This window comes from Dermacentor variabilis, chromosome 7 (assembly GCF_050947875.1).
Source record: "Dermacentor variabilis isolate Ectoservices chromosome 7, ASM5094787v1, whole genome shotgun sequence".
Lineage (NCBI taxonomy): Eukaryota > Metazoa > Arthropoda > Arachnida > Ixodida > Ixodidae > Dermacentor > Dermacentor variabilis.
Window position 1 is genome coordinate 96,947,563 of NC_134574.1, and position 61,906 is coordinate 97,009,468.

At 44.9% G+C, this 61,906-nt stretch overlaps 3 protein-coding genes across 3 annotated transcripts in view; all 3 read right to left on the reverse strand.

Annotated features, from left to right (window-relative positions):
* Window positions 1-2,595: 2,595 nt before the first annotated feature.
* On the reverse strand, window positions 2,596-10,511 carry LOC142586973 (uncharacterized). Its single transcript, XM_075697844.1, has 3 exons — window positions 10,395-10,511; window positions 9,540-9,626; window positions 2,596-3,276 (listed from the first exon to the last, which is right to left on the reverse strand). Exons 2-3 carry the CDS (start codon window positions 9,610-9,612, stop codon window positions 2,729-2,731), a joined length of 621 nt encoding a protein of 206 aa, XP_075553959.1. The 5' UTR covers window positions 9,613-9,626; window positions 10,395-10,511; the 3' UTR covers window positions 2,596-2,728.
* Window positions 10,512-24,742: 14,231 nt separating this feature from the next.
* On the reverse strand, window positions 24,743-33,134 carry LOC142587653 (uncharacterized). The gene is made up of 3 exons (XM_075698815.1): window positions 33,018-33,134; window positions 32,173-32,259; window positions 24,743-25,419 (listed from the first exon to the last, which is right to left on the reverse strand). Exons 2-3 carry the CDS (start codon window positions 32,243-32,245, stop codon window positions 24,875-24,877), a joined length of 618 nt encoding a protein of 205 aa, XP_075554930.1. The 5' UTR covers window positions 32,246-32,259; window positions 33,018-33,134; the 3' UTR covers window positions 24,743-24,874.
* Window positions 33,135-50,798: 17,664 nt separating this feature from the next.
* LOC142586974 (uncharacterized) overlaps window positions 50,799-61,906 on the reverse strand; it is a 16,043-nt gene continuing 4,935 nt past the window's right edge. The window contains exon 3 of the mRNA XM_075697845.1: window positions 50,799-51,472. Within this exon, the coding sequence (XP_075553960.1) occupies window positions 50,925-51,472 (548 nt within the window). The 3' untranslated portion in view covers window positions 50,799-50,924. The remainder of the gene's footprint in view (window positions 51,473-61,906) is intronic.

Sequence of the window (61,906 nt, forward strand, 5' to 3'; positions counted from 1 at the left end):
ATATTGCACCAGGAGGATTTTTTTTATTATTGAAAAATCGATAATTACCTTACAATATTTACTCAACTATTTCATTACTGATATGAGGGTGCGTATTTTGATAGGAAAATAATATATACGTTTTAAAATGCATTGTTCCATTAGTTTCCGTGTGCTATTCTTGGCATTATTAGTTTTTCACGCCTTCTAAAGAAAAACGCACGAAATACACAGAAATATCCTTATGATTACGCGACCGCGGGCCTCCAAACTAGCGGTCCTCTGCGTTACTCGGTCGTGTTAACTCTCCTTAGGAGTCAGGAGTGCCCACAGTTCAATGTAACCTAAGAGTACAGTTCTTTCTACATTCCTGATTTCTTCTAGTTGTGCTCAACGGCTCCGTCATACTAACTCTGAAGCATTATCCAATAATTTACAACAACGCCTTATGCAATCCAGTATTTGTAGTGTCTCCTAATCTTCATCCACGTGCCTTCAAATGGGGAAGGTAGCGTTGACGACAACCACAACAAGATGTATCTCTGGAACGAGCAAAACCTTACTGCGCATTTGTTCCCCAATTTATTTTACAGGTACCTTTTGTTGCTGTAATCAAGCCGCCTGGTTTTACGATTTCTATTTCTGATAATCGAAATAGAAATAGAAAGCAGAAGCATCTACTTCCGTAAACTCTTCGCATTCAAGTAGACAGCTAACTATGTCGGACACCAAAAGCATCTGATGTGTTCGGTTCTTTCACCATTTCCTGTACCTTACTTCAAAGCCACAAGGTTGTTTTCTGATTCAATTTTCTTTCTTAGGGCTGTGTGAAATTGTTCCACACTTTTCCGTAGTTTCCTTGCCATGCGAGAAGGTCTGCATTTCCTGCTGACTCCGCTGTAGCTGTAGATGCTTCACTCCAGCCTCAATTTATTCAAAAGCACGGTTTCCTGATTTTTGACGCCATATTATGGTTTCACTAACTATTTCAGCAATACAGGGATAGTAAGGAAGTACATTTATTTGGTGGAAGCAGAAAATATTTTATTCACCCTAGTAAACAATTAAATTTAACATTCTTCCGACTGCTCAAGCAGTCGCAGCTTTGACACATCTCTTCCTCTCTATTGCCTGTAAGCATATTAAAGGATCAATACCTGGCCTTGTCGAATTATACACGAGTGCAGAGAAACGAGTGCAGACGCATATATTTCTGGTGGGCAACCGCCATGTTCACCTTCCTAGTATTGCTAAATTCAAAGCGCGAACTACTGGGATACAAACTGAGGTACAAGAAAAAACAGGGCAAGGTGCCGAATATTGCTGGGACCAAAGTTGGGTAGTTCTGTCTGACCTCTACGCGTTGATCTCGGCCAAAACGCAAGCGAAGCGTTCCACTTTCAAAGGCATACATTCAGAAAGTAAAACCTCGTGCAGTGGACCATTAGCCGCACAAATGGCGTCACTATGACCGAGCTTCGCTTAGCAATCCCTGCCTCCTTCGACGCACTAAGCGGGCTGTGAAAATGTACTTTATCAACACCGAGAAGTTTCCTTGCCCAATCCCGCAACTTTTTTTATACAATGGTAGGCGTTTAATTTAGACTAGCCTATAAGCTTCTTTAATAAATAGGCACTATGACTGCTTTTTCAACGCGCATTCAGTGACCTTCTCTAGTTATTGATGTTCTATAGAGGCACCTGGCTTCCATTCAGTGACCTTCTCTTGTTATTGATTTTCTGTAGAGGGAACTGGCTGCGGTTCGAATGAAGCAGGCGTACGGTGGGGAAAATGGCCAGCGTGACACAGAAGTCCGGCATTTCAAGTCCTAAAATAAGTTTACAATCAAAAGAAAATCACTTGCTTATCGTCTCCCGCCTAGTAACTGGAAAAACTACCAGGCAAGCTGCAACACAAATTACATTTTATTCATGGTAAACCTCCTAGCGTTATGGTTTTCTCAGTTTTGTTAGCGAGACTCACCGTCATTGGGCACAACGAGGTATTTGCCGTCATGCTTTGTGTTTGAAGTTGACCCGTCAGCGTACAATATTTGCCAGCTTAGAAGATCTTGCAATATTTCCTTCCACATGTTCCATTCTTCTTTTCCGATGTCCTACTCCCATCAAGGGAAGCAGGAAATGGGAGAAATTTTATTTCACTTCGCATAGTCCTCTTGGTGTATTCTACGAGACGTTGAGCTGAGCGTAGTATACTACCTGTGGACGACATCACGACGAAAGCTCACGACTTTCTCATTTGTCAATCCCTCTGCAACTTTTCTACTGAAATTCTTCCCCGAATCCTGTCCAATCCTGCCCACTGACCAAAAATAAAAGTACTTATAATGTTCCAATTTATCTTGTAGCAAATTTTCGTGAAAGAGACTATCGGCTCTCTCATGTCAATTTTCTTCCCTAAACGTTGTTGCGGAAGACTTAGTACTAGAAATAAAGATGTCTACACCTACCCTCCTCCAGAATAAATGAAAGGGCTGCAGCTAACATCCCTGAATGTTTTTTTTAGAATTTTACCTGAAGACTACCATACTTCTCCGCTCTCCTATAAACGAAGAACGACGTTACGAAGTGCCGATAAAAAATATAAAACCGAAGCACTCCAGAAAAAGTAAGCGACTTTATTAAGTTTCTTGAAATAAGAAAAAAGCGACACAATTGCAAACGGTGTTTTTGGGTTTTGAGGTTGAGTTTGGGTGTGGCGACACCAATATTTTTTATTGTGCATATTTCACTCACGGGCCATACGGAAAGCCCTGGCAAGATTATACGAAAATTGCCTGTTCCAAGCTTCTTCAAGAACACTTGGTAGGAGTGCGCTCAGTGCTTCAAGAGTATCGAGCACAATATCCCCAACACCTCTGACAACAACGCGGACATTCCCCGTTGTAACAGGAAGTGCACGCTCGAATTCCAGCTTCAATCCTCTGCCAGAGGACTCAACAATGGTAAATTGTGCTGTGAACCGCAAGAACATGGAGCGAAGAGCTAACTCTCCTTGTTGGCCAGAGCATGTCTTCCATGGCGAGGCGAATTCTATAGGTTCACCATTGTAGAAGTCCACTTGCACCATGCGCTTTCCTTTGGCGCAGTAAGGAATTGGGGGCCCGAACTGGCGGAGTTTGCTCAGGCCATGCAGAGTGATTCCACCAACCTCAATTCCTGGGAGGAGAGAGTGGAATCTCTGTGGGCCGTACTCAAGACCTTCTGGAAGCTTGGCCAGCAGCTTGGAAAACATTTCGTCGTCTAGTTGGATGTCTTTGAAGTCGCATGGATCATCTGAAAATGGAAACGTAGCAGGACACGCTTAGTTCAATTCAACGAAACAGTTTCTTGCAAGGCCAATTTTCGAGCTATTATGGGCCTCACGAAAGCACAAGTACAGCTCTGGTCCAATCAGAAAGGTGGCATTCTGAAGATTGTGAAACCATATCATTATTTTGCTAAATCTTTCGAAAATGGTTGTAGCTGTACGTAGATGTCTGTTAAACATTACACGAAGACAACGACGTTTACCAGCACGTAGGCGCAAGCGGCACGCCCACGTCTCAAGAATAGGTGACTGGTTCTATCGGAGAATATATGGATGCTTTTCGACTGTCATCTTGGCAAGAAACTCATGTGACCACTTAATACTTCTTTTTTCCCGTATATACACATTCTTAGCTAGTTTCGTGGTTTTCCTCAAGGGTGGTTGTGGAGGCTGTCATCTTTATGCCGGCTGCTCCTTGTACGCATGTATGTATGTATGTATGTATGTATGTATGTATGTATGTATGTATGTATGGATGTATGTATGTATTATGTATGTATGTATGTATGTATGTATGTATGTATGTATGTATGTATGTATGTATGTATGTATGTATGTATGTATGTATGTATGTATGTATGTATGTATGTGTGCATGTATGTGTGTGTTTGTATGTGTGTGTTTGTACGTATGCGTGTGTTTGTATGTATGTAGAACCTTATGCCCCCACGCTCATTCGTTCTCCAACTTTGTTAATATGCAGTGTTATCATTCATAGGTTCTAAGGAATCTATATACGTTACCTGTGGCTGAAAGAATATTTGTAATCTTTGAGGTGCATTCGTCGAAGCAGCGGTCATACTTACATGAGAAATGGAAAAAAAATAATTGACTAATAGCAAAATCTAATGCTCACTTTTTCATTCATTGCTTCACGGCACATACTGCAGTTTGCAATTTATCACTGGTGATAGTGCAGGGCATATTCACTTGGAAAAAATTTTGAGAATGGCATGAGTATTGAGATAGGCACCTTCAATTGAGTGGTAAAAATGCACTGTGGTTCCACGTACTATTTTATTCAACACATTCTTTTGTGCAATGAAGCACAAAAGTAAATGGAACGCCCATGTATTGCACTCTTTGCAAAAGAATATTTTGGAAATTGGTGCTATCCTGGAATGTCATTTTGAGTTAATAGTCCTTTTGAACTCACCGATCACAATTCGCAAAATGCAATATGCCCCGTAATGTATTAATAAAGAAGTCAGATGGTTATTTGAATAAATAAATAATTGTGCATTTTTACTTCCCGTCCAATAAAAATCCACCGCTACAAACAACCCACCTCAAGGACTACAATTAGGCTACATGTCATAAATATTGTCAGTATGCAACGATGGAGGATGAGGGCACTGATGGCGGCCTTGGAGATGACGAAGAATATTGGTTGTTCGCTGCTCTACAGTTCTTCGCTCCACCATTAGAAGCCATCTGTGAATACACATACGCTTCTTCCTTCCAGCAACATTATTGGTGGAGGTGCGGAGTAATCACTAGAGCAACATGGAGCTCCGCAGCGGACGTAACCTAGCCGCCATGTCATCCGAAGGAAATTCTTCAACCACGGACCCGTCGTCACCACTGACGGTCATCCTTGGCCAGCTTCGCGACCCTGGCATGTTTTCCGTATTGAAAACGTTGACGTCGATGACTGGCTGCCGAAGAGCACACAACAGGTATTATAACACGCCTATGATTGGTAATATAATATTCTACCTAAAGGAAACAGCACATGTATCCTTCCAGACAAACGAAGAAGAGATTACAAGTTGAGACCAGGTGAAAAGGGAAGCTTAGAGATTTGTACGGCGAGCGCATCGGTCTCCAACGTGCTGCTAAGAAGGACACGTGTACAGAAGTCCAGTGAAACTACTTGGCGTACATCCACGACGTCCTCACTCTTTGCAGCAAGGTGGATAATAATATCGCAGAGGCAGCCAAGGTCAGCCACGTTTAAAAAGTCAACGGGGACTACGCGTTTAACCTTCTTGTTTGCAAGAATATCACAACCGTGAATGAGATCGATAACGAATGTGGCCGTTTTGAAGACGCGAAGAGCCGCTACTTAGTGCAACAGTGTACGCGTCTACCTGATAACCCTCAGACTAGCCGCTTGCCATCACCACATAGTCGCCGCTGTGACTAGAGGTAAGCTCCTTTCTTCCCGTGACAATATGTTTTAAAAAATTTGTAAAAGGTAGAAATGATTGCCAAGCGTGTGCCTCTACTCTGTAGAGATCGCAATATACACGGTTACTTTTTTCTGTGGATTATGAAATGGCTCGCCAAGTGGCCATACCGTAATTTTATTACTGCATTTAGTGCTTCTGCACAACCAGTGCTGAAAATTGTAAAAGTATACGGCCTTCTTCCAGCGCCCACATAAAAAACAGATGCTCATGAAACATGTAATGCTTTATTGAAGGGATGTTAATATGCAGGTTTGCCTCACTCTTCGGGCAAATGAATCGCAATTGTCGCCGCTTATTTCGATTCGGACGCAATTTTTTGTTAAGTAAACAAAAATGCGTTCGGACGCATTTTTGTTTACTATCAAACGTTCGAAAACGAATTCATTGACGCGACGAAATTTTAAAAGGTCACCGTGCGAACATACAGAACACTACGGTGATTGTGGTACAGGGGGAGCAATAGACTGTTTTCTCGATTAAAAAGATATATTCTCACTGCTGCATTATTCCTCTATGCAGTCTCCGATTGCAATCGCGAATTCTATCGTGGCCTAATAAGGGCTTTGTACGGCGTCTGTTCAAAATTAGGAAGACTACTGTTCAAATCCATTTGAATTTATCGCGTAGACTCATTCGACTAAAGTTTTTATTCATTTTTTATTATTTCTACCGCTGACTGCTTTATGCCTGCCTTCATCCGAAACCTTAACGACAAGTTACGTTGAATTGCGTCAGCTCCCGGTCAGGAGGACGGAAAGCTGCACGTATTGCTCTGATTATGCAATTATGTGAATAATGAACCCTTGTTAATTGCCGCGACCTGATTGTAGTTTTGCATAAGCTCGTAGGAAACTACTCTTAGTACTGTGTCTTTACATGTAGTTGTAACTTCTGCAATGGATTCGTTATCTTTAGCTTATGCGACAATAGTATCTTCCCTAAGGATGCAACAGACATGGAAAAATATTGTTTGAAGTTTTCTGCAAGCGCCGCTCGCATCAAGTGATCTTTAAGGCTTTATCTGTTTTTCGACATAAATTTCAGCCTCGTTGATTAGAGGGGACAAATAAGAGCTACAATTCGCACCATACATTCAAGCTCCTTATTTAGTATCTAAGAAAAACCTCCTTCAGGAATTTAGTTTATTAGCAGTGAAACCTGCAATTTGTAGTCTACTTTCCTAAATAACAATTATTTGCGTAATTTCCTGGGACTCGTCTAATATGGAACTAACACTTTGTGAATGCATTATCACATGTGACTGTAACCGAGAAACACAGAACTATAAACAACTTGCACCTCATAATGTCTTTAGAGAATTGTTATGCACACTGACGCAGCTATTCTGAAGAACCAAGGACTGTTTACCTCCATGAGTCCCGTGGAATCCGGATCCTCGTCACCTACGTGGTGGTTAATGAGTTACATGTCACAGATGATGCCATTATCGCTGCTTATACTTTGTCTATATAGCGATCGTTCCAACTTCTACCTATTCATTATATGCTGTAAAGCGGCAGAAGCAAGTTGTGGAAAACGGTGTATATAAGGAAGGAATCCACATTCTTCAGATTTCATCTAATTTTGCAGTGAAGGTCCAGTGGGGACAGAGAGGGGGCTCCGACCACTAAGAATACTGTAATGCAGCCAACTATATTCGCTCACTGTGTTTCTTCACCACACTGCCGCCAAATGGCATTTGATTCGACACGGTGTTCCAGCCCTAACCCTAATATCTCTTCTTCGACGGGATTCACGTGCTCCACACTATTCCCTTGTCTATGAAAGCACTCCGGCTGAGAATATTTCTTTCCGGAGACATGGGTAGGGGGTCGGGGGGGGAGTGGGGTAGGGGAGTTGGCTTGCTCCTTCCGAAATTTCGGCCTGAACAGCTGACATCCATGCAAAGCTCGCAAAGTGCTTTGTACGCATGTCAGCAGCGGATGCAAGTGATATGCTTTGGTGGTCCAGGGTGCAAATTTCCTCATAAGAAAACTTAGAACTATAACTGGCCCTACGATGCCCTTTTGTGCATGAGACTTTACGTTTGTGAGGTCTTCAGATCGGGGCACTCTCGGAGAATAAGGAAACCGATACGGCCCCCGCCTGTTCTGTGTAGCACTGGTTGATTATTAACCTAACTAGCGCACAGGCAACTGTTCTTTCTCATATTACACACAAGCGTTTTTATTATAAAAGGTTTCGCTCAGATGCAGAAATATATGAAACTTGAAATGTTGGAAACAGAGGACGCTTCCTGTGCAACTAGGTTACGTGTTAACTGCAGGTGAACAACACTTTTTAAATATGGAGTATCGGTGAATGAAAATTTTGATATCCTTCATATTTTACGACAGCTAAATCTGTGGAGAAATGACCACATTTATCTAACCATGCTTACCTGCTCATTCTTTAAATGAACCCCCATCTAAATTTCTTTCGCATTCATTTTAACTGATATTTCAACAAGCAATGACAGTTTGACAGTGGCCTTTTCTGTCGCTACCTCTTGTGTGAGCAAAACTGATCCATCTTCACGCCCGACGTTGTTCACGAAGAAAGAACTGTTCAGTTTAATTGAAGTCACAAAATATATATCCGAAAGTGTTTGCATAGTAGATGGGCTATCTACTCTGACTCGGAGACGGATCTAGAAATACTAACTAGATCGCAGTTATGTGATACTAGTTGTTTATTAACCTACTAAATTGCAAATGGGCTGCACCTTGCATCTCTGGCTGGTCATCAAGTTTGTTTTAAATGCATCCCGAGCCAGTGATATTGAAGGCTTATATTGAACCGCATACCTTGGCCGAAAATTTCATTCGCAATTTAAATCCGCAGGCTTTCTTATTTAGATTGCAAGGACAACTTAGTGAAGCCACTTGGTTTGACAACTAGGCTAGATTACCTCGCTTAATAAGAAATGGCACGTTTCTGCGCTTCCCTATCTATGAAGCATTAGAACGCACCTTTCTTAAGCTTGCACATTAAATACGTCTCGAAGAGTTTTACCGGTACTTCTTTCACTGAATGAAGAAGAGGCTGTTGCCTGCTGGTACATAGAGTCACAAAGAGGATGCGTACGCTGAGCACCTGCTCATCCAGCGTCCACCATCCGAGCGCCAGCCTAATGCCAACATAGACACCAACCAACACAGCAGACACCAACCCAAAATGGCCATCTTATTTGACGAGGTAAGCGTCTTGTATCTCTTGAGAAGGTATTTAGTCCCTGGAAGGTATATTTACCCTGGTATGATGCGCACACAGGTATTCTACAATTCGAGACACTTTTCGCTACGTTATAAACTGCGAATGGACGCTTAATTGTCGCCCATACAGTGCGTTCTAGACTGTATGTATGGCAGAATAAAGGGAACGTTATTCTGGCGCTATTTTCTTTTGATGTTTTCGTCCTTTTTTTCTTTTTCCGGTTTTTATTACATATTTTGCTAATTCTCTAGAGTTTGCTTTGGATAAATGTGAATGCCGGTCCTTCAGTTATCTATTTTCCGAATTCGCAACAACCACACAGACCAAGCTGTATCAAAGGCAAACCTTCCCATACCCACATGGCAGCAATCTCTAAAACAGCACAGGGCCCGGCAGAAAACTCGCACTCATGGTCCCTTCTTGTTTCGGTCTCGGTAATACTGTAAGGAACTCTACAGACCACTCTAAAGTCGCGCTAGAGAAAGTGCTGATAGGTTCGGTTATACAGACCGACCAGACAACCAACTACAAATTGTCAATAATGGACGATGGCTTTAACAGGCCACGTATGCAGCTTCTTTACAAAGGCCTGCGCGCATTCATTTTCAATGTTATGCCGACTGGAAGACTTCGTATTTTTATATGCATATTGAAGCACCGTAATAGAGAATACTTGCCATTGAAATATATGCCATTGAAGCATATATTTCGGTTGGATGATAATACTACCAATAAAGCTACAGTGTCGGACGATATAGCGTTCACAATTACAGAAATAAGCGTGTTTGTTAATCCGAGAAATAAAGCTGGCAACTTACCAGTCCTGTACACCATCGCAGCACATGATGAATAGAAGAAAGCGATTACGACAAGGAGTGTCGCAAGGGCCATCTTTACTAATATATCTGCAAAGATATCCGGACGTTATGTAATATCCGATTGCTAGAAATAACCATGTTAATGGTAGATCACTATTGCAATCGAGAGCCTCAGATGAACTTTGTGCAAGGTCTCGTATTTTTTTCCAATTGAGTGCACTCCCTACAAATATTATTCACAGAGTAACTATACAGATCACAGAAAGTATAACCACCATAAGCACTGGCTCCTGTTGTATGTTCAGAATTTCACACTGTTTTAGAGCTCATAATCTAATGCATCTCAATCAAATTGTGAAATGTTTCACGTAGAAATTATAAATCACGAGCTCACTGAGTCCGAGCCCTTACACCGTCTAAAAAATTATCTTGGCGGCATAATGAATTAGGACGACATTCTTTTTTTTTTGCTTTCGTTAGCCTCAGATTACTTTAACAAGGCCACCCTTGCAATTGCATTCTTACGTGCAGCATAAAACATTTCGTGCAGTTTTTGTTCGAGAAACCTGTAAAACAATGCATTGCAAAGCAGGCCGTGAACGTTTGTCCAGAAGTTCGGCTGGAATCTTGCACAAGAGTTACCAATGACTGAACTGATATTTTACATAGCTCCAAAACTGTGTTACATGTTTCTCTTGCTTTTTTTATTGAGTATTTTATCTCATCATCATAATGCAAAACAAAGGCTACTAGTTCTCATGGATATACATTTCGGAAGAACGCGTATCTGCTCTAATTGAAGAACATTGAATTGCAGTTAAGTCTACATCGTGCCGCGAGGACAAAGTGGCTTACTTTCGGGTCGCTTGGTTGTTTCTGGAGTGCCGTTGCAGAGAGCACGAGTCACGTAATTTGACTGCAGTCAGTAAACGCGAGCTTGCCCTTGCACTCAGTCTGCACAAGAAGTTGTGAACGACGCCTCTTTCGAGATGCTTTATAAACCGCAACTTCCGGGGCGTCTGCGGGCCCGTGATAAGTTCATATCGTGTTGAATGTGCAACAGAAGCCACTTTGAGCGTCACGCCGCTTCTAATCTTAACGGTACATTCCGTGATGCCTGCCGCTTCCGCTACACCCTCATTGACTCTAACAAGGGCTTATTCACCGCAGCATTGAGACGGCTACGACGCACGCTGATTGAAGCTTAAAATAACAATCGTAGACACGCATTTGGCTCTCTCAACGCTATCTGTTCCAAATAACAATGTTCATTCGACCTTTCGCTTGGGCAACTTATGTGTCGAGTAATTGGACAGATCCGGGGCTTCATATATGGCACGAGTACATGTACTGCTAAAAGTGCTAGTCCATGTTGTATAAAGCAGTTGAAGCAATGCATGTAAAGAGCCCATTGTTTCTTGCAACATGTTTGTACAATAGGCAGTGTAGTCCTCCCTTCTGCTTGTACGCTTTACTGGCACAAAACCTGGCTGGGCTAAGTGAGAACAGCTCCAGGCACAAGAAGAAATGTAGTTTTTTTTTTCAAGGTATCGTATGCATGAGAGACTTGACGTGCTAATCGCCGAGGACCCGGCCGTTCTTCATAGATCTTCCTGTTGCAAGAAAGTGAGGCAACGAATGGCCCAGAGAGAGAGAGAGAGAGAGAGAGAGAGAGAGAGAGAGAAGGGAACACGGAAAGGCAGGGAGGTTAACCAGACTGAGTCTAGTTTGCTACCCCACACGTGGAGAGGGGAATGGGGAGTGAAAGAGAGAGAGAGAACTTAGGTGTAGGATGTCTATACGCCTCGTGCACCGCCTATAGAGGCGCCAGTCAAAGCCACCTAGCGGACGCTTCCAACAGTACACGCGGGAGCAGTAGCAGACGACAATCCTTTGCAAGAAGGATGGCTGAAGTTCGCGGCTGCGATTTCTCCTTTTTTCGGGTGCCACGCTGCTGTTTCTGCCGTGACAGCTGTAGGAAAGATGCTGACCTCTAATGCGAGCAGGTATGAACACGATGTTAACGGTGTTTGGGACAACATGGCCCACATACGTGCAAGGTGCGTCCCGCAGACAAACGCCATGAACCCCATTTACATGACGGGGAGCTCATGTTCACTAGCCGATAAATTTTGTTGAGTGATGCGGTCTCTCGATGGTTTTTTTATTCTACCCTTGCCGCAATGCTGCTTCTGTACCTGAATAATAAGCACCCGTCGTTAGTGCAGACTTATATCAAACAAATCCGCACGGTACAATCTCTGCATATGCCGTTCTGATTTTTCTGCCGAAGAATACATGTGACATCGCCGAATAAGTGCATTCGACGTCGCCTCAAGAAGAGTAATTGCCAATTTATTGATGGAAACGCGTACACTAGCAAACGAAGTCACCAAACACACGGGTTAATAAAAGCGCGTGTTAGTGCTGTACCGCCGATACAATTCTGCTGCATACGCCGATGAACTACCGTTCCCGCTGCAGTTTGTGCAATATTAAATTCCCCAATGGAGCTGCTTGGAAACGTACAAAGCTAAAGACTGACTAACTTTTCAGTACTTCTTTATATTATTAGAGAGAGGCGGCCACATGATATATTTAAAGGCAGAGAAACGCCAGTCAAAGTAGATGAGCGCTAGCGGCAAGGCCCGGTTTAGTCGTCTACAGCGTAAGTATAAGAAAGAATTCAGTTGAGTACAAAACTCACATGCAAGAAGGGACTACGTTGTGAAACAAACAAATCACTCAGCGTGTTAAGTTTGCTCAGGCAGCATCGAGGTGTGATGACTTCCCAAACGGGACGCGAACTTTGCAGCGAGAAATGGAACAATAATACCATATGCAGCAGCTATTAGCAATTCTCGCCCTGAACTACCTATTTTCTAAACACATTTCCAAAAACGCAAACAATATCTAAGATGCCCTCGGGCGAAAAAAATAAATCTGTTAAAGAAGCACTTTCTTGGTATCATTCCGGTAAGACACACCGTGATTTATACCCTTTACAAACAAGGCAGGGTGAAAAATTCGCAGCTCAAAAGAATCGACAAGAGTTATGCATGGAGCAACTAGCAACTGTTAAACATTTGCAATGCCACGCATAAAATAGATGTAAAAACATGAAGTGCGCGACAGCTGGTGCGAGGATTTACCGCGCCACATGAAACCAACCATTTCAGTTCTTGCAAACTTCAGTAGCTTTAACATACAACGCAATGCGCTCGTGCAGTGGTGCTGCCTAGCTAGCGCAACGCGGTAAAGAAGCGGAAAACAATATAAGCGGCAAACAGCATTCCGAACTTTAGCGAAATGCCTTTAAACCTCATGCTGCACTGCAGACAAACTTCGTTGCTCACGCGTCTAACTATGATCGAGGGGGAAAAAACACCGACGAGACAAAGGAAAGGATGAGAACAAGAAATTTTCCTTCGAATCGACGATCCATTTTTGCTACCATTGCTCCCGCTGATGAGGCTTTGCCGGGAATCATTAAAACCGTATCCCCGGCCCGTTTTCACTGGTATTTGAGCCCGCCACCCTGCAACAATTCTTCTTCGACATTCCCTCAAGCTTTGGCCACCCCACACGTGCGAATGGTGTTGCCTTTCTTGCTCTGAAAGCGTGACTAAAACAGAGAAGCACGATCAACAACACAACAAACTACGGCGCGCGCCAGGCTCATCTCCCGTGTGTTCTGCGCAAGGCCGCCACCAGTGGCGCTTCCGTCGGCGTGCACGGCGCCTATAGTCGGGCAGTCAAGTCTGTTGCCCTCAGATAGCGAATAAGCGCTCGAACTGCTTTCTGGGCTTTTGAACTGTGAGGCCAGGCTCCCAAGATCTTCGCTTCCGTAAATGGCCTGTCACCCATTCTATTTAAGGCACACTGGAGAGTCTCACGTTGATTATCGAAGCGAGAACAGTGGTACAGAAGGTTACTGATGGTTTTTTCACACTTACACTTAGCGCACATTGTTGAATCCGCCATTCAAATACGATAGCTGTAGGAGTTGGTGAATGCTACTCCTACTCACAGCTGACACAGCAGTGTTGCGTCACGTCGTGGAAGGCTCGCTAGTAATTTAAGTTTCAGTGATGGGTCGAGGCTGTATAAACGACAGTTAGAGTTCTGTGGTGTATGCCAGCAACCTAACGTGATGGTACGAGCGAGAGTGCGAAGCTCTCTTGCAGCGTGGACTCTGGCTAAAGTTATAAGGAGCGTCGGTGAGCCAGACTGGGCACGTCGGGCAGCGTCATCGGCGAGGTGATTACCAACGATGCCACAATGTACCGGCAGCCACTGAAATATGATATCATGTCCTCGTGCAGAAGCGCAATGACAGGTTTCGTTGATTTGTGACACCAGCTGTTCATAATTGCCACGTCGTAAACTTGGCAAGCTCTGGAGGGCTGCTTTCGAGTCACAAAATATTGCCCATTTGTTGGGCGGTTCTCTTTCAATGTATTCGACAGCAGCGCGAAGAGCGGCCAGTTCGGAACCTGCAGATGTCGTTAGGTGTGAAGTCTTAAACTTGATGACGACCGATTGAGATAGTAGAACAACGGCGCCCGGAGAATTTTCCGAGACGGAACCATCCGTGTAAACATGAATTCGGTTAGCGTATGAACAATGCAGAAGTTCAAATGTGATCTGCTTGAGAGTCGTGGTGGTCAGGCTAGCTTTCTTCACTATTCCTGGAACAGTAAGGTACACAGGAGGCTTCTTCAAGCACCACATAGGGGATGACGTTCTTGTTGCGGGTGAGTGCCTCAAAGACAAAGAGTGCCGGTTAGCCGCAGTTGATCTGGAGAACGCTGCCTTGGGTCTTTTCTCAGGCAAGCGAGCGAGATGGTGGTCAGGGACTCTGGATATATGGCGAACATGCACCCGGAGTGCGTCGATATCTATATAGGTCCTTATTGGGTGGTCTCTCGCGGTGGCAATAGTTGCCACGGTTGAAGCATTTCGAGGTAGCCCCAGACATGTTCGAAGAGCTTGGCCTTGAATGCTCCTTAGGATATGGATGATAGTTTTGTTAGCATTGGACAGCACTGGTGTGCTGTATCGCAAGTATCCTAGAAAGAGCGTCCTGTATAGTTGAAGCATAGATGCCACGGATGTGCCCCACGTTTTACCGACAAGAAACCTTAGTATATGGGAGATAGAAGTAAGCCTCTTCTTCAAGTATGAGATGTGGGGCCTCCATGAAAGGTCTCTGTCTATAATAATGCCTAGGAATCGGTGAGTTTTTGCGTAGCAAATTGGTTGGTGGTCAATAGAAATTGGGTACAGGCCATGGGCTTGTGGGTAAAAGCGACTAAGGCGCACTTCTCGGTCGAAATGCTGAGGCCTTGCGCACGCAGGTACAATGATGTTAGGGTTACTGCTTTTTGGAGCCATGCACGCACCTGGAGACGTGTAACTGCCGAGCCCCATGTGCATATGTCGTCAGCATATATGGAAAGGTTTACTGTATGTGGTAGAACGTCGGCAAGTCCATGGATCGCAAGGTTGAACAAAGTGGGGCTACGAACCCCACCCTGAGGGACGCCACGGCAACTGTAATCGTCCTCAGTTCGGCCATCTGCACTGTGCAAAAAGAAGGATCTTTTGAATAGATAGCTCCGAATCCACCGAAACATGCGTCCACCAATTCCGTTATTTTCCAGGGAATCAAGGTTGGCTTCATGCGTTACATTATCATAGGTGCTTTTCAAGTCGAGGAATAGTGCAACCGATATACGCTTGTGGTGTTTTTCTTGCTGTAGAGACGTGACTAGGTCGATGACGTTGTCAATAGAGGAACGGCCTCTTCTGAAACCAGCCATGGCCTCGGGGTATGCGTTGTGGCGCTCAAGATACCATTCTAGGCGGGTGAGAATCCTTCTTTCCATGACCTACCCAACACAGGTGGACAGCGCAATGGGTTGGCAGGACGCTAGGTCAAGTGGCGACTTTCCAGGCTTCAGGAGTGGTATCAAGCGGCTGGACTTCCACCGCTCAGGAACGACGCCATCACTCCATGACTGGTTATAACGATCCAGAAGTCTGCTTGGGCCATCTTCACCTAGGTGGCATAAAGCGGCGTAGGTGATGCCATCTGGCCCTGGCGACGATGAGCGCCTGCATGTGGCCAGAGCAGCGTCCAATTCCTCAAGTGAGAAGGACACATTCAATTCTGGGAAGCGTGTCGCAGGAACCTCACCCAGAATTTCGCTATTGATGGCGACCACACTGCCCGCAATCTTCACACAGAAATCTTCGGCTATATCGACCTGTGAGCGGCCTTGATGGAGGGCTAGGGCAGAGAATGGGTGTCGTTGCTGTGGAGACGAGACAAGGCCGCGCACCGTCCTCCACATGATAGACAGTGGCTTGCGGGGGGCAAGTGATTCGCAGAACGTCTTCCACCGTTGTTCCTCCAGCCTGTCCATACGACGTTGGATTTTATTCTGTATACGTCGAGCGACTCTAAGGTCATGAATTGACTTCGTGCGCCTGTATCGCCTCTCGGCTCTTCTACGAATCGTTCGAAGTCGCTCAAGTTCCATGTCAAAATCCGTACGTTTTTCAGCGTATGTAAATGTGTACTTAGACGATTCCAGTACACTTGTAATAACGTTCTCAATGGTGCCGGTAAATCCTTATTTACATGCCTCTTCCACCTTTGTCTTATAAGTTGACCACCTTAAGTATACTTGTCGGGAAGTGCAAAAGGAGAAGCTTCCAAATCCAGTGATACTTAAGTAGGTGGGAATATGGTCACTGCCATGAGTCTCGATGTTTGACCAAGTTGCCGTGACCAAGATCATTTTGACCAAGTTGCCGTGACAACAAGGTCAAGTCTAAGCAACTGCTATAGCTCGAACCACGCAAGTAGGTCGGACTGCCATCGTTGATAATGCTAAGTTCGTGGTCGGAAGCAAATTCCACAAGTTTCCGGCCCCTTAAATCTATTCTGGAGCTTCCCCAAGCCAAGTGATGAGCATTAAAGTATCCCGTGATAATCTAGGGTCCAGTAGTTGCCGTTACGATGTCTCGCAATCGGTCGCCATCGAACCGACTATATGGGGATATGTAGGCGCCGATAAGGGTGAAGGCTACTTTATTCTTTGCAATGCGGAGACACACGTATTGGTTTCCATTATGAGGCTTCACCGAGTGGGGAATTTAAGTCAGTTCTGTACGGATGTAAACAATTACTTTGCTGGATTGCCCGCACGTCGACGCCATAAGGGCTTCGTATCCAGAGAGTCTTAGCGCTTTTGACACGTTCGATTCACATATTACCACTATAGGAAATCGGTTCGTGAAAACGTATTGGCGGAAACATGAAATTCGTGATTTAAGTCCTCTGGCATTCCACTGGATAATCGTCGCGCTACGCACTTCATCACGGAGTGAAGGCAGTGGAAGAGCCATTGTGCTTATGCAAGATTTGCAAGCACTGGGCTCAGGGCATCCAACACTTGCACTGCGATTCGAGCTGTTGACGCATTCGAGTTGCCCACAAGCGTGCGAATCGCATTGATCAAAGACTTGAGCATTGCTACAATTCGGCGGTCATGCTCTGTCAGCTCATCTGGGTGAGGGCTGGAGCATTGTAGTGCCTCTCCTTGTTGGGGCTTTTCCACAGGGCTTATCCTTGGCAGTGGTGGCCATTCCTCATCCACGGCAATCTTTTCAGATGCTCCGTTATCTATACGCACTTTGGACACATTCTGCACTGGGGTTGGAGCACATTTAACAGCAAGAGGCTGTGCGGTACGCGTATTCTTTGTGCGGAGAGCAGAATTCCGTGATGAGCGTCTGCGACGAGAACGGTGTCACCTGACGTCAGCAGCTGCTTCACGATGTGTCGACCGGTCCCTCACCATTTTCTTCAATATGGAGAGTTCTCGCTTAACTCTACTACATTCCTTTGATGAGGCATCGTGGGGCCTTTGACAGTTCGGACACTTATAAGCTTTTGCCTGGCAGTTGCCTGCAGAGTGTTGTGCTGCACAGCGGGATCATATAGCAGACTTACCACAGATGGCGCTCACGTGGCTGAATTTCTGGCAGTTTCTGCAGTGCTGCGGCTTCGGAACAAAGGGTCGGACAGCATGTCGGAAATGACCCACCTTCACATGCGATGGAAGGCAGTTCACGACAGAAGCGTTTAACTCTAGGCGGTTGCCTTGGAATTGCGCCTCTGCATCCACAAAGGGATAAGTTCGGACCAGGATGAAGTCATGGCAGAACCTCCGGAAATTGCGCACATTTTTAAGTGCTTCCAAAAAAACATTGCCGACACTTCAAATTCTAATAAACGTATACACACCGCTGAGTGCATGGCTGGGGTAGTGATCATTATTTCGTCGTAGGCATGCGTTGAACTGAGAAACATGTTTCAGTGCAAGTAGAAGAACGCCGCGGTAAATCACGTGTACGTAGTTTTAATGACTTAGAATTCTTATCATATTTCATGTAATTTAATGGGGCTGTCTATGTGGTTTTTATGTGTGTATCTATGTGCGTTTCATAAGCTATTTTCCCACCTGCCCAGGTCATTTGGTATTGCGTGGTCGAATGTTTAGCGCAGTGCGTTCCCGTGCTGAGGTAACCGGGTTTGTTTCACTAAAGTGGGGTCACTGAGTATGTACTGCATACGTGCCGCTCTTCAACGAACCTATTTCACGTGACATGGATCACTGTTTATGCGGGACTAGGTCGGCACCACTGGTCGAAGAAACACTTTGGCGGTAAATTGCATCACTGTGTTTGTGCCACTTCCTCTGTGCTGTTCTTAAATGAAAGCCTTGATGCCGATTCCTTGTTAAGTATTTCAGCTGAATAAGTAGATTTCTGCTAAATGTCACGGGTGGTTGACAAAAATATTGGTAACGCTTAAATGAAGCACCCTGCGCCTGCAGTCGTTCAGATTGTATCATGAACTTTTTTTAAAACAGATCATGTGTATTCTCTAACAAATCCTTCTCATGATAAACCGTTTCTAAAAGTATGTTGATTAGGATCACAGAAATTGTTCTTTTATAAATGCTGCGTTATGTTAGCTGCAAATTACATCTTCAAGTATTTTTCAGTGAATGCTTCACAGAGATGTAATGTCGTAGGTCTAGTTGTTAACATTACTTTTATTTCCGTATTAAAAGATAAGAATGACATCGGCAATTTTTTACATTCTGCTATAGTGTCCTTTAAAAAAAGATTGCTAGATGATATGGTAGAGGATTAAACTGCTAAGAATTACTGTTAGCTGGAGGATTTTTGCATTTACACCATACATACCGAACCTTGTTGACACATTAAGACTCTTTATTACAAGTACGATACTTCCATAGTTATTTAGAACAGGCTCATCAATTTTTATTTTTCGCGAATGACACCAGGAATAATTTGTGGTCTTTTTCGTAAATAGAGACGTAAGAAATTGGTTAAAAACATGGGCATAATAACCATTATCAGTCCAATTTTTGTTTTTATCCTGTATTGATAAAGTCCAAGCCGAAAAGAGAGTGCGCCGGAATGTTTAGCCTTAGTATAAGTATTAATTATGAAGTATTAAGCTGGACATAAGGCTATTATGGGCACCCCTTATCCTCCAAAGGGCACTGCCATATTTTGTTTCGTAAGATTTCATTTTCATCCATGACGAATGCGTGCAGTTTTAGAGATTATGAAGGGGCGCTCTCTTTTATTTACCAATGAGCGCAGTGAATTACGGTACCTTGGTTTATATAGTTAAATCAGATGAAGTTAACGCTATATAATCGAGCATTAGAGTCGTCGATTACTCTCTGAACATATAATACATTTTGTCGACAGTACCGGAGGAATGGGTACGAATGATTCTGTGCCAGTAGATCTCACGACGTTTAATACTGGCTGTGCAGTCGGCTATCTTGTTTTTAAAGGGGCCCTTACAAGTAATGGTCCGTGAAAGTGATACGACAGCATTATAGGTAACTTTATGTAATCGCTGCAACCATATGTAACTGAAACATGACTAGTAATCTAGGGTTTTGACGGTATAAGCAGCATAACGTGTTAGTACCTCGTGATGATTGGTTGACGAAGTGTACTAACGAAATGTCGAGTGTGCGGTCAACGAAATGCTTTGGAGAATGAGAGCAGTATGTGGAAAAGGACTGGGTATTTTCATGATAGTTGAAATCCCAAGTTAAGAAAACATTTGCATACGGGAATTTAGCTGAAATAGCATCAAGAGTTTTGCTCATAACTGAAGTAAAGTGACTAGAATTGTGAAGCATCCTGCAACCTACTCAAATTAATTAATTAATTAATAAAGGATGATGTAATAGAGACCCATACATTCTCCACTGCGCTGTAAATGTCTTCTACAAATGAAGTTCCGGGCATTTTATTAGCGATTAAGACATTACCTCGAGATTTATTTTCCAGAACCGTATCATAGATGACGTAACCGTCAGTATCAGGCATATTCTCAACAACTCAGGTACCCGAGTGATGCCAAGTATATGTCAGAACAATTATATGCATTCTCGGTTTTCCAGGTATATTTTAGGTCCTACGCTCTTTGCAGAATACTACATATAGTACTACATAAAGAGAAAAAAATATTAACCGCAATGACTGTTCCGACGCTGCAATTGCGAGTGGATGATACAATCTCCTGCCTTTGCCCGTGCGAGTTAATTCCTTCGATGAAACAACTATGCTTTATATTAATTCATACGCGCAAGTAGTTTTATCAATATGCAGCTTTTTTAACTTTGTAATTCGTATAGAATATTTTTTTTAATCCGCAAGCTAAAAACTTCTTTACAGCCGCTTTCGTCTCCAAAAAAAAAAATCTTTGCGCGGTGCAAATTCGCTACATTTTAGCCTCAACATTTTTTTTTTCTAAACGGTGGTGTTTTCCCTTCAAAATTGCAAATTCAATAGTGATTGGCCTGTATTTCCCGCATCATACTTTCCAATGGCATGCGCACACTCTATGGGGGACGACTCAATACTTATACCGATGTTCAGAGAACGAAATGCCTTATGTGTTCTTTTTTTTTTTGGCGCAAACGACCATGTGTCATGGTGCGCGTCTGGTACGTCGCAGCAAAGTAAATATGAGCGTCGGAGCCGATTCTCGCCATTGCAACGTTATTTTATGGTCTTAAGTTTGACATAAATGACAATCGCAGTCTGGAGTTGTCCTAATCATGAATCAGATTTATTACTTTTCAACTATCTATAGGGGCCTCTGCTTCCGCAGGCGTTTGCTGTGTTGCGACGCCACGTACCGCAACGTACCACGAACATGACGTGCTCGAATGTTCGCGAGCAGTTCATGGGCCCTATAACGTAAAACTATTCCAATCTGTTTTTATTCAAACACGCTGGCATTAATTTTGCGTAACTGCCAGTGGAAGCATCGGGCGGTAACATCCAACTTTCTTTGAAAAGCCCAATGAAACGCTCTCCGACTTTAGAGGAGGTAACTTCTGCTTGCTTTTAAAGCAAATGACGTGGCCTACATCGAGCAGATATTCTGATCTGATTCACTCACAAGAGAAAAGCATGCTAAAGTGAAGGGGGTTTCAATGTGGCACAGCAAGCGCAATGAAAATGGATAGCCTGACGAGTAGAGTGCTGCCGGCATCTGCCATTAATCCGCTTCCACTTATTTAACTTGTTGTGACGGGTCGAAAATCTCTGTGGTGTGCAGTGGAAGGTCAAATGTTGCTAAGACGGGTGCTCCCTACAGAAGAGGTTGCAGAGCCATGTCGCACACGAGTCGACAGGTTCCATAGCGTTATACTGCAACGCAATCCATATTATTATGCGACAAAATCCGTACTGCCCGGCAGCTCCCAGTAGCCAGTGCCTGAGTGATCGTCGGGCAGCAATCTGATGTTCCTTTCGGAACGGGGAAGTCTGCGGCTGCTCAGCAAAAATTCAGGTTTGTTCAGCATATTAATGCGTCCTTAACGCGCACACGTTACTTTTACGCGATGAGTTTCTGTGTGCTTTTTTTTTGCCATGGCGCAAGAAAGTGTGGAAGAGTACGCAGCCCGAAAACCATTGAGCCGTAGCTGAGGGCAGACGACAAAAAAGCGTCCACTCAAAAAATAATTGTTTTCTTTTATTCGGTCTCATCATGTATAATCATGGTGTACATCTCATATCACATCTCGCGCTTTCACGGTTTTCGTGACGTCGCTTGACTGGTTGCCAAAGGTGGGGGGTGGCCGGTAAATTTTGTTGTCGGTAAATTGGACTGTAAATTTAGGAATAGCTTTCTCTAGGACAATAATTATGTCGCAATCACAACTGGCACGTAGTGCTTAGATGACCAGGGATTTCTTAATTTAAAGAAGCGTAGTTTTTGCATTTATGGCGTGCAAATTCTACAGACGAACCTAACGTTACCCAGCTCTTAAAAACAGAATTCAGAATTACGAGGGCGCCCCCAATGTTTTTTTTTCAGAAGTGAAATAGCGCACCAGGAGGCTTTTTCTTTTATAATTGAAAAATCGATTATTGCATACCAATATTTATTCGACTATTTAATTATTTATATTAGGGTGCATAGGAGGTACATGACCAGGGTTGTTGGAGAAGTATGGGAGAGGCCTTTGCCCTGCAGTGGGCGTAACCAGGCTGATGATGATGATGATGATGAGGGTGCAAATTTTCATGGGGAATTATTATTTGTGTTTTAAAATGCATTATTCAGTTCGTTTTCTTGTGCTTTTCCTGGCATTATTAGGTTTTTGCAGCCTTATAAAGAAAAATGCGCAGAATAAAGAAAGATGGCCACATGTTTATGCGACCAGGCGCGCCAACACTAGCCATCCGCAGCGTTACTGAGTTGTGTTAACTCTCCTTAGGAGTCAGGAGTGCCCACAATTCAATGTACCCTAAGAGTACACTTATTTCTACTTTTCTGATTTCGTCTAGTTGAGCTCAACGGCTCCATCATATTAACTCTGGAGATGTTATCCAATATTCTACAACAACGCACTCCACAATCCAGTATTTGCGGTGTCTGCTGAATCTCCATCCACGTGGTTTCAGATGGGTAAAGTAGCGCTCTTGACAACCACAACAAGATGTACGTCTGGAGCGGGCAGCCCCTGATCCCTCACATTTGTTCCGCAATTTCTTGGCAGGTACCTTTTGTTGCTGTAATCAAGACGCCTGAGTTTACCATTGCTACATCTGATGATTGAAAGTTTCCTTTGAAGCAGAAGCATCTACTTCCGTAAACTCCTCGCGTTCAGGCAGATGGCAAACTTTGTCGCAGACCAAAAACGTCTGATGTGTTAGGTTCTTTCACCATTTCCTGTACCTTACTTGAAAGCCATTCGTGGTTGTTGCGTTGAATTTTGTTTCTTAGGGCTGTTGTAGTTCATCCGCACTTTCCCGTAGTTTCTTTGCCACGAGAGAAAGTCTCCATTGGCCGCCGACTCCGCTGTAGCTCTAGATGCTCCATCTCAATCGTAAGTTTATTCTACAGCACGGTTTCCTCATTTTTGAAGCCACATTATTGTTTCGATAACTACTTCAACAATAGGGGGATAGTAAGGAAGTACAGTGATTTTGTTGAAGCAGAAAATATTGTAATCATCCTAGTAAACAATATAATTTAATGTTGTCCCGACTGCTCAATCAGCCGCAGCATTTACACAACTCTTCCTTTCTCTTGCCACTAAGTACACTAGGAGGTCAATAACTGGGGGGCCTTGTCCAACTATACACGAGTGCGGACGCACGAGTGTACACGTATGTATTTCTGGTGGTGACCGCTATGTTCTCCTTCCTAGTATTGTTAAATTCAAAGTGCGAACTACTGGGACACAAGCTAAGTAAGGCACACGAAAAAACAGGACATGGCTCGGAGTATTTCTGGGACCGAAGTCGTGCAGTTCAGTTTGACCTCTACGCGATTATCTCAGCCAAAACGCAGGCGCAGCGTTCCAATTTTAGGCAAGTACTGTTTCCTTTATTCCACCTATCAATTCAAACGAGGCTACTGGGAAACGATAGGATGCGTGGAGGCGCGTGACAGAGGGCACATTTTCAGAGAGTAAAGCATCGCGCCTTGGATTATTAGTGGCACCAATGGCATTACAATAACCTAACTTCGCTTTGCAATCCCTGCCTCGTTCGAGGATGTAAGTGAGCAGTGAAAAGCTGCTTTTACAGCGCCGAAAAGCTTTCTTGCCCTATACAGCTATATTTTCTTTCTTTTTGTAAGAGATTAGGTGCCTATTTTAAATACTCTAAATGTTCTTTAATAATATCCACGAAGACTGCTTTGTTAAACGCACATTCACTTGCCTTCTGTAGTTATTGATATTGTGTAGAAGGACCAGCTTTGGCGGAAAAGAAGCAGCCGTGCCGTAGGAAAAATGCACCGGCCTCATAGAGAAGTCCGGCATTTCGAGCTCTAAAATTAGACTCCAATCAAAAGAAAATCACTTGGTTATCGCCTCCTGCCCAACAACTGGGAAAAAAATAAGAGGCAAGCTATGACGCAAATCGCATTTTATTCATGGTAAACATCGCCGGCGTTATGGTTTTCTTAGTTTTGTCACCCAGATCCACCGTCAATGGCTGCAACGAGGTATTTGTCGTCACCCTTCGGGCTTGCAGGTAACCCGTGAGCATACAATATTTGCCAGCTTAGAAGATCTTGCATCATTTCCTTACACCTATCATATTCTTCTTTCCCATGTCCTACTCCCACCAAAGGAAGCGGTAAATGGGGGAAATTTTATTTCACTTCGAATAGTCTTCCTGGTGTATTCTGTTAGACGTTGACATGAGCGAAATCCACCACCTGTGGCCCACAGGTTGACGAAAGCTTACCACTATTTCATTTGTCATTCCCTCTGAAACCTGGCTATTCAAAATTTTCTCCGGAAATTATCCAGCCCTTCCCCCTGACCAGAAATAAAGTGAATTTTCGTAAAAGCCAATGTTCTTGAGACTATCGGCTCTCTCAAGTCAATTTTCTTCTCTAAACGTTGTTGCGAAAGACTAACTACTAGAAATAAACATGTGTACGCATACCCTCCTCCAGAATCAATGAAATGACTGCAGGTAACATCACTGAATGTATTTTTTGAATTCTTCCTCAATACTAGCGCTTACTTTACCACTCGCCTATAGAAGAACTACGACGGAAGCACGTGCCGATAAAAACCAGAAAACCAAAGCACTCCAGAAACATAAGTGATTTTATTAAGTTTCTTGAAATACGAAAAAAAGCGACATGATTGCAAGACGGTGTTTTTTGGGTTTTCAGGTTGAGTTTGCGTTTGGCGACACCAATATTTGTTATTGTGCATATTTCACTCAAGGGCCATATCGAAGGCCCTGGCAAGATTATACGAAAATTCCTTGTTCCAAGCTTCTTCAAGGACACTTGGTATGAGTGCACTCAGTGCTTCAACAGTGTAGAGCACAATTTGCCAAGCACCTTTTACAACAACGCGGATGTTCTGCGTTGTAACAGGAAGTGAACGCTCGAATTCCAGCTTCAATCCTTCTCCAGAGGACTCCACAATGGTAAATTGCGCTGTGAACCGCAAGAACGTGGTGCGAAGAACTAACTGTCCTTGGCCAGAGCAAGTCTTCCATGGCGAGGTGAATTCTATAGGTTCACCATTGTAGAAGTCCACTTGCACCATGCGCTTTCCTTTGGCGCAGTAAGGAATTGGTGGCCCGAACTGGCGGAGTTTGCTCAGGCCATGCAGAGTGATTCCACCAACCTCAATTCCTCGAAAGAGCGAGTGGAACTTCTGTGGGCCGTACTCGAGACCTTCTGGAAGCTTGGCCGGCAGCTTCGAAAACATTTCGTCGTCTAGTTGGACGTCTGTGAAGTCACATGGATCATCTGAAAACGGAAACGCAGCATGAAGCGCTTAGCTCAAGTCAATGAAACAGTTTCTTGCAAGGCCAATTTTCGAGCTATTATTGGCACCGCCATAGCACTGGCTTTCCGAGGATTGCGAAACTATATCATTAGTTTGCTACATCTCTCGAAAATGCGTGTAGTTACACGTAGGTGTCTGTTACAAATTACACGAAGACAAGGACGTTTTTCACAAAGTAGGCGCAAGGGGCAGTCCTGCTTGTCATGATTACGTTATTGATTCTATCGGGGAATATATGGATGCATTTCGACTGTAATCTTCGCAATAAACACATTTGACTACTAATACTTCTTTTTTCCACTCACACATTCCATTGACACATTGTTACCTAGGTTCGTGGTTTTTCTCAAGAGGGATTCTGGGCCTGTCATCTTTATACCGGCTACTCCTTGTACGCATGTATGTACGCATGTATGTATGTATGTATGTATGTATGTATGTATGTATGTATGTATGTATGTATGTATGTATGTATGTATGTATGTATGTATGTATGTATGTATGTATGTATGTATGCGTGTATGTGTATGTATGTATGTATGTATGTATGTATGTATGTATGTAGGATCTTATGCTCCCAAGCTCAGTGGTTCTGCAACTTTGGTAATTTGCAGGGTTATCATTTATAGGTCCTAATGAATTTATAAACGTCACCTGTAGCAGAAATCACATTTGTACTCTTTGAGCTGTATTACTCGAATCGGTGGACACAACATGCGCGATAAATTCAAGTGCATAATCGACTAACAACAATATTTAATGTTCACTTTTTCATTATTTAATTTACGGCTTATACTGCACTTTGCAAATTGTAGCTGCTGATGTTGCAAGACTATTCACTTGGAACAAATTTTGAGAATGGCATGGGTTTTGAGATGTGCGCCTTCAATCAAGCGGTAAAGATGCACTGTTGTTCCACTAACTATTTTATCAAGACATTCTTTTGTGCCCTGAAGCGCAAAAGTAAATGGAACGCCTATGTATCGCAATCATTGAAAATGAATATTTTGGAAATTGGTGTCATCCTGAAATTTCATTGTAAGTTATTAGGCCTTTCGAACTGACCTATCACAATTTGTAAAATGCAGTATGCACCAGATAGTGTTCATGAAGAAGTTAAGTGGTTATTTGAGTAAATAAATTATTGTGCGTTATTACTTCCCGTCCAATAAATATCCGCTGCTACAAATAACCTACTTCAAGGACTACAATTAGGCTACCTGACATGTCAAAGTCAGTAATGTGGGAAGAAGACGACGCTGATGGTGGCCTTGGAGACGCCGACGGAGAGTTCAGGTTGTTCGCTGCTTTAGAGTTGTTGGCTGCGCCATTAAAAGCCATATGTGAATAAATGTACGCTTCTTCATCCTGTAACATGATTGGTTAAGGTGCGTGGTAATCACTTGCGGAAGATGGAGCTTTGCAGCAGATGTAACCTGGCCGACATGACACACAAAGTAGTGTCTTGAATCATGGACCCTTCGTCACCACCGACGGTCATCCCGGCCTCGCCTCGCGACCCTGGTGTGTTTTTCGGGATTGACAACGTTGGCGTCGCTGACTGCTTGCCGGATTGCGAACCGGTAAGCACACACAATCGGTGGGATAACACGCGTATGCTTGGTAATGTAAATACCTAAATAAAACAGCAACTGTGTGGGTCAAGGCACAAGCAGAAGAGATTACAAGTTGAGGCCAGTTCAAACAGAACCTACGATATTTGTTGGGCGAGCTCATCAGCCTGCAACGTGCTGCTAAGAAGGACTATGGGACACATGTACAGAAGTACAGTGACTTGTACTTGGCGTACATCCAGGACTTAAACATTCTCTACAGCAAGGTGGTTAATAATATGGAAGAGACCGATAAGGTCCACAACGTTTTAAAAGCCAATGCGGAGGACAAGTTTAACCTTCTTTTCTAGAAGACTATCCCAACAGTCAATGAGATCATTAGCTAATGCCGCCGATTTGAAGACGCGAGGAGCCGCTGCATAGTTAAGCAGTGTACGCGTATGCCCAATGCCGCTGCTTCGTTGACGTGCGAAGACCATCTACCACGTGAGCCCACCTCCTCCGAGAACGTCGTGCGTGTCGTCCGGCGAGAAATCGAAAGAGCGTCTCCTTCTACGCCAGTAACGCGGTGCTTTGATGATTCTCGGCCACTCGTGTCTGTAATTCAGTAGGCCATTCGCCAAGAACTTGCCGATGTGGATCTTCCGTCTATTTGCTCCGCCAACCATCCTGGAATTACGAAGGAACAGCGCCAACGAAGACGATCACAAGTGGGGAGAACGACACAGGACTCCCCACTTGTGATCGTCTTCGTTGGACTCCCCACTTGTGATCGTCTTCGTTGGCGCTGTTCCTTCGTAATTCAAGTATGCACCATCTAGCCCAAATTAATGTTGTCCTGAACAACCATCCTGGCTTTGCTTCGTCTGCTGCCTCTGCCCGTGTTCACCGGAGCCATTACGGTCCATATAGACCCATCTGCTTTTATCGTAGACGTGTGGGCTAAATCTCTTGCCACTGCCGAAATTCCTTGCCAACCAACTCTCGACCAACATTTGCCGCCATCCGCAACCTCTGGCCCGTTTTATCCTTGCCCACCTGCACTCTCCATCGAGTTTGAAGACGCACCTGACAACGCTCGCGCCACTGTGACTAGTCGCTCACCATCACCCCACAGTCGCCTCTGTGAATAAAGGTAAGCTTCTTTCTTCCCATGACAATATGTTTTAAAAAATTTGTAAAACATAGAAATGATTACCAGGCGTGTCCCTCTACTCTGTAGAGATGGCACTATACACGGTTACTTTTTTTCTGTGGATTATGAAATGGATCGGCAAGCGGCCATACCATAATTTTATTACTGCATGTAGTGCCTCCGCACAACGTGTGCTGAAAATTGTAGAAGTATATGGCCTTCTTCCAGCGACCACCTTAAAACATACAAAGCGCACGCTGATGAAACATGTAATGTTCTATTGAAGGGATGTTTGTTTGCAGGTTTGCCTCACACCTCGGGCAAATGAAGCTCAATTGTTATCGCTAATTTGGATTCGCACACCATTTTTTTACTATCAAACATAGGAAAACAAACTCATTGACGCGATGAAATTTTAAAAGGTCGCCGTGCCAACGTACAGAACACTGCTGCGATCATGGTACAGCTGGAGCAATGGGCTGTTTTCCCGATTGAAAAGATATATTCTCACTGCTGCATTATTTCTCTGCAGAATCTCCGATTGCAATCGTGAACACTATTGTGCACTAATAGCGGCTTTGTACGGCGTCTGTTCAAAATTAGGACGACTACTGTTCAAATTTATTTGAAGTTATCGCGTAGGCTCATTCGAGTAACGTTTCTATTCATTTTTTATTATTTCTACGGCTCACTGATTTATGCCTATCTTCATCCGAAACCTTAACGACAAGTTACGTTTAGTTGTGACAGCACAGCGTCAGGAGGACACAAATGTGCATGTATTGCTCTGATTATGCAATTATGTTAATAATGAACCATTGTCAAGCGCCGCGACCTGATTGAAGTTTGTGCATAAGCTCGTAGGAAACTACTCTTAGTCCTGTGTTCTTTACACATAGTGGTAACTTCTACAATGGAGTTGTTATATTTCGCTTACGTGACAATAGCATCTTCCGTGATGGTTCAACAGACACTGAAGAATATTGTTTCTAGTTTTCTGCAAGCCCCACTCGCATCAAGCGATCGTTGACGCTTTATCTGTTTCTCAACGTAAATTTTAGCCTCGTTTATTAGAGGGGACAAATTGCAGCTACAATTCGCTTCATACAGTCAGGCTCCTTATTCAGTATCTAAGAAAAACCTCCTTCAGGAATTCAGTTTATTAGCTGTGAAACACATGTAATTTGTAATGCTACTTTTCTAAATAACAATTATATGCGGAATTTCCTGGGGCTCGTCTAATATGCAACTAACACTATGTTAATGCATTATCACATGTTAGTGTAACCAAGAAACACAGAACTATAATCAACCTACACCACAATGTCTTTCGTGAATTGTTATGTACACTGACGCAGCTATTCTGAAGAAGGAAGGACTGTTTGCATCCATGAGCCCCGCGGAATTCGGATCCTCATCACCTACGTGGCGGTTATACATGTCAAAGATGATGGCATTGTCGCTGCTTATACTTTGTCTATATAGCGATCGTTCCAACTTCTACTTATTCGTTATACGCTGTAAAGCGGCAGAAGCAAGTTCTGGAAAATGGTGTATATAAGGAAGCAATCCACATTTCTTCAGATTTCACCTGATTTTGCAGTGAAGGCCCAGTGGGCACAGAGACAGGGTTCCAACCACTAAGAATACTATAATACATCTCACTGTGTTTCTATACTATACATCGCTCACTGTGTTTCTTCACCATACAGCCGCCAAATGGCCTTTGCTTCGACACGACGTTCGAGCCATTGCAACCCTAATATCTCTTCGACGGGATCCACGTGTTTCACCATTCCCTTGCCTGTTATAGCACTCAGGCTGAGAACGTTTCTTTCCGGAGACATGGGTATTGGGGTTGGGGTGGGGAGGGTAGTTGGCTTGCTCCTTCCATAATTTCGGCCTGAACGGCTGACATCCCTGCAAAGTTCGCAAAGTGCTTTGTACACGTGTCTGCAGCAGAAGCAAGTGATAAGATTTGGTGGTCTAGGGTGCAAATTATCTCATAAGAAAACTTAACTATAACTGGTGCTGCGATGCCCTTTTATGCATGGGACTTTAGGTACGCGAGGTCCTCGTATCGGGGCACTCTAGTAGAATAAGTAAACCATAAGGTCCCTGCATGTACTATGTACAACGGGTTGGTTATTAACCTGACTAGCGCATAGGCAACTGTTCTTTCTTATATTACACACAACTGAATTGGATTGGAGCCAACTTTATTTGTGGCTGCAGTTGGGCGCTCGTGCACCCCGACGAGGACCTACGTCACCTACGAAGTCGCCTTTACTCGGCGCGGGTCTTCGCTCGCCGTTGCCGGCTCGCTGGGTCCCTGCCTTTCGAGCGCCCCGAAGACCTGCTGGATGGCCCAAAACTGTCCGTCTCGGTCGTAGCTCTTCGTGGCTGTCTCGAGCCGCGGTGGGAGCGTTCTGCATTTTGCTTCTTCTGGATTTTTAACGCAATCCTAAAAGATGTGCGTGTAATCTGCCGTCTCCCTCCGGCAGACTCTGCACTTATCGGTCCGATATGTCTCGGGGTACTTGAGAACATCTGTGGCAGGTCATCAAGTTTGTTTTAAATGCATTCCGAGCCAGTGATATTGAACGCATATATTTAACCGCATACCTTGCCCCACAATTTCCTTCTCAATTTATTATGGCAGGCTTTCATAGTTGGATAGCGATAACAACTTAGTGAAGCCACTTGGCTTGACGACTACGCTAAATTACCTCGTTTATTAAGAAATGGCCCGTTTTTGCGCTTCTCGATCTACGAAGCATTAGAACGCATCTTTCTTCAGCTCGTACATTAACTACGTCTCGAGGAGTTTTATCTCCACTTCTTTCACTGAATGAAGAAGATGCTGTTGCCTGCTGGTACCTATTGTCACAAACAGGATGTGTAGGCTGAGCACCTGCTCATCCAGTGTCCATCATACGAGCGCCAGCCTAATGACAACACAGCCACCAACCAACACAGCATACACCAACCCAACATGGTCATTTTATTAGACGAGATAAGCATTTTGTGTCACTTTAGGAGGTCTTTAGTCCCTGGTCGTACCCAGACAAAGACAGGCTGTCATAGCTCTTTGCGATTTTCTTAGAGTTACCTTTTTCAAGCCTCCTTAAAGACGACACATGGTGAGCATGCTCACTATGGGACTTCGTGCATGTGTATGTGTATTTTCACTATGTTTATACGCTTTATTATTTACCCTGATATGATGCGCACACCGGTATTGTACAATTCGAGACAATTTTCGCTACTTTATGAGCTGCGAATGAACGCTCGCTTGTCGCCCATTCAGTGCTTTCTAAACTCTATGTTGGGTAGAATGAAGTGAACTTTATTCTGGCGCTATTTTTATTTACTTGTTCTCGTACTTTTTTTTCTTTTTACGGTTTTTTATTACATATTTTGCTCATTCTCTAGAGTTTATAGTGGATAAATGCGATAGCCAGTCCTTCACTGATCTATTTTCCCAATTCGCAACATCCACATAGGCCAAGCTATGTTAAAGGCAAGCTATCCCATACCCACATAGCAGCAATCCCTAAAACAGCACAGGGCGCGTTAGCAAACTCGCATTCATGGTCCCTTCATTTTGCGGTCTCGGTAATACTGTAAGGAACTCTAAAGGCCACTCTAATGTCACACTAGAGAAAGTGCTGATAGGTTCGGTCATACAGACAGACCACACAACCAACTACAAACTGTCAATAATGGACGATGGCTTTAACAGGCCACGTATGCAGCTTCTTTACGAAGAAGGCCTATTATGGACTTTATGAAGAAGGCCATATTATGCCGGCTGGAACACCCCACATGTATACATGCATACTGAAAGAGCGTAAGAGAGGATAACTTTTTTGTGCCATTGAAGCACATGTTTTGGTAAGATGATAATACTACCAATAAAGCTACAGTGTCGGACACTATAGCATTCACAATTACAGAAATGAGCATGTTTATTCATGCGAGAAATGAAGGTGGCAACTCACCAGTCCTGTACACCATCGCAGCACATGATGAATAGAAGAAAGCGATTACGACAAGGAGTTTCGCAAGGGCCATCTTTACTAATATGTCTGTAAAGATATCCGGACGTTTTGCAATGTAATATTACTAGAATCCGGTATAGTGACGGTAGATCACTATTCTAATAGATAAGCTCAAACAAAGCGTGGGCAAGGGCTCGCAAGTTTTTGCCAATTTAGTGCACTCCCTGCTACAATTATTCATAGCATAACTATACACGTCATACAAAGTATAACCGCCATCAGCGCTGGCTCCTTTCGTGTGTTCAGAATTTCACATTGTTCTAGAGCTCCAAAATGTAATTCATCTCACTTAAGATGTGAAATGTTGCACGTAGAAAATGGAATCATGAGCTCATTGAGTCCGTGTTCTCGACACCACTTAAAAATTATCTTCGCCGCATAATGAATTAGGAAGACATATTTTTCAGTTTCGTTGGCCTCAGATGACTTCAAAAAGGCCACCCTTGCAATTGCAGTCTTATATGCAGCATAAAACATTTCATGCAGTTTTTGTTCAAGAAACCTGTAAAGCAATACGTTGCACAGCTGGCCGATAACGTCTGTCCAAAAGTTCGGCTGGAAGCTTGCACAACAGCTACCAACAATTAAACCGATATTTTAGATAGCTCAAAAATTGTGTTGCATGATTTGCATGTGTTGCAGCATTTTATCGCATCATCATTATGTAAAACAAGCCCTACTAGTTCTTACAGATATAAGTTTCTAAAGAACGCGTATCTGCTCTAATTGAAGAACATTGAATTGCAGTTAAGTCCATATCGTGCCGCGAGGACAAAGTGGCTTACTTTCGGGTCACTCGGTTGTTTCTGGAATGCCGTTGCAGAGAGCACTAGTCACCTAACCTGACTGCCGTCGGCTACCGCGAGCTTGCCCTTGCAATCACCCTGCACAAGAACTTCTGAACGAAGCCTCTCTCGAACTGCTTTATAAAGCACAACTTCACGGGCGTCTGCGGGCCCGTGATAAGCTAATATCGTATTGAATGTGCGATAGCAGCCACTTTGAGCGTCAGCCCACTTGCAACCGTATCGGTACGTTCCATGACGCCTGCCGCTTCCGTTACTCCCTTACTGACTCTAACAAGGGCTTATTGACCGCACCAGTGAGACGGCTACGACGCGCGCTGATTGCTTCCGAAACTAGCAATATCGCAGAACACACTCGGCTCTCTCACCACTATCAGTTCCAAATAACGATGTTCGTTCCACGTTCGGCTTGGGCAACTTATGCGTCGAGTAATTGGACAGATCCGGTTCTTTATACATGGCAGGAGTAAATGTACTGACATGAGTGCTAGTCCATGTTTTATGAAGCAGTTTAAACAATGCATGTAAGCAGATCGCTGTTGCTTGCAACATTTTTGTACACTATAGGCAGCGTGGTCCTCCATTATGCTTGTACGCTTTACTGGCGCAAAACCTGGGTGGGCGAAGTGAGAACAGCTCCTGGCGCGAGAAGAAAGGTAGTTTTTTTTTCAAGGTATCGTATGCATGAGAGACTTGACGTGCTAATCGCCGAGGACCCGCCCATTCTTCCTAGATATTCCTGTTGCAACAAAGTGAGGCAACGAATGGCCCAGATATCTTTCAGCACTTCAGAGCCACGAAGCCACTGAAGAAACTAGAATGCACGGCCGTTGATGTGGTCTATAGGGAGGATTTTTCTGCAGCATTCTTAGCCGTACATGCACCTAGAAACTTATATTGCCATTGTAGAAACTTTTTGGTGCTTTCTAGCATTTATATGCTTTACATTAACTTTAGAAATTATGCTCGTTTCCACGAATGGTTGAGAAGACATGGAACAACCATACAGCCCGTAAAAGCGTTCGTCTTACTAATAATATATGACTGGTAAGACGAACGGAAGAGTTAAATAGGCAGCGCTTCAAGGAATACGTGCAAGCTCATTTGAATATAAATTTTAAATTTTATATTGCTAAAACGGCTTTATCAATTTTATTCTTTTTTTTTTCAAAGTAAGTAGTTGGGTAATCAGGCAGAACTAGCAGGTTATAATTTTTGTTCACATAGCTTGTTCTACCGCGCTTCGCTGGCGGCAGTGTAAGACACTACTATGACTTGTCAGTTTTACACGAAATACAAAACCGCCACCGAAGTACTTAAAGCGAAAACGGAAATACGAACGTAACATGGCGTAAAGGTGTGCTATTTCCTATCGGACGCCTTTTACGTACTATGCCGTGCGTACAAATATTTGTTATCATAGGATTTATGGGCTAATTTGTCACCTCGAGAAATCGTAGCTCCACATTACCACGAGCCTTGCTGTAAATTGCCGATAAATTTGAGAAGGTTTTCTACCCCAGACTTTACACCACGACTCCTAGCTTCTGCGAAAGGCCCAAGTGCACGCACAGTACCTCGAATTTAAGAAGTATGAGCGTTGTGGCCTCTTGATCAACTACTTTACCCCAACCTAGCGGCGTCAAAGCTTATCTTGACGAGTTATTTTACGAGTTAGTCATAGAAGAGCTCCTGTCAGAAGGCCGCGCTCTTTTCGTTGATTTTTTTAAGCTAACGGCATCGGTTTGTAGACCACACTAGTTTAACAACTTCTATGCACGATAAGTGAAGTCAACAATTGATCCAGCGACGCACGTTTTGCTGTCCATTCGTTGTCATTTCGAAAGTCAGATATTCCATTAGCGTGCACCGCAACGCTGGCTCGAAGAACTAATTGAATGGCGCACTTTATCTTCATCACATAAGTTTTACCCAAGTCTACCGGCTTGTTATTTGTGAGAGCTCAGACAAGGGCGTTGTTGCAGCTTGCCGTGGTCTTCAAAAGTGATCCTACACATTTTATTGCAGTAATCGTATTATTATGTCGTTGTTTGCAAGAAAACATCTGTGAAGGAGTGGAAGAGATAATACTCACTTTTTCAGGTGTAAAATTTCGCAACGGTAGATGCTGAAGGTTCAGGACATTGTACTCAACTCAAGTTGTAGAAGCAATACGAAATTTATTATCCTTATGTTGGGATGATATAGCACCGACAAGACACCGCGGGAATGCGCCATCTGTCACGAATGCTACGGTAGGCGCACGTTTGAAGGACTACTACGAGGTACACACGAGATCACCAACAAACCAGACGACAGATAAAACGCACATCTAGGGCAAAAATATTCAATTATTTTTAAAGAAAGAAATCCCTATTCTAGCAGCTGCCTAACGTTAGGAGATCGCCATTGCGCTAGCAAGAAAAACGCTGGTCTAGGTGTGATATGCTTAACTCCACCTATACTACAGGAAAAGGACGCGGCAAGATGCCTCCGTTTTCTCCTATGTCCAAGCTGGCCAAAAAGTGTTACTAATTGTAAGTATTCGATGCTTACAAACTTACAGAAATACCGTGAAACTGTACCGGCTTACTCTGTAGAACTTACATTCATGTTGTACATTTTTTAAACAATTTTCGTTTAGAAAAGGTATTCTGAAGAAATAGGTAAGTAAGACATAACCCTCATAACAATGTTCTCGCCCGCAAGTTTACGATGCAGGCGTTAAACGCTAGGCGGTTACCTTGAAATTGGACCTCTGCATCCACAAAGGGATAAGTCCCGACCAGGATGAAGTCGTCACAGAACCTCCAGAAATTGTGCAGAGTAACAAACGCTTCCAAAAAATACCTTCCTGACATTTCAAATTGTAATAAATGTACACACACCACTGAGTTCAGGCTGCGGCGGTAATGATTACTTCGTAGTCGGCATGCGCTGATATGAGGAACATGTTTCAATGTAAGTAGAAAAACGCAGCGGTACATCCCGTGTACCGAGTTTTATAACGTTACCATTCCTAGGATATTTCATGTAATTTAATGGGGATATCCATCTGGTTTCTATGTTTGTATCTATATATCTATATACGATTCATGAACTGTTTTTCCGCCTGCCTAGGTCACTGTGTAGTTCGGGGTCCGATGTTTAGCGCACTGGGTCCCTGTGCTAAGGTAACAGGGGGCCTTATAACGTAAAACTATTTCAATATGTTTTATTCCAATCTCCTCACTTCAAATTTGCGCAACCGACGGCGCAAGCACCGGGCGATCACCCGCTGGGTTGTCTGAACAAATCAATCAAACGCGCTCTTCCTTCATAGATCACTTTTGTTTGCTTGAAAAACAAATAACATTGCCTGCGCTGAGCGGCTTGTCTTATCTAATTGACTGACAAGAGGCGAGGGAGGAGCACGCTCAAGTGAAGAGGGATTCGATGGGGCCGAGCCACTGCACTGGGGTGCTATGCAGGATGCGCCGAGTTTGGCGAAACTCGGGATCTTCACGAGCTCCGGCGACACCCCAAGATGAAAGCACGAATGGTACCGAGACACAGTTTATCTTTCGACAAGCCTCCAGTTTCATTGGTTTATCTAGATTCACTCTGGCTGGCTATCATTCCTTGGGCGTTGCCTTCTGGGCGGTCGACTAACTGGGGCTCACGTGATCATATCGTCGGTGCATGGTCGTGCCTTCTTTCGCTTGTTTGTCGTTCCACCGAGTGCATTACATGCACAAGCGAGTTATAATACAAACGCATTTAGTACAATATTATTAGTTAGTTTAACGTGGCTTAGAAGCATGTTAAAGCTTACAACATGTACACTGAATATGCATTAGACTAATTTGTAATTTAGCACGCTTCGCATTATACCACGAGGGAACGCTGTGGTGGCGTCATCACATCCATTCACCGGGCGAGCATGGCGGCTAAGCATCGGAGGCGCCCAGTGTAAACAAACTCGTACAACGAGCTTGCAGTGCGCGACGTAGTGATCAGGCTCGACGATGACCACTATTTCTTGGATAGTTCTGTTCCTCCGTGAGCAATCTTTCCGTGCACCCCGAAAGACTGCCAATAGCTTCGGCGATTTTACAGATCGCAACGCGCACCTACTGTTCACGGCGCAGTGCTGAAGAAACAACTCGTCCGGTGCTGCTTCTGCGAGCGTCACGAACATTACATAGTGTTACATTACATCTTATATAGCTACGATGCGACAAGGAGGTGGTACCGACGATGGATCTCGCTACCAACACAGTGAAGGAGACATCGACAAACTGCAGATAAGTATATTTCTACTGTTTGATATTTAGCATAATAAGAGTGCACGGATTAAGTCGCTTTCGTAGTAACGAACTGAACGTCCAGCAGTTTAAAGAAGGCAGTGAAAACCAATGAGTGTTCGTGCTTCTACATGCAAGTGGGCCCGCGAAAATATGGAAAAGATGAAGGTAACCTTCACTAACTTGGTGAGATAACAGAAATTCACGAGTGACATTAGGCCCGCAATATTTATGGAAGAGTATCTTTATCCAGGTGAAATATCAATAGCCGGTACTGATATAAAGCAGGAAACTTATACAAAAATTTCACGGGTTGAACAGCACATGGAAGGCATTACCGAATCGTGATCGCCACATTACCGATATCCTTGAAAAAAGTTTAGAATCATTGCATTCTACCGGTTATGCAATATGGGACATAAACCTGGAGGTTAACAAAGAAACTTGAGATGTCAATGAGTGTGCAGAAAGCGAAGTAACAAAAATTGTTGGAGATAGCATTAAAGCAGGAAGACAATGGTGTAGTAAACCGTGGCAACTGATATGCTAGATGAGATTAAGAAAAAGAAAAGGAATCAGCAGGTAGGCCATGCACGTAATCGATCACTTGTTGCCAATTCATAACAGGTGATTACATAAGCGTGACAGAATGGATGTCAAGGAGAGAGAACTACAGCCGAGGGTGGTAGAAAATTGCGTGATGGGACAAAAATATGATGTTTGTAGGCATAGGATGCAATCAGCTCGCGTAAGACGGGATTGTAGGGTGAGGCAAATTGTTTTGCAGCGAGCAAAAATAGGTTTGTGGTGCTGACAGTAGAGACTCGTGAAGGTGCAGGGCCACCTTAGCTGCGTGCACACTAATCAACATGACAATTGGCTCTGAAAAAGAAAACCCCAGTTATGAAAAATAAAGCAACGTTGTCCCAACGCATTGTTTTATTATGCATACTACACTAGATGTGTCCACAGTTAAGGGAACTTAGTACTAATAGTGCAACGAGCATTTTTCTTTGTAAATAATGGTTTGTATGCGGCTGATTCATTCCAATACACTTTTTTGCAGCAAAACATTCTGCTGCTGGAGGCACTCAACCGCCTGGTGGCAGTAGGCGAGCACCAGGCACGTGCTGTTGAGAGTGTGCCAGAGGTCCAGAGGGCTGCTCTGCAAGAGTAGTATCGGTGCCCTCACTGCTCTCCTGTCGAGCCCACAGAAGGCACCTTATAAAGGAGCTTTCAGTTTAATATTTTGTTTATTATTCAAGAACATGAATAAAATTATTGCAGTAAACATTGTGATGTGCATATTAGGAGACTTGTAACATGCATTGGTGTCCCTTCAAAATAGGCAAAAACATAAGACAACCTGTGCCACTCTTGGACCATGTAAATAAGAAATACACTAATGCAGCATACATGTCATTCTGCTGTTTGTTCTTTCTATGTGCAAGAATACAGTGCGTGTTGATTAGCCACAAAATGAACGGTGTGTGTAATTCACAATGAAGACAGGAAACAGCAGGAGCTTAATAATGCTATCACCTATAGACTGTGCATATGACTGCAACACACCCCGATTCAAATGTGCCATTACATGCATGTTCGATACCACATATTCTTTAACATTGTCTTATAATTGCATGTACTATATTTCACACATTTTAAGCCCTTGCATAGCACACTTCTGATGTATCTATTTCATAGGCCAAATAATTGTACACTTTGTCCTTTTGTGATGTATAAAAAGCAGTATCCTTTACAGTCGGAAAAAACTTCAGAAGACAGGAGGGGCCCCGCCCAGATGACCAAAACGCAGCAGCCGATTGCCTCTACGTCTAAAGAAATAGTCCCTCTCCAACGAGCAGGTATTAGTCTGACCGGCGGCACGATGTCAGTCTAGCGTGCGTGCCCATCGGTGCAGGCTTGTGTTCACCTGCCTTAAAGTGCAGATTCCGCAGCCTCCTAAAGTTGTATCCGACAATAGAAACACGTAATGCCTTGCACCAGTTGCATAGACTTCTGCAACTTGATAGCACACAATGATCAGGAGCAGAAATCTATAAAGGCATCCAAGCAAAGCTGGCTGGCCACACTTCCATTATGAGGGGCTGCAAAAGGTCTCGCCAAATATTCCCATGACGTCCTTGAAAAAGAGGTGGTGTTTGGCACTTCATTAGAATCAAAAACAGATTACAGTGAATGTTGTGTAGCACGTCAAAACAAACTGAGCTTGGTTGTCTGCACAGCATGTAATGGGAGGTTGTGCTTCACACAGGAAACAAACTGCTCTGTCCAGTACAATTTTGAGGCCAGTATGGCACCTGTTTTGTCAACAGTGTCTATATACAAATTACACTTTTCACAGGCCATTGATTTCACCATTATTTTGTATGATGGTTCTTTCAATCAGTGCTTGTATAACATGAGCAGGTGGATTTGAAAGCAAAGCTTTGTTTGCAAACCTTCCGACTTCCATAATTGTGTGGCAACGCACTGGCATGTTGTCGAATAGCTCACACTTTCTCGGTCCTGCACCAAGGAAGCCCAATGCTCTATTTGAAGTTGGATTGCACAACAATTCAACGGCACAAAAAGAAGAGTAACACACACAGCAAAGCATTCTGCTGTGTGTATTTCTCTTCTTTGTGTCCCGTCGAATTGTTGTGCAATTAAACTTCAAGCTACTATACCAATACACCCAGTCTTCAACATCACCAATGCTCTAGTTATTAGGCCACAATGGTGCACATATTTGAAATTTCCCAACACAAATTAGCTCTCCAAAAAATCACAAATGTTAAATTTTGCAGCACAGGTTTATGTATGCACGTGCCATATTCTTTACCACTAAACTCAAAGGATCAAAGGGGCAAGCATTAACCAGTCTTGCTGCTGCAAGGCTGGTTAATGCTTGCCCCTTTGATTCCTGACACCAAAGGAAATACAGTGTACGTTTAAGTAAAGGGAGTGCCGGAGGGAAAGGTGTGACAGCGAGGGCTTACAATAAAAATAATGGTTACGAGACATGTTCAATGCCAATATACGCTGCATGTCGCTCAGCCTACTTTGGCATTGCAGCAAGTGTTTACTCGTTTGAGCATATCACGTTTTGTGCAATCATTGCTCTAAAGCTGCACAAATGGTCTATTTGCTCTGCAATTTTATTTTTATCATGGTGGGTTAAAGACGCACTTTTCATTGGCATCTGCACCACATTTCTCCCGATGTGTAATTTTGCCTTGGTGGTTCATGACATCATGTACAGAGAGTTCTGCAGAGCATTGGATGCGCATTATTCTACTGCTTAAGAGTTAGAGCCCCATTATGAGACGAAAATATACAATTTATCCATCCAGAATAACGCCGCCCCTCCAAAATAAGAACATACACTGAACCTCTGGCACATGCATCGACGATGAACAGAGCAAACAATCTGAAGTATTTTCTTCATGCAAGCCAACACACTAAGATTCTCAATGCATTTTCATTTCGCCACAAATGCATAGGCACAACCGGCTTGGCGCAACATCCACATCTCGCGCTGCGACAAATTGTGCAATGCCTCGCTGTTTCATAGTGCGGTCGATAGATTACGCATGACCAAAATTCAGCATTGTGCATACTAAGTAACTTCACCAATGAAGAACCCCAAGTTCTTTATGAGATTAGGATTCATAGGTTACTTCACACAATTTGTGATATCCATTTATCTATTTATACTTAATTAACCTCTTTCCCAAGAAAGTGAGCCATTTGGAAGGCACCCTGACAGACAAGTAGAACAATCGGCAAAAAGTCATCAACCAGCGAAAAAGTCAGTATCATTAGCAGCCGCATGTGAGATGTCGCTAACACAAAATTTAAGTCGGCTACACAGAAGTGACGAATTTGGCAATATGGCATGTCTAAACATTGCTTCAATGTTAATCACAGTAACGCTGACATTGAAGGCGCCTTAATTCCTACGTACGTTCCATCGACACACCCGACTACGTTCGTAATGTTCCCACGAAGTAGGAAGCATTCTTTTATATATGCCCGCTCAGCCGCAGTATTCTGGAAAGCTAGCCACCGTTTACGCACTGCCGCATCGATAAGCGCGTCAGACATCTCTGACACAGTGGCTAACAGTAGTTTGATGGCGTCCAATGTAACGCTCGGCGCCGACGCTTCTCTGAAAACTCCCAGTCTCGTAGAAACGGAGCGCACAGATGACTTGCTCTACGACGGTGAGCGAATGAAGCCCGCCATGCTGTCTCCGCAGTCTTCGCCTAGCTCGTCGCACAGCCAGCGCACTGATGTCTTCGACAGGCGAAAATTACGCTGAAACTCCCCGTCGGTCACGTAGGTGAACGGGTCCAGACGCTCACACTGACGCTTGCTGCCGCTGGATGCAATGAAACAGGCTGCTCCTGCCGCCGCCATGTTCCCGAGTTGAACTCGGAGGGGGTTTCGCGATGTACGAGTTTAGCACGAGTTCGCCTGTCAATCAAAACCAGAGGTCACGCCCCGCGCGAGGCATGTAACTCTTGTGCACGCACCCACTACAGTTGGGCCACGCCCAACTTATCTTCCGGCAACAGCGACGCGGTGTCGAGCTGAGAGGCATCAACAATCTTGACCGCCGACATAAAACACGCACAACGCACTGTCATCGGTGATGTACTGAGCACCACTATCGAAAACAAAGCGTTGACTGTCGCTGGCTTATACATCTTCTCGGGCTGAGATGGCCGCACAACACGGTTTCATGGCCTGCATTGTGGCGCGTAGCGCACAGTAAATAATTATCGGCACGTCACTGTGCTGACAAGGCGTCGATGCGGCGAGGCGGACGACGATGCTGAGGAGTGCGTATTGCATCAGTCGTCTGAGATGGCTGCTCTGTCATCGGTGGTGAAACGGAGCCACAGCATCGTAAACACGATCAGCGTCTGAGAATCGCTCGCTCTTCTAGACCCAGTGCAATGGCATTTCTTCATCACAAGCACTGCGCACTCAACAGTTCCAACACCTCTCTCCGTTCGAAATCTGATTTCATAACTGCACACAAGAGCCCTCACCTGCCAGAATGCGAGTGCTACGGTGTCGTTACGATATCCATCTGCGATCGCTGCTGGCTCCAGCAGAGGTAATCTGCAAGCACCTTCGACTGCACAACACACTCATATACTGCGTACATGCGCTCAGAGGCACCTTCACTGGGCAAGCGATGAATTGTGTCGCTGGGGAAGCACGCACTTTTCGCAATGTATCGCAGAGGCTTCGCGCACAAAGATAAACTGGTACATTTTCACTGAACTGCGTCACTACGCACTCTACAACAACATACCGCCATTTCGCAACGAGAGCCGTTGTGTCGTTTTTAGCTGGTAAACCGGGAGCCTTATTGGCCTAGTGAAGCGCCTGCGATGAACAGCCGTACCGCGGCGCTGCGTTTTTATTCCCCTAATAGAGAAAGAGTGGCCATGACCCTCCATGGATCATGACGGGCATTATTGAGAATAGCTCTGCAGCGCCCCTAGGCGACTTATCACCGTATGAACGCCCTCTTGCGCGCGACCCGCTTCAATGTACCGCTTCTAAGCCAATGTCTAAGCTTTCGCCTCACTGTCGCCACTCGCGGCAAGAAGTGCAAAATTTAATAATTTGCTCGATCTGCGTTTGTCATCACAAATTTCCAGCGTTGAAAACAAAAAACAGATACTTAGAGAAATAAAAATGTTCATTATTTTATTTGTTGTACTTTAACGTATTCGTTTGAGTGAAAGTGTGGGTGCAAGAATGCGCCGCATGTACCCTGTTCGCATTTGATGGAGGAAAGAAAGATAGCGCCCGAAAGAAAAGGCACGCCCTTGACGCGCCCGGGAAAGGCGTGGCAAGCGGCTCACGGCAAGTGTGCAGACAGACAGCAGGACAGTCACGGTTTCGCTAAGTTGCGATAATCCGTTGATAACAATACGTGGCGCTGGCGCGTTTCGTTGTGCAGCCTTCTGCGCTTGAAACGTGGAAGCAGCGTGCCGCGCAGGGTGCGCTCATGTTGTCATACGCGGCTTTTTGTCTACATATTGTTTTGCCTGCACCTTCGGCGCGTTCTGCGCTATCTCCGTTCACTGACTGCCGTCGAGCAAACTCGGGTAAAACTCGGGTGAACGAGAAACTCGGCGCATCCTGCATAGCACCCCTGAAAACCGATAGAAGGATGAAGAAGGTGGTGCCGGCGTCTGCGATTGGTCCTCTTTCCCTTACTTAGCTTGCGGTGGCTGGTCAAAAATCGCGGCGGCATGCAAAGGAACCTTAAGAATGACGCTAAAACAGATCTTCAGCAAAGAAGAGTTGGCAGAACCACGTCGTAAACGTGCCGAAAGGGCTCGAATACGTTACACGGCGGCGCAAAAAGTTTTTTTAAACACAATTACACCCATGCTCTCCAACTGGTGAGAGTAGCCAGCGCCTCAGCGATCGGCGGTAGCCATGTTTTATTCCTTCTGGAACGGCGCGGCATGCGGCAATTCAGAAGAAAAATCACTTTTGTTCGCCATATTAATGCATCTGTAATGCGGACACGTCACTTTGATGCGGTGAGTTTTTGCGGTTTTTTGAGGCAAGGTGACAGGCAGGTGAAGTGGGTGCAGCCCGATAGCTTTTGACCAATAGCCGGGGGTTAATGGCGAAAAGGCGTCGAATCAGAAATAACTATTTTTTTTGGTTGTTCAAAGCATGCATGATCGGTGTGTTCACGTCATATCAGTTGGGGAGCAGCTGTATTATGTTGTAGGCCTCGAAGGCAAGCCTTATAGGCCAACCGCATAAAAATACAAGGCGCTAATTGCAAGTGATACATAAGGCAGTGATACATAAAGATCAGGATACATCAGTAGGCCTTAGAGGCCTACCACATAAAAAGACAAGGCGATAATTGCATCAGTGATACATCTTTGTCCCTGCAACCATTTGAATTTGAATTGCTGCGTATGCTTATGTAATAATTTAGCAGATTTCACTAATAGAATCTGTGCGCCTGCGTGGTTATGTGGCCTAGGGTTTATGTGTGCATCGACGACGAAAGAAATAAAGAAGTTCTTAGCCAGCACCAGTGTATGTCCTATCTTCCTTTTGTTGTTCGTCTTAGGTGTTTGTGCTGTGTGTTTAGGTTTACAAATGCCAACTATATACGCTGATATGATAGTAGTTAACCTACTAAATTGCAAAAGTGCTACATCTAGCATCTCTGGCCTGTCATCAACTTTCTTTCAATAGATTCCGAGCCATAATGATATTGAAGAAAATGAGGCAGTAGGCAGATAAGCCTCTGTTGCACATAACCCGGATACCATGATGCCCTCTTCTATTCACAGCATCAAATGGCAGGATTTTATTTCATCATCATCATCATCAGCAGCTTGGTTCCGCCCACTGCAGGGCAAAGGTCTCTCCCATACTTCTCCAACTACCCCGGTCATGTACTAATTGTGGAATGTTGTCCCTGCAAACTTGTTAATCTCATCCGCCCACCTAACTTTCTGCCGCCCTCTGCTACGCTTTCCTTCCCTTGAAATCCATTCCGTAACTCTTAATGACCATCGGTTATCTTCCCTCCTCATTACGTGCCCTGCCCATGTCCACTTCTTTTTCTTGATTTCAACCAAGATATCATTAACTCGCGTTTGTTCCCTCACCCAATCAGTTCTTTTCTTATCCCTTAACGTTACACCTATCTTTCTTCTTTCCATGGCGCGTTGTGTCGTCTTCAATTTAAGTAGAACCCTTTTCGTAAGCCTCCAGGCTTCTGCCTCGTACGTTAGTACTGGTAAGACACAGCTGTTATGAACGTTTCTCTTAAGGGATAATGGCAACCTGCTGTTCATGATCTGAAAATGCATGCCAAACGCACCCCAGCCCAATCTTATTCTTCTGATTATTTCAGTCTCATGATCCGGATCCGCAGTCACTACCTGTCCTAAGTAGACGTATTCCCTTACCACTTCCAGTGCCTCACTACCTATCGTAAACTGCTGTTCTCTTCCGAGACTGTTAAACATTACTATAGTTTTCTGCAGATTAATTTTTAAACCAACCCTTCCAGGGGCGTAGCCAGGGGGGGAGGATTATGGGGCTTCAGCCCCCCCCCCCCCCGAAATTTTTATGGGGCTGTCCAAGCACCGCCCACCCAAGCTATCCCCGGTGCCGAAAATCATTCTGAATTTTCTCTAGAACGTCTTTTTCACGCTCGAAAAGACATTTCAGCGCGAACCTTGCAAACTCGGGCTGGATTTCGCGGCAGCGCCCATGCACCGGGAGTCACATTACGCCCAGCAGCCCCATCCGAGCACCAAGTTTCAAGGGCGTTTTGATGCCGAACGGGCTCGCCATAGCACCTTGCGGAGGCCGCGGAGTCAACGCAGCGCGTGGATGTCAATTCCGAAATTCATGGCTATGAAGTTCTCATAGACTTTTGATGTGAAAGGTATATTGACATTTCCAAAGTTGTGCTTTAGATTTTTAATTGCGGAGGGAACATTGTGGGTTTGATATTACTGCAAATATTGGACGCCAAAGGTGCATTGACTTTTCTAATGTCTTACATCAGACCATACAACGAGACAACACAAATCAACACACTATCAGACAAGTTGACAAAGCCAGCAGCGAGGTCGGATGAGACGAAGCGTTGTGGTGGTTCACTTGTGCCGTCATGACACATAAAAAAATATCATGGCACATAAAAAAAGAGTACAATTTTATTTACACCGAGTCCCGAATGAGCAGAAATGTGCTAAAGTCTTAAGTTATCCAAACGTAATGCAGCAATTTTGTAAAAACAGCACATGTGGTTTTATACAGGTGTCACGTCATATGTGTGGGTGGATATGCTAGGCTGCTTTCCATTGCCCTTTCATGAATGCGTGACCTTACATTGGCCGTATTTACACTAATATACACAGGAATACCCAGTACTTATCATTTTTTGTCAGATTTCTTCGTTCTCCAGTAGGCTCACTGTTGGGAATAATCAAAATCTACTTAGACACACTCAGGCTGGCTAAACGGTCTGCAAGCACTAAAACAATGCGGCACGCATTAAAGACTACACAATAGCTCACAGGCCCAATTTGACGTTACCATTTTATGTTTTCTTATTTAGATTTCTCGAATTAGGGTTCAAATAAGCAAATCATTTCATTTTGCTACAACTTTTGCATTTTCATATGTACCATAAGGAGCTTCCACTGTGATGGGTCAAACAATGCGCAGCCCCGCCCATTTCGATGTGCCGTTTACGATCGGTGAAGTTACTTTGTAACTGTATCCAAGGAAAAGGCGGGGAATGCTGGAGATGGAAATTCAAGACGATGGGCAAAACCTGCACAAGATGATAGCCGGAGCCAACGTATCGACAAGTGCACTTGTCTTCTTCAAGGCGACGTATGCTTTCCTCACCACAGTATATATAGGTGGTGTCCTTCTAAAGGGGAGAGGGTGTAAGGTGGGAGTGTGCGGACAGGAGGGAAGGTGTGTTAGCGTGTCGAATTGAGACTAAAGGAATGCTGTGCACAAGGCCAAGGCCAGGACCCTCCCTCCCCCCCCCGCCCAGGCAGTCTGTCAATGCACGCGTGTTAGCCGGCGTGTCAAGGGCGTCTAACACGCCGGCTGAAAAAAAAAAGAAAAACAAAGAGGAAAGGACAGGAGGAAAAAAATAAAAGGGAGGGATACGCCAAGAAATCAAACTAAGTGTTGTTGCCTGTAGCTTGAAATTTAGCATAGCGAATAGATTCTAAAGCTCCCTTTGAAACGTGTATGCCTCTTGGTTACAATATCTTGAACTAATGGATAAGGTATGATTCTCTGTATTTTCTTTCTCGTTCAGAACGGAAATTTGATTCTAAGATGTAGAGTTTAAGTTCATCAAAGTTATGACCTGGTTGGTTGAAATGCTCGGCGACGGCTTTGGGAAGCTTTTTAGCTGTGTCCGCGCGATGTCCGTTTAATCTGACGTTAATTGATTGTCCTGTTTCACCGATATATAGTTTCTTACAGAAGGAACCTTCAAGCATATAAATCCCATCCGAACTTGTACAAGTGAAGCTAGATTTGACTTCATGTGTATAACCATTCGCGGTGCTTTTAATTTTAATGTCACTTTGAAGGTGCCTGCAGGTTTTGCACCTAGAACGAAAACATGCTTTTATTACGGGGGAATGCTGTTGGCTGACTTTTTCGTGCGCTAGCATGTCTTTGAAGTTCCTGTTTCGGCGGTAGGTAACCCTAGGTATATGCGGGAACCCTTTTCGCAGACCCTCGTTATATTGGGTGGTATTTTATTAGGATGTTGTTTATGTTTGGGGGTACATTAGAATATTTTGTTATAAAGGCTGGCGGTCTGTCAGATTCTAGTGTGGCCTGTCTCTTATGCTATGTTCAGACTACGTTCGTAAGGCGCCGATTTTTCGTAACATGCGTAAGCGGAAGCGCAACAAGCGTATGCGTCTAGTTCAGTCTGCGAAGGTAAAGGTACCAACGTGCGTAATTCACGCGAAAATCGTGGGTGAGAGTGTTAAAGGGTCGGCAACATTTACGACTGTGATATTGCAACCGTTGCGACACAGCCTATGACCGATAATCTTTCGGTTTTCAACAACCGGTGACGACGCTTCCGTCCTCCCGTCTGCCGACAGCTCCGGGCGCGGGAAGTGCCATTCCGCCCTTCCGTGCACACTATTAGGTTGGCTGTGTTCGTGAAAATTTGTGCAGTGCGCCTTGCGAGACTGTTTTCAGTTCATGTGGTTTATACGCCGAGGAAATTGATGGCCGGAGGCGCGTGCTCCGAACTTCGATGAGTGGTCTTACTAGGTTTTCAAGGAAGCGGAACTGCTGGGACGACATGCGCATGAAGTTATGAAACATCGCAGCATCACCGACTCGGAGCTTGGCGAAAAGGTTGTGAAAATCGCCGTCCACGGCCCTGTCGAGGGATACTTGCCGCACCCAAGTATTTCTGCGTCGCCTTCGTCTTCTTTGGGCGATTGAATACATCAATATAAGTTTGTTTTGAGCGTGAATTTCCTCGATCTCGGCCAGCGCTCGCGTGTTGACAGAAGCCATATTGGACCGCTGATGACGTCGATTCTGCACCTCCAAGTTTTTTTCGCCTGTTGTAAAAGCCGTAATTTACGCAGCAGTAAATGTGAACAAAGGTGCCGGCTCAACTGCCGCAATGTTTTTTACAGCCGTTACGTTCGATACGCCGAAAGAGCTGTTGCGCGCGTTACGACCGTAGTATGAACATAGCTTTAGCCAATTCCGACTCTAGACCGCTGTATCTAGACTCTAGACGTAGAATCTAGACCGTTGTAACTGTATGTGTGTCCAGGCTCTTGGATGAAATATTGTAACAACCGTACTTATTATTATAGAGAAAAGCAGGTTCGTTTAGTTGCCTTTCTTTTTTCTTTTCTTTCGTCTAAGCGCTGGTTTTACAAAAAGAGTAGTATTCTATATCAACTACATCACTCTCGTCCCTCGGCTGAGCTTGAGCCATTGCACGAGAACCCACGAACAGCAGCAGCAGCAGCAGGTGGCAGCCACTGCCAGCAAGCCAGGCTCAGTGAGGTTGCAAAGAAAGCTTCGCTTTAAAAATCTGTACGATAGACTGGCACTGCATGTTTCTCGCTCTAGAGCTGCTTTTCGCACAAGTAGACAGCACCGGTGCATCCAGCGTTACCTTTTATCCCAAATCCTGTATTGCACTGCACATTGGGTACGGGGTTTTCCAATATGGGTGACTGTTCATGAATGGTAATTATGTCCGTGACTGTTTTCCGCAATAAAGTGATCAGCAGAAATTTTTATTACCTGGGTGTTGAGAAAAAATGTGTTTAACCAAGGAAGGCTGACGCAAGACCTGCCAGGTCTGTCATTATTGCGGCATTCGACACTGCCTTTTTTTGTAGATCGATAGGCGTTGACAGAAACGCCTTACAAACATACGCCCTAGTTCTTCTTTAGAGGTAAAAGTAGGCGGTAGCCTTTATTTTATCATATAGTGTTTGTTATAGCTAATCAATTGAGTTTGAGCCTGAGTTGTGTCAGGATCAGACATTTCAATGTTACCCAAGAACACATTTCTTTTAAATCTGCGATTTCATTTAGCTGCCCTCAAGTTCTCCATGACATTAAAAATCATGTGGATGGCGTGTAAATGTTAACCATCAATACGTAAGTAGGGAATATACATACCAGTGTTTTGAATGTCTGCTGAATCTTCACCCATGTGGCTTTGGATCAGAAAGGTAAGGTTCGCGGCCATCACAATATGATGAACCTCTGGAGCGTACGACACTTCACTCTGCACATTTCTTCGGTAATTTCTTTACAGGTGCCTACTGTTGATCCCACAAAGCCACTTAATTTTTCCAATGTTGCAAGTGATTGTAAACGATTTGCTGTTAAGCCGAATCATTTAGTTCTGGAAACTCTTCACGTGGAGAAAGATAGCTATTTTGGTCGAAGTTTAAAAACGTGTGATTTGTTAATTTCTTTCGTGATTTCTTATACCCTATTTCACAGATAGTCACAGGTGTCTGACTGAATTTTCATTCTTGGCTCAATATTACTTCTTCCAAACTCATTCTTAGTTTTTGCGCCAAAAGACATGTTCTCCATTTCCCACTGGATCCGCTGCAACTGTAGGAGCTGCCTTCCGGCATGGGTTACCTGAATGACACTGTTCCCTCATTTTAGGCGCCCTTGATAAGGTTGAATAAAAGCATTTCCATCAAAGGGCGATAAACAACAAGATTTAATTTTGTTGAGGCAAAAAGAGAAAATGGTTCATTGACTCTCTTAGATTATTACATGCCATATTACGATGGCTATTTCTATTCGCAGTCATTATTTGTGTTCGCAATTTTGCTGTCAGCGTGCAAAATTTGCCAGCTTAGAACACCTTGCAACATTTCCTTTCACCTGTTCAATTCATCCTTGCCGATGTCCTAATCCCACCGCAAGTGCAGAGGGAAATAGGACAAATTTTATGTAACTTGGAATTGCGTGTGTCTTGTATTCTAGAAGACAATAAGTGAAAAATGTAAGCCGTTGATGATACTTCAACAAACGCTCACGACTATCTAATTTGTCAATCGCTCCGTAATTTTCTACAGAACTTTGTGTGCGAAAATTCTCCAGTTATCGCCACACACCTCAAATAAAAGTTTTACTGAGCGGTAAACTTATGTTGTACCCAATTTTACTGTACGCAAATTATCGGTTCCATTAAAGTTGTTGCGGAAACCGGAGTAGTATAAATAAACACATGTGCACCGACATTCCGCCAGAATCAAGAAAATGGCGGCAGCTGACGTGCCCGAGCACTTTTTTGAATATTCGCTCCAGACTAGCACATACAACTCCGACATACTATGGGAGCTCAATGGTGATACGACGTCGTATAGAAACGTAAAACCAAGGCACTTCGTAAACGTAAGTGATTTTATTATTTTTCTTGAAAAGAACAAAAGCAATATTATTAGAACACCGTGTTCGTTGTGTTTTCGCGTTTAGTTTCAGTGAGGCGACACCAATTTGTTTCCTTCAGCTTATGTCACTCAAGGGCCATACGGAAGGACCGGTCAAGATTATCCAAAAATTGGGCGTTCCAAGCTCCTTCAAGGACACTTGGTATAAGCGCGCTCAGAGCCTCAATAAAGGCGCTTGCGCCGTGCCCAATACCTTCGACAACAATGCGCACGGTGTGCGTTGTAACAGGAAGTGCACGCTCGAATTCCAGTTTCACGCCTTCGCCAGAGGACTCGGCAATGGTGAATTGGGCTGTGAACCGCGTGTGCTGGGCGCGAAGAATGAGCTTTCCTTTATCGTCTGAGCAAGCCATCCATGGCGCGGCGAAATCTATAGGTTCAGCATTGTAGAAGTCCACTTGCACCATGCGCTTTCCTTTGGCGCAGTAAGGAATTGGGGGCCCGAATTGGCGGAGCTTGCTCAGGCCATGAACAGTCAATCCACCGACATTGATTCCCGGGAGGAGAGTGTGGAACCTCTGCGGGCCGTACTCGACGCCTTCCGGGAGCTTGGCCAGCAGCGTGGAAAACATTTCGTCGTCTAAGTGGATGTCTGTGAAGTCACATGGATCATCTGAAAAGGGAAACGCAGCAGGAAGCGCTTAGCTCATTTCAGCGAAAGAGTTTCATGCAACGCCATCCTCGAGCTAATATTGGCCTCACCATAGCACAAGTAGGGCTCTGCCCTAGTCAAAATGTTGGCATGCAGAGAAATCCTGAATTATATTTCATTTTGCTAAATCTCTCGAAAACGGTAGTAGCTACACGTAGGTGTCCGTTAAGGATTACAGGAAGAAGATATAGACGTGTACTAGCGCGGTAGCAAAATCTGCACGCCTGCCTCTCAAGTTTAGGGGACTGATTTGGTCTGCCAATATACGGATGCTTTTCGACTGTTCTCTTCCCAAAAAACCCACTTTAGTGCCTTTCTACCACGAGCATTTGTTTTTTTTTTTTGACACAGCAAATAGATTGGTACTTTGGCTCGTGGTTCTAATCGAGGGTGGTTGGGGGGAGGTATTTTTACACTGGCTGCTCATTGTATGTATGTATGTATGTATGTATGTATGTATGTATGTATGTATGTATGTATGTATGTATGTATGTATGTATGTATGTATGTATGTATGTATGTATGTATGTATGTATGTATGTATGTATGTATGTATGTATGTATGTAGGCACGTGCTTCCGCCACCGCACACCATCTTTCTCCATTTTTTCTAATTTACGTGGTGATCTTTTATAACTTTTATGAAATGCTTAACGAACTTTTGTGGGAGAAACTATATTTTTTTAAAAATTATGGCGTTTTACGTGCAAACCTACTTTCTGATTACGAGGCACGCCGTGTTGTGGGACTCCGAAAACTTGGACCACCTGGGGTTCTTTAGCCTGCACCTTAATCTAAGTACATGGGTGTTTTCGCATTTCGCCCGCATCGAAATGCGGCTGCCGTGGCCGGGATTTGATCCCGTTACCTCGTGCTTAGCAGCCTGACACCATAGCCACTAAGCAACCATGGTAGGTAGAAACCATATTTGTAGTATTTGAGCAGTTTTGCTCGAAGCCGCATGCATCACTCTCACGAGAAATACAAATGCATAATCGACTAATAGCCAAATGGAACATTTTCTTTTTTTCAATATTTACTTTAGAGCAGATATTGCAATTTGCAATTTGTAACTGACGACTTTACAAGACGTATATACTTTCAACAAAATTTGAGCATGGCACGGGTCCTTTTTAATTCGAAAGCATGCCTTTAGGCATAATGCGAAAAGATGTTAAAAATACTTGAACAGATCCGACTCGTGCAAAAAATCTAGGAGTGAACGATGATGTGGTCCATAAATCCAACGTTCAAGATCGGGAGGGCGGCCAGGCAGAAGGCCTGTTGCCCGGAGGTGGCGGAGATGGCTTAGATGAAGTCCTGTGCACGTCCATAATAGGTTTGTAACTGTCACATTTTGGATTTCGGTGTTGCAAAATGGGCACGATGAGCCGTAAGGACCATGGTACTGTTGTGGCCAGAGAGCGATCACAGACGGGGTGAGCGCGTCCCCGACACGTAGCCTCCTTAACGTAACCTCCTCTCGGCGGCTTAACCCACCTGGGAGGTCTGACCCATATGGAGGTATGTGAGCTCGTGTGGTACGTCAGAGGTTTTCCTTTTCCCGGATCAGTCGTCGACAGGCGTCTTCAGGAAAATGTGGAAGTGGGTATGTTGTAATCTGTCAGTGAGTTGCCATATCTGCTTCAAGGAGACCCGGCAGGGCTGCTCGAGACACCCACTGGACGAGTATGAGGATATTCGTAGTGGAAGCAAGACGGTGAATGCTATCTGAGAATAGAGTGGACCGAGATAGCCTACGTATGTCGTGGATGGCTTGAGTAGAGCCTGTGCGAATGATGAGTTGAGAGTATCGAGTATCTTGAAGAGTAGGTAGCAACGCGGCCAAGCCATCTCGTATGGCAACGAGCTCGGCAAGGTGGGCCGGTGGTGCAGGATCGGCAACATACGAGCACGTCTGGCCTGCCTCTGGCATCAATGGACACACGAGAGCTGTGTGAACCATAGTGCCATTAACACTGGCATCAGTGTATGCTACAAAAGTCACATCGTCTTGATTGTCATCGGCGCGATGAAGGCGGGAAACATGGGCATTCGCCTGACGAGGAACCGGGCTATATAGACGACCAAGAGGCTTATTGTCACTTAATTGTGCCCTTTTCCAAGGAGCTGCATCGGGTCTCGTAGATGCTGGATTGTCTATTTCGTGTCCCATGTACCGGGCCAGTGAAGCAGCCGAGCAGAAATATGATGGCTTTAGGGCGCGCGCGCATCGACGTTGGTGTACGAGTTCTTCAATAGTGTTGAGTTGGGTCTCGGCCTGTAAGGTTGGCAACGGAGTGAGACGTGGTAGTCCCGTTATGGTCCGCATGGCTTCGTTATTAATGGCCTCAAGGCGAGCCCATTGGGCCTTCGTGAGAGGACGAAACTGGGCTCTGTAGACGAGTCGTGGTTGCAATACAGAACGGACAAGAAGGCGAGCCATGTTGGTGCTCGCTCCGCCAGATTTCTTCGCAATCCGACGTATCAACTGTATCGTTTCTGCGGCGTGTTTCTTTGCATTCTTGACCCATGGTGCCGCAGATCCGGAGAAATCCATTTCAAGGCCCAGTACACGGACAGTTGAAGCCTCGCGTAATGGTTGCAGATCCAGAGTTAACTGAAGAGGCCTGAGCGCCAGCAGACGGCGCCCATACTTGTTCGCTTCTGACATGTACGTCGCCTTGTCCTTGAAAATGTCAAGGCCTGTCTGAGCACACCAGTTGTGCATTATGTTTAGGGCCTCTTGGAGCGCTTGTTCTTGGTGGCAGATTTTAGGATCAACTGACCAGACAGTAATGGGTCTGACATGATGGGACAGTGATCTGCCTACATTATGTGCTGTGCATTATGTATCGTAACTAGCTTCCAAGCTTGTGGAAGGAGAGCAATATTGAAAAGGACTGGTGCGAGCACAGATCCTTGCGGGACACCCCGATGTGCGACGAACTGACCTGCTGCTTGGCCAGTGAGGCGAATGGAGAAGGTGCAAGCGCACAGGAAGGCTTCGACGAATGTGCAGACAGGCTAGGGAACTGAAGCCAATGGAGAATTCCGAGAATTGCTTCGTGACTCACATGGTCGTACGCTTTACGAATATCCATTGCCAGAATCGTGCGAATTCTTCGGGAGCGGCCTCAGATGAGAACCATACAAGATAGGTACGCAAGGCCATCCTCTGCGCCTAGATGGACACGGAACCCGATTTGGCCAGGATGATACCATGAGTACCACTCGAGCCACCATGTAATACGCGTCGCGAGCATACGCTCCTTCAGCTTGCCTAACGTTCAGGTTAGGGCTATTGGGCGCATATGAGCGATATTATCCTGGTTGTTCCGGGTTTGGGAATAGGGACCATTTCTGCATGCCGCCAAGAATCGGGAATGATTCCTGTAGCCCGAGCTTCGTTTATGGCCCCCAACAGCACTTCGAGAACCTTGCCTTCCGTGTTTTTATAAAGTTCATACGGCATGCCATCAGGTCCTGGTGCCTTGCATGGCTACGACAGGTCTATTGCCGCTAAAAACTCCGCCATAGTGAATACAGCTTGTATACCCTCGATGTCAGAGAGCGCAGATCGATGTCGGAGAGCGTCTGCGGGAAGGCAGCTTTGAACAACGAAGGGAGGCGGTGCTGTGTCCAAAGCCGGAAAAAAGGTGTGGGCGACAGTTTCTGCGAATACTGCTTGTGTCTGGCCCGATGCTAACAGCGTGCAGGCAGTGGGCTCTGGAGGGCGCCGACCCCGTTTCATTACTCGGAAAGTGCGCCAAATGGCGGCATTGGACGACGAAGGTCCGAGAGAAGAGCGCCAGTTCATCCAGCGGCCACGTTCTAAGTGGTGTTCATGGCGCCGAGCTACTGCAGTAAGGCGTTAGGCCTCTAAGCGAAGGATATTTGATGCACGGTCACGTTCTGATGCAAGTTCTGTTTGGCGGCGCGACGCCCAGAGATGCAGAACTTGCGAATCAGGAGCGGTTCGCGATTCATCAACGCACGACGTACGTATCGCCTCAACTAATGCCGCCTTAAGACAATGGGGCGGGTCCAGCATGAAGTTCGATACATTGCTTTCTGATACCGCCCTGTATCAATCCCAGTCCACCACTCGACATAGTCGGCGAAGGCAGCCTATTCCGCCCGAAGATAAGCCAAGGTGAATCGGATGATGGTCGCTACCCCAGCAGTCGGCTTCACATGACCACAAGACGGTCGTCCTTCCTCGCCACCAACATAAGTCCGGTGAGTGTGGCGGCGCGCGAGGGTGGTCCCGCCGACGATTAGGCACTGACACATTATTAAGCAGAGTGAATTGGGCGTCCATAAATGTGTCCAGCACACATGCACCACGCGCACTGGAAATAGCGTATCCCCATGTGGTGTGGGGTGCGTTAACATCTCCTGCGACCATAATGGGGCAACGAGGATGTTTCTGTCGTAGGTACGCCAGCCAGGCGAGATACAACCGAGCCGCACGAACGGTGTAGGGGCGGGCAGAGTACGAAACGATGATAACGTCCGTGCGTTGGAGACGAACCAATACGGCCATGACTTCTTGCCATAGAGTACACCCCCGTGAAAGATCAACGCGAGTCTGATGAAGAGTGCATGTTACATACGCTGTAGCCTTTCCTGGAGGGACATCGGGTGTAGCACTCCTACGATCCAACATTGAAGGCGATGAGTATGCCACAAATCCTGGAATGGGTGGCAGGCCGTTGGATTCTTGAAGCAGTGGAGCCCAAACACGCAGCTTCCCATATCTGAGACGATGATGCAGCTCTCCGACCTTCCCCGCGATGCCGCGACAGTTCCATTGAAAGGTGCCTTCTGGCGCACATGAAGACATAGCAGCCATCATAGATTAAGATTGGGCAGTAGAACCGAGGTGAGATGCTGGAGCTGTTGCGCAACGAAGCGCAGGAGTTCTTGGTGCGAAAGATATTTCGACACAGATGCCGGGTTTGCCATATGATCAGGACTACACGTCGACGTCGAATGTGACGGCGAATGCGACGGTTGCGCTCTGTCATGACGACGCCGGAGCACTGTACGGCGTTCCTTAAGACGTTGGATTTCCTTTTCAAGGTTGGCCAGGCGAGCGTCGATCTCGAACTCTTCGTCTGCCAAAGGAAATGGGGTGTGTTCTATTGATTGTGATGCATGTTGCTGTCGTGAAGCGGACGACCTAACATCTGCGCCATAGGTACGAGTGGGAGCATCACTTGTCGCTCTACTTGCTATTGTCACCTGGCTAGCGTCCTCTTCACGCGAGGCCAGAACGGCGTAAAGGTTGCACACAGGGATTTGTTTCATTGATCGATCTCGAGGGGTCCTTGCTGGCTGCCGAGAATGGTGTTGTGGAGCCTTCTTAGTGGCCTTCAACTTCGTAGGACACGTCGTGGAAGGGATGTCATGATCGTTTGTTTCGCATAGGCCGCATCTAGACGATGCTGACGTTCAGGCTCCATGGTGTCGTCCTCGGGTGGGTAGGGGCAGGATGATTTCATGTGTCCCTGTCTAAAGCAAGAGTAGCAGTGCACAACGGAAGGCTTGAACGCCCGCGGGCGCAGTACGCCGCCATAATACAGGATACGTTCAGGTGGGGAATTAGGACCTCGAAGCGTGATTAGGCACGTACTACCGCTGCCTAGGGTTAAGGGTTTTCCTCACATCCAAGTCACATAAAACGAAATTCACATTGATAGCTCTGACTCAAACACATTTCTTTCTGGTAGCAAACATGAGAAAATGAACTTCTTCATGCGATTAAATCGTCAAATGTAGCTGAGCCAAGGTTGCGAACACGGCGGCGATTGTGGAAGACATGAGAGCCAGAATATGTTTTTTTAAAATCCGCAATGCTGCATTATTCTTCTATGGAATCTTCCATTCAAATGTCCAAATCATTCCTATGGTGTAGTGGCTTTTCCTGCAGTATTTCAAGTAAGAAGACGACTATACTAGGCCATTTAACGCTATTTTGTAGGTTCAATCAACTATTGTCCTTTCCTCGTATTGTTTCGACGGCTGCGGGCTATTTTATTTTCTCAACCTAAAACCTTAACGTTATGTTGAATTAGACGCTGAATTTTTTGTGACTCGTGCAATATACCACTAGATTACCAACTGTGAAAACATTGTTGGGCCTTGAGGGGGTTGAACACAACATTTATGCCGATGATGTTACTCTATGGAACGCTGGGGGCAGCGAGGGAGAGTTGGGGGCTCGAATGCAGAAGGTTTTTAGGATCATGGAACTCCGCCTCTCTCCAGCGGGCCTGAAATGCTCGTCGAGGAAATCAGAATTACTCTTCTACCGTGCTTCCAGGCCAGGACGAAAACCAAAGGGCTGGGAGCAAGATAGTTGGCGTCATATCGTGCTCTTGGGTATTAATGATAACTGCATCCCTGAACTAGGGTCGACCGGAGTCCTAGGACTTACTATTCAATATAACGGATCCAGTAGCTTGATGATACAAAAGATAACTGGCAAAGTGGAGGATGGTCTACGAATGTTTCGACGTATTATCAATAGAAATGGATGCACGAGCGAGGATGGTGCCATTAGGCTCACTTACACTTTCGTGCTTTATCATATTACTTATGCTGCGGCTATGCTCGATGGAAAGAAAACAGAAGAGAAATGCATCGATACCATTATCGATGGAGTCTCCAAGGTAGCCCTTAGGCTACCGTTCAACGCACCCACAGAGCTCTTTTCGAAACTAGGAGTCCACGAAACTAGGAGTCCACGTTTTCAGCAATACTGTTGCTGAAATCGCCGAGGCTCAGCGCACAGCGGAGGTCGTCCGGTTGTTTTACTTTTACTGAACACGAAAAGGATAACGCCAGACGTCTCAGCAAAAAAATCGAGGACGCGATTGTGATTCGTTTCTTTTCCAGGCACGTCAACCTCGTATTTAACCAAGGGAGAAGGCTCGCCCACACGAAGGTTCTTCTTCCCTAGGCTGCTACGCATGCTGTCTTCGCAGACACCACCCAGGTTTTCCGTCGCGAAGCTTCTTCGGTAGCCGTAATAGACGCCCCCTAACGAACCTGTACCGCAGTCTCTGTTTACACCATGAATCCGGAGGTGACCAAACAAATGGCCATTGCACACGCTCTGCTACATCCACTGCGCTCCGTAATCTATAGCGATTCTAGGATAGCCACTCGTGCCTTTCCTAGGGGAGTGGTAGATGCGAAGGTTTCGAAGTGTCTCAAAGATAGATCCATTAGTCCCCACTCTATAGTTTAGTTCCCAGTCCATATGGATGATTTCGTGGGACAGATGAAGCTTAACGAATCCGCTCATAGGACCGCGCGAGGACTTTCCAGCCGCGCTCCCCTGCAGACCCTCTCGTCTCCTCCTAAGGCATTTAAAGATCAACTTCAGACATATAATAAGCTCAACAAGCACTTCTATTTAGGACGTAGAGCATTCTATCGTCGAAACAAGGGACTTAACCTAGCGCAGTCATTCACTCTCTGCTTGCTCCTGACGAACTTGTACCCCAATCCTAGGCGTTTGAGCCGAATCGACCAGGAATACAACGGATCATTCACTTGTGCACAGTGCGGTGGACACGTGAATTTCGGACACATGTGGGGATGCGCGACGCAGGCCTCCTATCTAGAAGAAAAGAATAAGTGGAACGACGCTCTTAGGGGCAGCGAGCTATGAGACGAACTTTAGGCTGTCAAGATGACCCGCGAAGGGGCTGAGAACCTAGGGCTCCCCGTTCCGAAGGGGGAGATGCCCTCTACACCATGACGAACAGTCGGGTGTCCATCAGGACCCTTTTCGGGAATAAAGTTTCACCACCAACACCCCTACCCTCTGTGAGAAAACCAAGAAACACAGAAATGAACACATCTTGCATTCGACACCAGTGTTTTTGTAAATCACTGCATTATCTGTACTGACGCCGCTGCTAATAAAACCAGAAAGGGTTGCCTTTATAGGTCTCGTACAATCCGAACTGTCGCGATGTTCATTCCAGAAAGAACTTAATATTATTTACTTAATCTACGCGGGCGTTGCGAAAGCAAGTTTTGTCATTTATTTACACCTCGGAATTATGAACACACCATGGCACCAAACACAGCTTGCCATCATGAACTATGCACACACATTGCACTAGTACTCCACGAAGTCGCCACAAACGACATAGTCGCCACCGCAATCAGTTTAAAGAAACCGCTGTGGTAAAACTCGGAACACTACGAAGCAAGGACTTGTCGGACAGCCTCCTCCACCTCAGCATTATTTTGGAAGTGACGTCCCGACGGTGGGAACTTCAAAGCAGAGAACAGGTGCCCATTCATGCCAGATAACCGCCCACGCTTCCACTGGTGACGGCGTTAGCAGCACACATCTATCTGCCATGGTAATTTCTACTGAAATAGCTTCGGTCCTCATCATCATCATCATTATCATCATCATCATCATCATCAGCCTGCTTACGCCCACTGTAGGGCAAAGGCCTCTCCCATACTTCTCCAACAACCCTGGTCATGTACTAATCGTGGCCATGTCGTCCCTGCAAACTTCTTAATCTCATCCGCCCACCTAACTTTCTGCCGCCCCCTGCTACGCTTCCCTTCCCTTGGAATCCAGTCCGTAACCCTTAATGACCATCGGTTATCTTCCCTCCTCATTACATGTACTGCCCATGCCCCCCATTTCTTTTTCTTGATTTCAACTAAGATTTCATTACCTCGCGTTTGTTCCCTCACCCAATCTGCTCTTTTCTTATCCCTTAAGGTTACACCCATCATTCTTCTTTCCATAGCTCGTTGCGTCGTCCTCAATTTAGGTAGAACCCTTTTCGTAAGCCCCCGGTTTTCAGCCCCGTAGGTGAGTACTAGTAAGACGCAGCTAATATACAGTTTTCTTTGGGGGGATAATGGCAACCTGATGTTCATGATCTGAGAATGCCTGCCAAACGCACCCCAGCCCATTCTTATTCTTCTGATTATTTCCGTCTCATGATCCGGATCCGCCGTCACTACCTGCCCTAAGTAGATGTATTCGCTCACAACTTCCAGTGCCTCGCTACCTATTGTAAATTGCTGTTATCTTTCGAGCCTGCTAAACATTGATTTAGTTTTCTGCATATTATATTTATACCCACTCTTCTGCTTCGCCTCTCCAAGTCAGTGACCATGCAATGCAATTGGTCCCCTGAGTTACCAAGCAAGGCAATATCATCAGGGAATCGCAAGCTACGAAGGTATTCACCATTAACTTTTATCCTGAATTCTTCCCAATCCAGGTCTCTACCTCCTGTAAACACGCTGTGAATAGCATTGAAGAGATCGTATCTCCCTGCCTGACGCCTTTTTTTTATTGGGATGTTGTTGCTTTCTTCATGGAGGACTACGGTGGCTGTGGAGCCGCTATAGATATCTTTGAGTATTTTTACATACGGCTCGTCTACACCCTCATTGAGTAATGCCTCCATGACTGCTGAGGTTTAGACAGAATCAAACGCTTTCTCATAATCAATGAAAGCTATATAAGGGTCGGTTACATTCCGCACATTTGTCTATCACCTAATTGATAGTGTGAATATGGTCTATTGTTGAGTAGCATTTACGGAATTCTGCCTGGTCCTTTGGTTGACAGAAGTCTAAGGTGTTCCTCATTCTATTTGCGATTACCTTAGTAAATAGTTTGTAGGCATATGAGAGTAAGCTTATCGGTCAATAATTTTTCAAGTCTTTGGCGTCCCCTTTCTTATGGACTAGGATATGTTAGCGTTCTCCCAAGATTCCGGTACGCTCCAGGTCATGAGGCATTGCGTATACAGGGTGGCCAGTTTCTCTAGAACAATCTTCCCACCAGCCTTCATCAAATCTGCTGTTACGTGATCCTTCCCAGCTGCCTTTCCCCTTTGCATAGCTCCCAAGGATTTATTTACTTATTCCGGCGTTACCTGTGGGATTTCGAATTCCTCTAGACTATTCTCTCTTCCATTATCGTCGTGGGTGCCACTGGTACTATATAAATCTCTATAGAACTCCTCAGCCACTTGAACTATCTCATCCATATTAGAAATGATATTGCCGGCTTTGTCTCTTAACACATACATCTGATTCTTGCCAATTCCTAGTCTCTTCCTCACTGCTTTTAGGCTTCCTCCGTTCCTGAGAGCCTGTTCAATTCCATCCATATTATACTTCCTTATGGGAGTTCTTACGCTTGTTGATTAACTTGGAAAGTTCTGCCAGTTCTATTCTAGCTGTAGGCTTAGAGGCTTTTATACATTGGCCTTTCTTGATCAGATCTTTCGTCTCCTGCGATAGCTTACCGGTATCCTGTCTTACGGAGTTACCTCCGACTTCTATTGCACACTCCTTAATGATGCCCACAAGATTGTCGTTCAT

Bases quoted from the DNA above. Each gene is read 5' to 3' on its own strand.
- LOC142587653 (XM_075698815.1), bottom strand. From the start codon at position 32,245: ATGGCCCTTGCGAAACTCCTTGTCGTAATCGCTTTCTTCTATTCATCA. The intron at 25,420-32,172 runs GTGAGTTGCCAC...TTCCGTTTTCAG, and splicing joins TGCGATGGTGTACAGGACTG to ATGATCCATGTGACTTCACA.
- LOC142586973 (XM_075697844.1), bottom strand. From the start codon at position 9,612: ATGGCCCTTGCGACACTCCTTGTCGTAATCGCTTTCTTCTATTCATCA. The intron at 3,277-9,539 runs GTAAGTTGCCAG...TTCCATTTTCAG, and splicing joins TGCGATGGTGTACAGGACTG to ATGATCCATGCGACTTCAAA.